The 72,089-nt window shown below is 38.8% G+C and overlaps 1 long non-coding RNA gene across 1 annotated transcript; it reads left to right on the top strand.

Annotated features, from left to right (window-relative positions):
- The first annotated feature begins 37,585 nt into the window (after nucleotides 1-37,585).
- Nucleotides 37,586-57,938, top strand: LOC131506233 (uncharacterized). The gene is made up of 3 exons (XR_009258815.1): nucleotides 37,586-37,958; nucleotides 38,849-38,938; nucleotides 57,563-57,938. It is a non-coding gene; the product is annotated as an uncharacterized LOC131506233 (long non-coding RNA).
- The last annotated feature ends 14,151 nt before the right edge of the window (nucleotides 57,939-72,089 follow it).

Raw genomic sequence — 72,089 nt, 5'->3', positions numbered from 1 at the left:
CTTCCCTTCGTATTCCAGGCCTCCCCTTCTCTATCCCAGTCAGATAAATTCTATCCTGAAGTTTATGTTTATCCTTTGCTTGTGTTCGTATTAGCAATAAATTCCATATATACATGTATCCTTAGACAATGTATTATTCAATTTTGCTTGTTTATGAGTTTCATCATACTCAGTGTAAGCTTCTGTGGCCTTTTTCCTGCTCAAGGTTGTTTTTAACATTATATTCCTACTGTCATATATAGCTTTTGTTCATTGCATTTCACTGCTACATAATAATCCAGTATGTCAACATACTATAATTTATCCAACTTTCTGTTATTGGATATTTTTGTTAGATCCACTATTTTTGCTTCTAGAAACAACACTGACATGAATATTTTTAAATATGTTTCCTTGTTTCTCTAGGATATATACCTAGGAGTTAAATTACTGGATTGTAGGGATGCGAATGGTCAACTTTACAAGATAATGTTGAATTCTTTTCTAAAGTAATTGCACCAAGTTATATTCTCACCAGCAGCATTCTGGTCAGTATCTGTTATTGTTATCTTTCCTAATTTCTGTTAATCTAGAGGGTATATCATCTGCTTCATCGTGGTCTTAGTTTATATTTCTCTGTTATTAATGGAGTTGAGGGCATTTTCATGTTTATTGGACAGTTAGCTTTCCTTTGTAGTGAAATGATTGTCCCATTACTTTGGAAAATTTTCTATTGAGTTGTTTTGACTTTTTTTTTTTTTTTTTGAGCCAGAGAAGTTCTTGATGTATCTTGGTAACTAATCCTTTGTCAGTTATTTGTGTTACAGTTATCCTCAATAGTTTGTGATTTGTCTTGTCACACTTTTTATGGTGTCTTTTGATGAAAAGAAGTTCTTAATCTTATTATAGTAGAATTTATAAGTCTTTTCTTTAATACTTTGCATTTAAGAAATCATTTGCTTTTCCAAGGTCATAAGATATTCTCCTATATTTTCCTCTAAAAGTTTTAAAGTTTTACCATCACACACATGTTTTTAATTCATTAGAATTTGATTTGTATATACGGCATAAGGTAGGGATTTGATTTTACTTTTATTTTTTCCATGTGGACTACCAGCTGTCCCAGCAGCATTCAGTTACCTGTAGAGTGGTGCCTGCCAGATAATCAAGATTCTATACATGCATGGTTCTGTTTTTGTTGTTGTTGTTGTTGTTTTTGGTACTCTAATTCTGGTCCATTGGTTAATTTATTCATCTTTGTGTTCATAAGACACCGTTTTAATTAAAATAACTTCATAATAAATCTTGATAAGCATTTTCCCACACTTTGTTTTTCTTCTCCAGAGTTTTTGGGTCTTCTGTATACAAAATTTAGAATCAGCTTGTGAAGTTCCTGGAAGAAAATCTGTTGGGATTGAGAAAAATTTCTTATTACAAAAAATGTTTCAAGTGTACATAAAAATAAAGATAATTGGGGGCGCCTGGGTGGCTTGGTCGGTTAAGCGTCCGACTTCGGCTCAGGTCATGATCTCACGGTCCGTGAGTTCGAGCCCCGCGTCGGGCTCTGTGCTGACAGCTCGGAGCCTGGAGCCTGTTTTGGATTCTGTGTCTCCCTCTCTCTCTGCTCCTCCCCTGTTCATGCTCTGTCTCTCTCTGTCTCAAAAAAATAAATAAACGTTAAAAAAATTAAAAAAAATAAAGATAATTGTATAGTTTATACAATACAATTTTTATTATACAATTTTTATTATACAATTTTCTCTATTGGAGAAAATTATTTTTGTTAGGAAGTGTAGAGGCTAAATCCAGAAAGATAGTGTATTAGTTTCTAGGGCTACAAAACACCCACAAACATGGATGGCTTAAACTATTGCCCAAAGTTTGGAGTCTAGATGTCTGAGATCAAGATGTTGGCAATTTTCAGCATTCCTTATAGATAGTCTTCTCTCTGTGTCTTCATATGGTCTTCTTTCTGTATGTATCTCTCTTTATCTCATGTTCTTTTTATAAGGACAATAGTCATATTAGATCAGGGGCTGACCCTTCTCCAGTATTACCTCATCTTAACTAATTACCTCACAATGACCCTATTTCCAAGTAAGGTCATATTTTGAAGGATTAGGACTTTAACATATGATTTTGGAGAGGCGGGAGCATGATTCAACCCATAACAGATTGTGACCATGGCGGGGAAGGCCTTGGAAAACATTTGAAAAGATTTTGTATTTGTCCTGTGGGAAGATTTTGAAAGTTTTTGAACAGAGCAGCCATATGATTAAAGAGATATTTCAGAAAAAAATGGATTTTAAAGTAGTGTTTAATGAGAGAGTTGTGGTTGAAAACTAACTTAAAAGTCATTTTGGGGGGGAACCCACAGATGGGAAGTCAGGAGAATCAGACTGGAAAAACACAGGATCAAGTACACTCTAGGAGTCTAGGTAGAAGGAATTACTGTACAGAACTGTTATAACATATCACCTGAAATAAATTAGATATGACCATTTTCAGTCTTTGTGTTACATCTGGTCAATATCTATATTCCAAGAGGAAGCATGTGATGGTCTATCATGGGTCATGGATCAGCTATTGCATTGGAAATCAGGTCACCTTGATTAACGGTCCCAGATGTGATGAAGGAGAGTTAATTATCTAAAGAAAATTGGAGCACTGTTACTAAAAGAGCAAATGCCCAGCACAAATGTGTAAGAAAAGAATCTAGAGGCAGGGATCCAGGGAGAAGATCATTCAAAGGCACCATATGAGGTGATGAGATACTGGACTAGGATAGAGACACTGTGAGGAAAGTTTTATAGTACCCCAAAACATATTGATGATCGAGGATACACATAGCGATCGTGGGCTGATGACAAAAGCAGTGTGGTCAGACAGAAAAGCTAGTTTTATTGGAAGGTATAGAAGCATATGTTTTATTTGGCTGCCCAGCACCCAAATATTCTTTCTATTTTGAAAGGATCCTAAAATAGGAAGGCAGCGTCCTACCTTCCACCATAGGAGCCAGAAGTGTGTGTATGGGAACAAATCATCTGTCTCTTAGCTTCTACACTGAATAGCTAAAATGTAACTTTGTGACCTAGTGTGGGAACATCAGATGCTCCCATCTGGAGCTCTGGTTCTTGAGGAAGTGATGTAAGGGAGCAATTTATGATCAGAGATAATTTTGGGGGGCAGAGTTGTGAGCCCAGTAGCAAGAGAGTAAGTGTTGGGTAGTCATAAGGGCAGCATTCTTAGCAACCTGGGTCTGTTGTGGGGTTTTGGCTGTGTTTTTGCTCCCCTTCATTTCTGCCTATTTTCTGAGGCTGGTTCTCCAACCTTCCCATGGATCCTGTGAACTAGCCCACATAGCCTTCTAGTCAATTCATTTTTTACTTACATTGAGAGTATGTTCCTTTTGTTTGGAATGATGCATGATGATATACAGAGGCCACAGCAAGGTCAGCAGTGACTGGCATTTTAGTCATGATGAGTGAAAGCAAATTGCATGACAGTCACATAGAAATGTCTGGAGTCAGCCGGATATGTGCGAGGAGTACATGTGAGGAGTCAGTATGGAGGTAGAGTAGGTTGCTATCTACCTAGATGTGATTAAGGCAATTATGAGAGTGGATGAGTTTGCTTCAAGGAAGAGAGTATGAAGAGAGGAAAGAACGCCAAGGGCTAATTTTTGGGCTACTTCACCCTGAGAGAATAGGAGAAGAAAGAAATGAATAACTGCAATCACAGAGATGGGCAGAAAGACAATAAAGTTCAACATTACAGAAGTTAGGAAAGGAGAGAAGGTCAAGGAGAAGTCAAAGGATCAAACGAGTGATGAAGTATTCAAAGAGAATGAGACGTAAATGTTCAAAGAAAATGAGAACTAAGTATAATTTATTCAATTTGTCACTGGTAGCATTTACAAAATTATAAATTTCAAAGCAAAATATAATCTATGTAGTGTTAAAATTAATTGTAATGCCTACTATGTAGCACTCCCTGTGATAAGCACTCTATGTGTATTACTGTATGTGAAATAGATATTATCTTCCTCATGCACATAAAGAAAATGAAACTTAGTGAAATGAAGTAATATGCCTGTGTTCACGTGGCCATTGAGTTGCAGATCTGGGATAGAAACAGGTTTGTAGGATCCCAGAGGCTTGTGTTCTTAATGTTTCACTCTTGTTAATAAGCATGGCAAGATCAATATATTTTAACATCTTAAAGCTGAATTTGCCCATCTTGTCAAGCCTCGTGAAATACTATACCAATCTCTTGTTCCTTTTGTTGTTGATTCATTTACACCTTACATCATTTTGAAGTTTCATGCTATTGAATCTTTACCACTTATAAATGTAGTCAGATAGGACTGAATTTTAAAAATAAGTTGTGATTATGTTTGGAATCTTTGGATTTAACTTATTCTTTGTACCAGAAAGTTTTTTGAACTTTTGTAAAACATGGAACCCTCTCCTCTCAAATTTGGTTGTTTTGACTTAAAAAAGCCCAACTTATATACTACTTTCAACAGTTTCCTTAAAATATACCAGAAAATTGGTAAAAATCATGTATGCAATGATTTACATGGATGTACATGTTTGCAAAAACATATCTTTATCTTTTAATAAAATACTTTAAGTTTAAGCCTACAAAGAAAACAAAAACATTTAGTAATCATATTTCCCTTGCTTTTTTCCTCTCCCTTTTTCCTTTCTAGAATAAAATTGGTTTGGGGTCTAATGTTAGACTTACCTGGGTTTAACTCTTGGCTGCATCACTTATGAAGTATTTGGCTGTAGGCAAGATATTCGACCTTCATTTTTTTCACCTGGAAGTGAAAACCATACTAGTACCTACTTTACTGGGTTCCTGTATGTTGGATAGAAGTAAGAGTAGTGCCTGACACATAGAGAGTTCTCAGTAAATGTTGGTCATCACTACTCCAGGCCTTAGTCTCAATGTGGAAAGGAGAGCTTGTTTGCTGGTCCTGGCATGCGGTTTGTTAACAGCCTTCAAACGTCTGCTACCATCTCTTGCCCCCCGCTGCCTTCTCTCCATCTTTCCGCTTCCTGCTTTTAATCAAAATATGATTTAAAAGTATTCTTTTTTTTTTTTAAGTTGGTTTATTTTGAGGGAGAGAGAAAGCATGTGTAGGGGAGGGGCAGAGAGAGAGAGAGAGAGAACCCAAGCAGGCTCTGCACTGTCAGCACAGAGTCTGATCCAGGGCTCAGACTCACGAACCATGAGATCATGACTTGAGCCAAAATCAAGAGCCCAGTGTTTAATCGACTGAACCACCCGGGGGGCCCTGATTTAGGAGTATTCTTGTGTGGCCATCCTGACCAACCTTATGATATAACCATTTCATTCCCTCAAGTGTTTCTGTAACTCTTAAATCAATTGTTTCTCACAGTTGTGTCAATTTACAGTTCCTTTGTGCATTGAGTTTTATGTGTTTTCAAGTTATTTTTCTCACTGCTGTTTTTTGGTTGTTTTTGTTTTTTTGTTGTTATGATGATAACTCCATCAGTGTTGGGAAATTTAAGTTACAATTCCTGCTCTGATACTAACTAGCTATGTTGCTTTGGACACCCACCCCTTTTATGCTGCCTGGATCTTATTTTTAATTTCTGGAAAGTAGGGGCTTAGGCTAAGAATGAAAGCTAACATTGAATGATTTTTGTGTGCTAGGAACTTTTCCATCAGTTTTACAATAACCTATGGAGTGAGGTCTATTAAGTATGCCTATTTCACAAGGAGATAACTGAGGCTCAGACTGCTAACTAATTTGCTTCAGCTGAGTCATGTCAGTGCAATATTTGTGTTTATACTTTGTATCTGTATGGTTTCTGAAAGGTAATGAACTTCTTGGAATAGAGACTCTCTATCTCTAATATATATATATTATATATCTATATATTATAAGTAGGCTCTATGCCCAATGTGGAGCTCAAAGTGGGGCTCAAACTCACAACCCTGAGATCAAGACCTGAGCGGAGACTGAGTCAGATGTTTAACTGACTGAGCCACTTAGGTGCCCCTGTTTATTTGTATATTTAAAAAACATATAATTCTGTACAAAGGCGGGGACAGCCATCTTGTTTATACATCTACTTGAAAACTAAAAGCATTTAGGTCTCCTTTGAGGAACTGGAGCTAACCAAACTTTGGGTAAATTAAAAAAAAATCTCATATATGTGTAAGATCACTGTTAACAATTTTGAAAGAATGCAACCTACTTCTTTTAACATTTGGTCTCAAAAAACGTTTAAAAATATAAAACTCAGATGTTTGAATTCTAAAATTTTGGGGGGATTCTTAGTTCTTTCTATGCTTGTAGAACTAAGTCACTGGTAGTGTTCAAGATTTTGTTGTTGTTCTTCACCTTTAAGAAATTATGTTGACATTGGGATGAAGTGTTGTATTTTTATCTCAAAAATCTGAGAAATTGGTATTTACACAGTCTGAGGAAAATAGTCCATTTGAGAACTCAGAGCTATCTCCTACAACTGAGCTGGTTAATTTTCCCATGATGTCAGGAAACTGAGCAGAATTGAAAAGATTTTAAGGTTGCTACTTCCTTCTTGAACATCCCTCTCTAAGGGGAGTTATTCAGACCACTGGATAAAAGTGGAAGTGTCTTCAGAGCTAGTCAAGATTCTAGAGAATTCAAACAAAATATTTCCTAACCTTTAGAGCAAAATAGGTTTTCCTTGGTTTGATTTACCATGCCTATCAACATTTCTTAGAATGTGATCCACATAACACTATTTCTTTGAAAAAACAATTTTGTGTTCAGATACATTTGGGTAATTCTGAGTGAAGCAAAACTGAAAAAAGACAGTTCAAACTGTAGTTCTTCTCAGAGTATTTAGTATTTAAAATGCATTTACTTTTTTTTTTTTTTTTTTTTTTGATGAACAAATATTTGTTAAGCACTTTCCACAGGCCTGACTAGCTTTTGGGGCATAACAGAGGCCTCTTTCCTGCCTTTAGGGAAGAAAGGGCTGTGAAAATCTCTTGTCAACCTGCAATCAAATGTAAGGTATGCAGTTTCTCTTTTTTCTTTTTACTTCTTTTTTCCTTTTTTTCCTCCCTCCCTCCCTCCTTCCCTTCCTTCCTTCCTCCTTCCTTCTCTCCTTCTTTCTCCACCTCCTTATTTTCCTCTTTCTCTCTCCTTCCCTCTCTCTTCTTCCTCCTTCCTTCGTGTGTGTGTGTGTGTGTGTGTGTGTGTGTGTGTGTGTAGAGCATCTCTGTGGACCATTTTTCTGAGGATCATGCTTTGGGAAAATGTAGGACAATAGTTATTAATAGATTTCTTGGATATTACTTTTTCCAGTATTTTCCCTAAGAATCCAGATGCTAGAGAACAAGGCCAGGAAAAGCAAGCAGTGAGGCAAACCCAACTGATGACTTTATATACCAGTGTTCTCTGAGTGCACCTGGCCATGGTGAGGATTGTGATGCCTCCTACTTTGGTCTTCTTCTTCAAAATTACTTTGGCTATTCGGGGTCTTTTGTGATTCCATACAAATTTTAGGATTGCTTGTTCTGGCTTTGAGAAGAATGCTGGTGCAATTTTTATTGGGATTGCATTGAATGTGTAGATAGCTTTGGGTAGTATTGACATTTTAACAATGTTTATTCTTTCAATCATTGAGCACAGAATGTTTTTCCATTTCTTTATATCTTCTTCAATTTCCTTCATAAGATTTCTATAGTTTTCAGCATACAGATCTTTTACATCTTTGGTTAGGTTTATTCCTAGTTATTTTATGATTCTTGGTGTAATTATGAATGGGATCAGTTTCTTTATTTGTCTTTCTGTTGCTTCATTGTTAGTGTATAAGAATGCAACTGGGGCGCCTGGGGGCCTCAGTCGGTTAAGCGGCCGACCTCGGCTCAGGTCATGATCTTGCAGTCCGTGAGTTCGAGACGCCTGTCGGGCTCTGTGCTGACAGCTCAGAGCCTGGAGCCTGTTTCAGATTCTGAGTCTCCCTCTGTCTGACCCTCCCCCATTCATGCTCTGTCTCTCTCTGTCTCAAAAATAAATAAACGTTAAAAAAATTAAAAAAAATGAATGCAACTGATTTCTGTACATTGATTTTGTATCCTGCGACTTTGCTGAATTCATGTATCAGTTCTAGCAGACTTTTGGTGGAGTCTATTGGGTTTTCCATGTATAATATCACGCCATCTGCAGAACGTGAAAGCTTGACTTCATTGTTGCCAATTTTGATGCATTTGATTTCCTTTTGTTGTCTGATTGCTGATGCTAGCACTTCCAACACTATGTTAAACAACAGCGGTGAGAGTGGACATCCCTGTCTTGTTCCTGATCTCAGGGGGAAAGCTTTCAGTTTTTCCCCATTGAGGCTGATATTAGCTGTGGGCTTTTCATAAATGGCTTTTATGATGTTTAAGTATGCTCCTTCTATCCCGACTTTCTCGAGAGTTTTTATTAAGAAAGGATGCTGAATTTTGTCAAATGATTTTTCTGCATCGATTGACAGGATCATATGGTTCTTATCCTAAAATCTGTGTTATCTTGGGCCAGAGCAAACAATGGTAGACCACAGGGAAGAATACTACACAAGAGAATGGCAAAATAAAGAAGAGAAGCATATTTACCCCCATCTATCTATCCTTCTCTCCACATATCCTTCACTGCCAGGACATTTTTTCCAGTGGAAGGAAGTGATATTAAGAACTATGGGGGTGCCAGATGGTTTGGTTGGTTAAGTGTTGGACTTCCACTCAGGTCATGATCTCATTGCTCATGGATTTGAGCCCTGTGTCTGGCTCTGTGCTGACAGCTCAGAGGCTGGAGCCTGCTTCGGATTGTGTGTCTCTGGCTCTTCCCTTGCTCATGCTCTGTCTGTCTGTCTGTGTTTCTCAAAAATAAATAAACATTAAAAAAATTAAAAAAAAACTATGTTGATATATAGTGGACAGCCTCCCCCAGCAAATTGGGAATCATGGTCCTCTTAGTTCTCACAACAGAGACAATTAGGTACATTAAAAAACGGCTGAAGGATTTTAGAATTCTTTCTCCACTCTCTCACACTTGAATTTTGATTCCCTGTATTAACAAAATGGTACACAAGCTTAGTAGTTTTATTGTTCAAAAACTACAAGAGTAACAATGCCTTCAAAATATGTTAGTCTGATATTCTCATTAATCCTTGTGTTTTAGCTCTCTCATAAATCGTGGTACTACAGATAAGTGGCTGACAGAAGCAAGTCTTGTCAAATATGCAAATAAAGGAGAATAATTACAAGAAAAGGTTATTTCTTGATGAATGTGTTCTGTTTCTTGAGGGAGTAAGAAACAAATTTAAAAATCTTTTTTTTGGAAAAATTAATATGAAGATAAATTTTCCCAGTTTGTCTTCATTAAGCTCACCATTTCTTGTACTCCAGTTTTTGTGCTATTAATTTTATTTGTTTGTGTATCGCCACTTCTCACTAGTTAATTATTGGCTAATTTATTTAAAAAAAGGAAGTGGTTACCTATATTAAAGATTAAAAAATAGAAATTTCCCCCCTCATAAAATGGATTTTATATCTGAGACGCCCACAGAAATTCTAAAAACGTCTAAAACAATAATTATAGATTTTTATTTATTATTTTTTATATAATGATTTTTAAAACTTTTTTTTTAACGTTTTATTTATTTTTGAGACAGAGAGAGACAGAGCATGAACGGGGGAGGGGCAGAGAGAGAGGGAGACACAGAATCGGAAGCAGGCTCCAGGCTCTGAGCCATCAGCCCAGAGTCCGACGCGGGGCTCGAACTCATGGACCGCGAGATCGTGACCTGAGCCGAAGTCGGACGTTTAACCGACTGAGCCATCCAGGCGCCCCTATATAATGATTTTTAAATAAAGAAGAAATGCAATGAGCTTTAATACCCAGAAAAGATGACTGATGCAATCACCGGCATAAATGTTACCATGTTTTTAGGAATTTAAGAAGGATAGAACTGGTAGTTTATGTGTAGAACATTTTTGATAGTGAAAGAAGAGATAAAGCAGCTGGGAAAGTTTAAAGACAATAGTTGAAGTTTATTTTCAGGCTTTTAGGGGATTTAAATTTTTTTAAAATTTATGCAACATTATGTATATTTGTAAAAGTTTGTGTTGTACTTGAGGGCAAACAATATTCAGTCTACTCTCATTACTCATTGTGGTTATTTCTATAAGGTCATGTGAACACTGAATTAGTGAATACTGAAGCTTTGTTCCTAAGATGAATACAGGATCAGGTTCCTGTGAGCATTTGGTCACAATATTTTCAGCAACTGATCAATACAGTTGTATTGTTTTTACTGTGTGTTTCTGTTTAATACACTTTATTTACTATATATTGATGATTTATTAGCAATTGAACTACAGCACTACAAGGCTTATTTAACACACATTTTCTCCATAAGGCACATCAAAAGCTTCTTATGCTCAGGAACACTATGCAGCACTATACCACCATGCTTGGTGTACTTTTTAAATTTAAAATTTTAAATACCATTTAAATACCACCCCCTAAAAAAAGGGCACAAAAGTGAGGAAAATGTTGTAATGAATAATCCATGAAACAGATACTTGTTTACATGAAAGATGAAATAAGAAGGCAGTGTCTTCCTGTTTGCCCTCATTTGGGAATGTGTATATCAGACATCTCAAAATTTTCAAATTTGTGCATGCCTACAAATGACTGTAAATATAGATTTTGGGGTTACAAATAAATTTTATCAAGGAGTCAGATTTGCAAATACTGAACCCAAGATAATGAGAATAGACTGTATCTTGTTCATCTTTGTGTTGCTGGTAAATGCGATGTTGCCTGCTATATAGTAGGAACGCAATACACATACGTTGAATAAATGGAACTAGTGTGCCTTAATTTTTCAATGAATCCCAATTGTATTGTCTTAAATTGTTTTATGCCTTTAAGAAATTTTTGTTATACCAAGTTTTTAAAAGTGAAAATTTTAGAATAATATGCATACTTTTTTGTGTAGGCTCATAATCACTTCCCCTTAGAACTTTGAAGATAATGCTCCCTTATATCTAGAATCTAAAATTAATGAAAATTCTGATGCCAATCTAATTCTCAGAACTTTGTAGTGGATCTTTTAATCCCCCCCTCTTCCCATGTCACCTTCCTTTGAAAGCACTTACAATTTTTTTCTTTTCCTTGGAATTCTGAAAATTCATATTTATTTAGAGTCTTTGGATTGAAAAATTTGTATCTTTCTTTAGTTCTGAGAAATTTTCTTCTTTTATTTCATTGGTTATTTCTTCTCCTACATTCTCTGTGCTGTTATTTACAGAAATCCTGTTAAATGAGTTCTAAACTTCTGAATCCAGTTGACATATTTCTTGTAGTTTCTTTTATATATTTAACACATTGTCCTTTCATACTGCGTTCTGGGAGCATTGGCTCATATTAATCTTCAGTTATGTTCATTATGTTATACAATCTATGTTTTGAGTTTTTAAAATTATATATATATATATATTTATAAATATATTTATTGAAATGTATTTATTTATATTATGTATAAACATTAAATCTATGTTTTGAGTTTTTAAAATTATATATATATATATTTATAAATATATTTATTGACATGTATTTATTTATATTATGTATAAACATTAGTTTCTTTCTTTATTTATTTATATTTATATATTCATAATCACACTCAGAGACAGCATGAGCAGGGGAGGGTCCTAGAGAGAGAGAATCCCAAGCAGGCTACATGCTGCCAGCACAGAGCCCAATGTGGGGTTTGAACTCATGAACCTGTGAGATCATGACCTGAGCTGCAACCAAGAGTCAAACACTTAACTGACTGAGCCACCTAAGTGCCCTAATGTGTTGAGTTTTAAAATAATTACACATATATATTCATTTTGAGTTAATTTTTATAGATGGTGTGAGGGATAAGATACAACCTCATTCTCTTGCATATGGAGATCAAATTGTTCCAGCCCCATTAGTTAAAATGATTATTCTTTCCCAATTGAATATTCTTGGCACCTGTGTTGAAAATCAGTTGATCATAAATGCAAGGGTTTCTTTCTGGATGCTCAATTCTATTCCATGATCTATACATCTGTTCTTATGTCAATATCACACTGTTTTGATTACTGTAGCTTTTTAAAAAAAATTTTTTAATGTTTATTTATTTTAGAGAGAGAGGGACAGAGTACAGAGTTCAAGAGGCAGAGAGAGGGAGACAAAGAATCTGAAGCAGGTTCCAGGCTCTGGGCTGTCAGTACAGACCCCGATGTAGATCTTGAACTCACGGATTGAGAGATCATGACCTGAGCTGAAGTCAGACGCTCAACTGACTGAGCCACCCAGGCGTCCCTGATTATTGTAGCTCTGTATCAGGTTTTGAAATCAGCAAGGTTCCCAACTATGCTTTTTGTCAAGATTGATTTGGTTTTTCTGGGTCCTTTGTGTTCCTATATGAATTTTAGAATTAACTTGTCAATTTCTGCTAAAATGGCTGCTGAGATTTTTTATAGAGACTGTACTGAATGTGTGGATCAGTGTGAGGAGTATTGCAATGTTAATAATACCAAGATTTCCAAATCCATAAACATCTGTCTTTCCATTTATTTAGATTTTCTTTATTTGCTTTGAACAATGTTTTGTAGTTATCAGTGTATATAAGTCTTGCATTTCTTTTGTTAAATTTATTTCTGAGTATTTTTATTCCTTTAGATGCTATTATAAATGGAATTATTTTCTTAATTGCATATTTGTATTGTTCATTGCTAATATATAAAATGTATATGATTTTTTTTTTTTTTATTTTTTATTTTTTATTTTTTTATTTTTTTATTTTTTTATTTTTTAATATATGAAATTTACTGTCAAATTGGTTTCCATACAACACCCAGTGCTCATCCCAAAAGGTGCCCTCCTCAATACCCATCACCCACCCTGCCCTCCCTCCCACCCCCCATCAACCCTCAGTTTGTTCTCAGTTTTTAACAGTCTCTTATGCTTTGGCTCTCTCCCACTCTAACCTCTTTTTTTTTTTTTTTCCCTTCCCCTCCCCCATGGGTTTCTGTTACGTTTCTCAGGATCCACATAAGAGTGAAACCATATGGTATCTGTCTTTCTCTGTATGGCTTATTTCACTTAGCATCACACTCTCCAGTTCCATCCACGTTGCTACAAAAGGCCATATTTCATTCTTTCTCATTGCCACGTAGTATTCCATTGTGTATATAAACCACAATTTCTTTATCCATTCATCAGTTGATGGACATTTAGGCTCTTTCCATAATTTGGCGATTGTTGAGAGTGCTGCTATAAACATTGGGGTACAAGTGCCCCTATGCATCAGTACTCCTGTATCCCTTGGATAAATTCCTAGCAGTGCTATTGCTGGGTCATAGGGTAGGTCTATTTTTAATTTTTTGAGGAACCTCCACACTGCTTTCCAGAGCGGCTGCACCAATTTGCATTCCCACCAACAGTGCAAGAGGGTTCCCGTCTCTCCACATCCTCTCCAGCATCTATAGTCTCCTGATTTCTTCATTTTGGCCACTCTGACTGGCGTGAGGTGGTATCTGAGTGTGGTTTTGATTTGTATTTCCCTGATGAGGAGCGACGTTGAACATCTTTTCATGTGCCTGTTGGCCATCCGGATGTCTTCTTTAGAGAAGTGTCTATTCATGTTTTCTGCCCATTTCTTCACTGGGTTATTTGTTTTTCGGGTGTGGAGTTTGATGAGCTCTTTATAGATTTTGGATACTAGCCCTTTGTCCGATGTGTCATTTGCAAATATCTTTTCCCATTCCGTTGGTTGGCTTTTAGTTTTGTTGGTTGTTTCCTTTGCTGTGCAGAAGCTTTTTATCTTCATAAGGTCCCAGTAATTCACTTTTGCTTTTAATTCCCTTGCCTTTGGGGATGTGCCGAGTAAGAGATTGCTACGGCTGAGGTCAGAGAGGTCTTTTCCTGTTTTCTCCTCTAAGGTTTTGATGGTTTCCTGTCTCACATTCAGGTCCTTTATCCATTTTGAGTTTATTTTTGTGAATGGTGTGAGAAAGTGGTCTAGTTTCAACCTTCTGCATGTTGCTGTCCAGTTCTCCCAGCACCATTTGTTAAAGAGACTGTCTTTTTTCCATTGGATGTTCTTTCCTGCTTTGTCAAAAATGAGTTGGCCATACGTTTGTGGGTCTAGTTCTGGGGTTTCTATTCGATTCCATTGGTCTATGTGTCTGTTTTTATGCCAATACCATGCTGTCTTGATGATGACAGCTTTGTAGTAGAGGCTAAAGTCTGGGATTGTGATGCCTCCTGCTTTGGTCTTCTTCTTCAAAATTACTTTGGCTATTCGGGGCCTTTTGTGGTTCCATATGAATTTTAGGATTGCTTGTTCTAGTTTCGAGAAGAATGCTGGTGCAATTTTGATTGGGATTGCATTGAATGTGTAGATAGCTTTGGGTAGTATTGACATTTTGACAATATTTATTCTTCCAATCCATGAGCAGGGAATGTCTTTCCATTTCTTTATATCTTCTTCAATTACCTGCATAAGCTTTCTATAGTTTTCAGCATACAGATCTTTTACATCTTTGGTTAGATTTATTCCTAGGTATTTTATGCTTCTTGGTGCAATTGTGAATGGGATCAGTTTCTTTATTTGTCTTTCTGTTGCTTCATTGTTAGTGTATAAGAATGCAACTGATTTCTGTACATTGATTTTGTATCCGGCAACTTTGCTGAATTCATGTATCAGTTCTAGCAGACTTTTGGTGGAGTCTATCGGATTTTCCATGTATAATATCATGTCATCTGCAAAAAGTGAAAGCTTGACTTCATCTTTGCCAATTTGGATGCCTTTGATTTCCTTTTGTTGTCTGATTGCTGATGCTAGAACTTCCAGCACTATATTAAACAGCAGCGGTGAGAGTGGGCATCCCTGTCGTGTTCCTGATCTCAGGGAAAAAGCTCTCAGTTTTTCCCCATTGAGGATGATGTTAGCTGTGGGCTTTTCATAAATGGCTTTTATGATCTTTAAGTATGTTCCTTCTATCCCGACTTTCTCAAGGGTTTTTATTAAGAAAGGGTGCTGGATTTTGTCAAAGGCCTTTTCTGCATCGATTGACAGGATCATATGGTTCTTTTCTTTTTTTTTGTTAATGTGATGTATCACGTTGATCGATTTGCGAATGTTGAACCAGCCCTGCATCCCAGGAATGAATCCCACTTGATCATGGTGAATAATTCTTTTTATATGCTGTTGAATTCGATTTGCTAGTATCTTATTGAGAATTTTTGCATCCATATTCATCAGGGATATTGGCCTGTAGTTCTCTTTTTTTACTGGGTCTCTGTCTGGTTTAGGAATCAAAGTAATACTGGCTTCATAGAATGAGTCTGGAAGTTTTCCTTCCCTCTCTATTTCTTGGAATAGCTTGAGAAGGATAGGTATTATCTCTGCTTTAAACGTCTGGTAGAACTCCCCTGGGAAGCCATCTGGTCCTGGACTCTTATTTGTTGGGAGATTTTGGATAACCGATTCAATTTCTTCGCTGGTTATGGGTCTGTTCAAGCTTTCTATTTCCTCCTGATTGAGTTTTGGAAGAGTGTGGGTGTTTAGGAATTTGTCCATTTCTTCCAGGTTGTCCAATTTGTTGGCATATAATTTTTCATAGTATTCCCTGATAATTGTTTGTATCTCTGAGGGATTGGTTGTAATAATTCCATTTTCATTCATGATTTTATCTATTTGGGTCATCTCCCTTTTCTTTTTGAGAAGCCTGGCTAGAGGTTTGTCAATTTTGTTTATTTTTTCAAAAAACCAACTCTTGGTTTCGTTGATCTGCTCTACAGTTTTTTTAGATTCTATATTGTTTATTTCTGCTCTGATCTTTATGATTTCTCTTCTTCTGCTGGGTTTAGGCTGCCTTTGCTGTTCTGCCTCTATTTCCTTTAGGTGTGCTGTTAGATTTTGTATTTGGGAGTTTTCTTGTTTCTTGAGATAGGCCTGGATTGCAATGTATTTTCCTCTCAGGACTGCCTTCGCTGCGTCCCAAAGCGTTTGGATTGTTGTATTTTCATTTTCGTTTGTTTCCATATATTTTTTAATTTCTTCTCTAATTGCCTGGTTGACCCACTCATTCGTGAGTAGGGTGTTCTTTAACCTCCATGCTTTTGGAGGTTTTCCAGACTTTTTCCTGTGGTTGATTTCAAGCTTCATAGCATTGTGGTCTGAAAGTATGCATGGTATAATTTCAATTCTTGTAAACTTATGAAGGGCTGTTTTGTGACCCAGTATATGATCTATCTTGGAGAATGTTCCATGTGCACTCGAGAAGAAAGTATATTCTGTTGCTTTGGGATGCAGAGTTCTAAATATATCTGTCAAGTCCATCTGATCCAATGTATCATTCAGGGCCCTTGTTTCTTTATTGACTGTGTGTCTAGATGATCTATCCATTTCTGTAAGTGGTGTGTTAAAGTCCCCTGCAATGACCACATTCTTATCAATAAGGTTGCTTATGTTTATGAGTAACTGTTTTATATATCTGGGGGCTCCGGTATTTGGCGCATAGACATTTATAATTGTTAGCTCTTCCTGATGGATAGACCCTGTAATTATTATATAATGCCCTTCTTCATCTCTTGTTACAGCCTTTAATTTAAAGTCTAGTTTGTCTGATATAAGTATGGCTACTCCAGCTTTCTTTTGGCTTCCAGTAGCATGATAAATAGTTCTCCATCCCCTCACTCTCAATCTAAAGGTGTCCTCAGACCTAAAATGAGTCTCTTGTAGACAGCAAATAGATGGGTCTTGTTTTTTTATCCATTCTGATACCCTATGTCTTTTGGTTGGCGCATTTAATCCATTTACATTCAGTGTTATTATAGAAAGATACGGGTTTAGAGTCATTGTGATGTCTGTATGTTTTATGCTTGTAGTGATGTCTCTGGTACTTTGTCTCACAGGATCCCCCTTAGGATCTCTTGTAGGGCTGGTTTCGTGGTGACAAATTCCTTCAGTTTTTGTTTGTTTGGGAAGACCTTTATCTCTCCTTCTATTCTAAATGACAGACTTGCTGGATAAAGGATTCTCGGCTGCATATTTTTTCTGTTTAGCACACTGAAGATATCGTGCCAAGCCTTTCTGGCCTGCCAAGTTTCAAAGGAGAGATCAGTCACGAGTCTTATAGGTCTCCCTTTATATGTGAGGGCATGTTTATCCCTTGCTGCTTTCAGAATTTTCTCTTTATCCTTGTATTTTGCCAGTTTCACTATGATATGTCGTGCAGAAGATCGATTCAAGTTACGTCTGAAGGGAGTTCTCTGTGCCTCTTGGATTTCAATGCCTTTTTCCTTCCCCAGTTCAGGGAAGTTCTCAGCTATAATTTCTTCAAGTACCCCTTCAGCACCTTTCCCTCTCTCTTCCTCCTCTGGAATACCAATTATGCGTATATTATTTCTTTTTAGTGTATCACTTAGTTCTCTAATTTTCCCCTCATACTCCCGGATTTTTTTATCTCTCTTTCTTTCAGCTTCCTCTTTCTCCATAACTTTATCTTCTAGTTCACCTATTCTCTCCTCTGCCTCTTCAATCCGAGCCGTCGTGGTTTCCATTTTGTTTTGCATTTCGTTTAAAGCGTTTTTCAGCTCCTCGTGACTGTTCCTTAGTCCCTTGATCTCTGTGGCAAGAGATCCTCTGCTGTCCTCTATACTGTTTTCAAGCCCAGCGATTAATTTTATGACTATTATTCTAAATTCACTTTCTGTTATATTATTTAAATCCTTTTTGATCAGTTCATTAGCTGTTGTTATTTCCTGGAGATTCTTCTGAGGGGAATTCTTCCGTTTGGTCATTTTGGACAGTCCCTGGAGTGGTGAGGACCCGCAGGGCACTTCCCCCGTGCTGTGGTGTATAACTGGAGTTGGTGGGCGGGGCCGCAGTCCGACCTGATGTCTGCCCCCAGCCCACCGCTGGGGCCACAGTCAGACTGGTGTGTGCCTTCTCTTCCCCTCTCCTAGGGGCGGGATTCACTGTGGGGTGGCGTGGCCCATCTGGTCTACTTGCACACTGCCAGGCTTGTGGTGCTGGAGAGCTGGTGTATTAGCTGGGGTGGGTAGGCAAGGTGCACGGGGGCGGGAGGGGCAGGCTTAGCTCGCTTCTCCTTAGGTGATCCACTTCAGGAGGGGCCCTGTGGCAGCGGGAGGGAGTCAGATCCGCTGCCGGAGGTTTGGCTCCGCAGAAGCACAGAGTTGGGTGTTTGCGCGGAGCGAGCAAGTTCCCTGGCAGGAACTGGTTCTCTTTGGGATTTTGGCTGGGGGATGGGCGGGGGAGATGGCGCTGGCGAGCGCCTTTGTTCCCCGCCAAGCTGAGCTCTGCCGTCCGGGGGCTCAGCAGCTCTCCCTCCCTTTGTCCTCCAGCCTTCCCGCTTTCTGAGCAGAGCTGTTAACTTCTGACCTCCCAGACGCTAAGTCGCGCTTGCTGTCGGAACACAGTCCGTCCGGCCCCTCCGCTTTTGCCAGCCCGACTCGGGGGCTCTGCTTGGCCGGCGAGCCGCCCCTCCGCCCCGGCTCCCTCCCGCCAGTCCGTGGAGCGCGCACCGCCTCGCTGCCCTTCCTACCCTCTTCCGTGGGCCTCTCGTCTGCGCTTGGCTCCGGAGACTCCGTTCTGCTAATCCTCTGGCGGTTTTCTGGGTTCTTTAGGCAGGTGTAGGTGGAATCTAAGTGATCAGCAGGACGCGCGGTGAGCCCAGCGTCCTCCTACGCCGCCATCTTCCGGAACTCCTCCCTATATGATTTTCATAAACTGATATTGCTGAATGCATCTTGCTGAATGCTTTTATTAGATCTAATAGTTTGTGTGTGTGTGTGTATTACTTAGAACTTTCTGTATACATAATCATGTCATCTGTGAATAAGATAATTTTACTTCTTTCTTTCCAATCTGATACCTTTTATTTATTTTTCTTGTCTACTGTCCCTGGTGAGAACCTCCAGTACAGTGCACCAATATAAATGGTGAGAGTGGATATCTTTGTATTATTCCTGATCAGAAGGGGAAAAACATTCGGTCTTTCACATGAAGTACGATGTTAATTCTGATTTTTTTTTTTTTTTCAGATTTCCATGATCAGATTGAGGAGTTCCTCTCTATTCGTAGTTTGCTGAGTATTTTATCCTAACTGGAGATCCAGTTTAGTCAGATGCTTTTTCTAGGTCTATTGAGATGGCATGAATGACTACCAAATAAAAGGCTTGGGCTCCAAAATTAGGGAGCTTCCCTGATTGGCAGTACTCCACACATGTTGTCATAGTCATTGTTGGGAAATTAAACATTGTCCATATGATCCCACTGGGGGAAGACAGCTGGAAGCTTGTTTTTCCTGGACCCTACCCTATGAGCTTTTTTTCCATTCTCATTTTAATAGCTATATATTTTTTTTCTGTTATAAGATGTAATCATGAGTATAACAGGTTTTTTTGAATTCTCTGAGTCCTAGTGAATCATGAGCCAGAGAGTGGTCTTGGGGTCCCTCAACACAGCTGATTTAAAATCTTTGTCTAGTAAGTCCAATGTTCAGATTTCCTCAGAAACTGTTTCTACTGTGTGTATGTGTGTGTGTGGCCATATTTTCCTGTTTTGTTTTTTTTTTATGTCTCACATTTTTTTTTTGTTGAAAATTAGATACTTAAAATAATCTAACGTGCCAATTCTGAAAACTGTTTTTCCTCCCCTTCCCCATGGCTTGTTGTTGTTGAATTTTGTTGTAGCAATTTTTTGGAATGAATTCTGTAAAGCCACTTTTTTTTTTGTCATGTGTGGTCACTGAAGTCTCTGTTCAATTAGTGGTCTTAGTGGTCAACTGAAGATTAGAAGGCATTTCCTTGAATGCTTTGAACCAATTCTCCCTGGCTTTGTCAAAGGGTTCTGTGCATACGCTTGGCATAGTTTCCACGTTCTGGTACTTACAGCTTTGCCTCAGCCTTCACCTTCTACTTCGCAGAGTCTTAAGCTCAGTCAAAGGTCAGAGATAAGGGCCTTCTCAGGTCTTTCCTGGGCATGTACCCAGTACTGTGTATGCACTTTGCTTTCTAGATTCCCAGGAATATGTGGGAGCTTTCAAAACCTTCCATGAACGTCTCATTACTTAGCTTAAAAAAATATGTTTTGAAGTTTTTAGTTAGCTCCGTGTTTGCCCCAACTGTTAATCCTCACCCAGGCAGTTGTAATATTAAATAATTGCCACTGGTTTTTTTTTTTTTCCAATAAATGCCCCGTAGAAAAGGCTGTTTACATTGATTCAGCTCTTGAGTCAGGTCAAGTAAAGATAAGTCCTTTGAGTGGGAATTTCTAGGTGTTTTAAAATTATACCTGGGATATGACTGAATGATGACACACAGAGGCCAAGGCTACTGAAAGAAGAATTTTTTACTTATATTTCTTGATAGAAGGGGATGCACCATACCATGTAAAGCCACAGGGGAAATACCAGGCTTGGTTAGGTAGAAGCAGACTTAAGGGGAAAGACTCAGCTGGAACATTTATTGAGGTTTCTGAAGGAAAGGCAAAGCAAGACAGAATAAATAGTTTAGGATTGGCCAGTTTGAATAATTCTGACATACTTTGGGCTATAGGCGTGGTCTCTAGTTGCCTGGTACCTGGCCTTAAGATGATTTAGGGCAGGGGAAATATTGGCTTGGTGTGTGAGAGTCAGATAAGAAGGTGGATAGGGACCCAGCCTTGGATCAGCACATGACAGGTGAATTTCAAGGAAGCTGACATGCAGAAGAGAGGTAAACATGTAGCTTTTAGTTTGGCCCTATGCTTAATAGATGCCAGATTAACATGCAGAATCTAAAAACACACTGTTATGATACCAGGGAGCTGCCTGACAGGTCAAATAATGATAATTCTCTTGTAACAGAGATTTTTGGTGATTCCAAGTGTGTTCTGTACCTCCTGTTGGCTATGGGATGCTGTTTTTCATAAGTATTATAGTTGCAAGGCTGTTGGTTTTCAAGCCTACTATAAAACTAGGGAGAGCGGATGGGAATAGGGTAAGTTAAAGTACCACAAAGACTTCCTGTTATTACTGAAAACCAGTCATTTTTCTTTAATAAACACTCCTTGGATTGTTTCAAGCCTTTTGTTAATTTTCAGAGTTCTGAAAGTATTAATTTATATAATATGTTCCAGTGTGCTCATTGCTTTCATGGAGGGGTAGATTTTGAGAGATTCTTATTCTGCTATTCCAGAACCATTTTCACTTCTCTTCTGTGGAGTTAGTGGTGTTTAGAGATGCATCCTGTCTGCTCATCTCCGTGTTTGAGAAATCCTCAGTGCTTCAGTGTGAATGGTAATTTTGGCTACAGAATTTGGTGATTACGGGTGGATATAGGTAGGGTATGCTGGATATAGGTGGATATAGGTAGGGTATGCTGGACTTATGGATATGGGGGCTCAGGTGGAACTAGCTCCCTAGGCACTCTCCTAACTCTCCATCACAAGCATGTCTGTAGGCCAGAGCAGTGAATCTACTGTTAATTTTTCAATATGAAGGAGCTCAGAGAAGGGCTGACTTGCAAAGCTTCTCTGATTATAGTTCCTCAGCTAACACCCTGATAGGAGCTAAAAGGCTTCTCCTGCTCCTTGTACTAATTGTATCTGACCTGGAACATTGGTAGGACTTCCATAGCATCCTTCTGAGTATATTTTGTATTGTGATTCCCTATGTTCATCTGATCCCTTCGGTTTTTATCTTTTAGTGATTCCTTCCAATTTCTAGTCCACTGACGATGAGCTTACTTCTGGTCCACAGATAGAAAAATTATTTCTTCATCCTTTTCTTTTTCTTCTCTCTTTTCATCTTTCTCTTTTTCTTGCCCACTTTCTCCTCTTCCTTTTCCCCTCTCCTTCCGATATATTTCTTCTGTCATTTCTAGAGATTTTGGACAGATAGGAGGGAAAGTTAGCCTGGCCCACCATCTTAATCCAAGTCTGAGCATTATGTACAATAGTGAAATATAAAAAACAACTACAGTGGAGAATGGTTAATTAAATTGGAGCACACAAGCATAGTGATACATCATACAACCATTAAATATATATGTTCCAAGAATGCAAAGGTCTGTGCAAAATGTGTGACATGTTAACTATAAAAAGCAAGCTTCTTGATGGCTGAGTCATATTCCATTGTATATATACACCATTTCTTCTTTATCCATTCATCAGTTGATGGACATTTGGGCTCTTTCCATAGGTTGGCTATTGTTGATCATTCTGCTATAAACATCAGGATGCATATACCTCTTTGAATATGTATTTTTGTATCCTTTGGGTAAATACCTAGTAGTGCAGTAACTAACTAAAATGTAAATAAAAATTTGAAAACAAACAAACAAACAAGTTTCCAGACTGTATTTATAGTGTGATGACAATAATAAACAACAAAAAAGCATTTCTAAATTCCTAGAAAAAAACTGGGTGACATATGCCAAAATATTAACCAAACATCAGCCATGTAATTATACAATATATCCTATTGCTTAAAGGTTAATGGCTAGTAGTTAAGCCAGTGCCTGTCACTCCTTACATGCTGTGGCCCCTAGGTAATCTGTCACTTCATTTCTGACTATTCTCTCCTTTACTTACACAGCTGTAGCCACACTGACTCTCTTTTTGTTTCTTTGTTTTTTGAACATATCAAATCTGTTTCTACCTTAGGGCTTTTCTCTTTATGGTTTTCTATGCATGGTACACTCTTTCCCTAGGTGTTCCCATAGCTTAGTCCTTTATTTCATTCAGGCTTCTGATCATATTTCACCTAATCAGACTATCTTATAAAAACATCCCTGTCTTCAGTATCACTTTCTGCTCCCTTCTACTGTTTTTCCGTTGTAACACATTACTGTCTCATATATCTGTTCATTTCTTTCCCCACTAGAATATGAATGCTATGAAGTCAGCAACTTTTCACTACTCTATCTTCAGGGCCTAGAACAGTGCATGGAACATAGCAGGAACCTAATAAGTGTTTGCAAAATAAAATTTTTTTGTGAATGAATACCTGACATAAAACGGGCAACCTGTTACTTTAGTCTATCATCTTAATTAGCAAAATATATCTGGACCCTAACTTCCTTGTGCCATTTGAGGAGTTAATATGTAGTATAAAAATAATAATGTTTATAAAATGCAGATTATGGAAATAATAATGTTTATGAAATTTAGATGTTTAAACTCAGTTTTTACAAATCATACTTTTTCTAAGAACTTTTAGCAATGGATGAAACTCTAATCTATTACAGGGTTGGCTTTTTGATTTGTCAGAAAAATTAAAGAAGGTAAATGAGTATATAATCATTTGTTGAGTGCCCACTATATTGTGTTTTTATACATAGTCTTAATTAATGTTTGCTACATACATGTGAAACAGAGGTTATTATCCCCAATTTGCAGATGAGGAACCTGAGGCCAAGAGGATAAATCATTTGACAAAATGGTAGATAAAATAAGTTACAGAATCTAGATTCAAACCTGTGTCTTCAAGCTCTAAATCCATTTCTTTCTCCTTATATTGCTTCATTGATTTAGAAAATATTTATTGACCTCCTCTGTGTCAGGCTCTGACACAGTTGGGATTATGCAGTTGGGATAAGTCAGTGAAAAAAAGCAGAAAAAAAATCCTCATGTGTTGTTACTTTCTAGTGTTGGCAGCACAGGAGGCAGAAAAACGACAATAAATTAACAAGTAAAAATGTATGACATGTCCAGTTAGATGGTGACTAGTGCCTTGGAGAAAGTGAAGCAGAAGAGATAGAAGGTTCTGAAAAGGATATTGATGGTGGTGGAGTTAACATTTTAAATAATGTGGTTAGGGAAGACTTTACTGAGAAAATGACATCTGAACTTCGATCATCTGAGGAAAAGCATCCTGAGCAGAGGGGACAGCAAGTGTTAAGGCTCTGAGGCTACTGTGTACCTGATGTATTTGAGAAAAAGTAACAGAGCCTGTGTGGCTGCAGTGGAAAGATCAAGGTAGAGAGTCATAGGAGATCAATGTCAGGCAGGTAAAGGAGTGGGAATTCAATAGTTAAGGCTTTGTAGAATGTAAGGACTTTGGCATTTACTATGTGAATAAACAGAGAAACTTTTTTTTTTAATTAATTAATTAATTTATTTATTTATTTTTTAATATATGAAATTTACTGTCAAATTGGTTTCCATACAACACCCAGTGCTCATCCCAAAAGATGCCCTCCTCAATACCCATCACACACCCTCCCCTCCCTCCCACCCCCCATCAACCCTCAGTTTGTTCTCAGTTTTTAACAGTCTCTTATGCTTTGGCTCTCTCCCACTCTAACCTCTATTTTTTTTTTTTTCCCTTCCCCTCCCCCATGGGTTTCTGTTACGTTTCTCAGGATCCACATAAGAGTGAAACCATATGGTATCTGTCTTTCTCTGTATGGCTTATTTCACTTAGCATCACACTCTCCAGTTCCATCCACGTTGCTACAAAAGGCCATATTTCATTCTTTCTCATTGCCACGTAGTATTCCATTGTGTATATAAACCACAATTTCTTTATCCATTCATCAGTTGATGGACATTTAGGCTCTTTCCATAATTTGGCGATTGTTGAGAGTGCTGCTATAAACATTGGGGTACAAGTGCCCCTATGCATCAGTACTCCTGTATCCCTTGGATAAATTCCTAGCAGTGCTATTGCTGGGTCATAGGGTAGGTCTATTTTTAATTTTCTGAGGAACCTCCACACTGCTTTCCAGAGCGGCTGCACCAATTTGCATTCCCACCAACAGTGCAAGAGGGTTCCCGTCTCTCCACATCCTCTCCAGCATCTATAGTCTCCTGATTTCTTCATTTTGGCCACTCTGACTGGCGTGAGGTGGTATCTGAGTGTGATTTTGATTTGTATTTCCCTGATGAGGAGCGACGTTGAACATCTTTTCATGTGCCTGTTGGCCATCCGGATGTCTTCTTTAGAGAAGGGTCTATTCATGTTTTCTGCCCATTTCTTCACTGGGTTATTTGTTTTCCGGGTGTGGAGTTTGATGAGCTCTTTATAGATTTTGGATACTAGCCCTTTGTCCGATGTGTCATTTGCAAATATCTTTTCCCATTCTGTTGGTTGCCTTTTAGTTTTATTGGTTGTTTCCTTTGCTGTGCAGAAGCTTTTTATCTTCATAAGGTCCCAGTAATTCACTTTTGCTTTTAATTCCCTTGCCTTTGGGGATGTGCCGAGTAAGAGATTGCTACGGCTGAGGTCAGAGAGGTCTTTTCCTGCTTTCTCCTCTAAGGTTTTGATGGTTTCCTGTCTCACATTCAGGTCCTTTATCCATTTTGAGTTTATTTTTGTGAATGGTGTGAGAAACTGGTCTAGTTTCAACCTTCTGCATGTTGCTGTCCAGTTCTCCCAGCACCATTTGTTAAAGAGACTGTCTTTTTTCCATTGGATGTTCTTTCCTGCTTTGTCAAAAATGAGTTGGCCATACGTTTGTGGGTCTAGTTCTGGGGTTTCTATTCGATTCCATTGGTCTATGTGTCTGTTTTTATGCCAATACCATGCTGTCTTGATGATGACAGCTTTGTAGTAGAGGCTAAAGTCTGGGATTGTGATGCCTCCTGCTTTGGTCTTCTTCTTCAAAATTACTTTGGCTATTCGGGGCCTTTTGTGGTTCCATATGAATTTTAGGATGGCTTGTTCTAGTTTCGAGAAGAATGCTGGTGCAATTTTGACTGGGATTGCATTGAATGTGTAGATAGCTTTGGGTAGTATTGACATTTTGACAATATTTATTCTTCCAATCCATGAGCAGGGAATGTCTTTCCATTTCTTTATATCTTCTTCAATTACCTGCATAAGCTTTCTATAGTTTTCAGCATACAGATCTTTTACATCTTTGGTTAGATTTATTCCTAGGTATTTTATGCTTCTTGGTGCAATTGTGAATGGGATCAGTTTCTTTATTTGTCTTTCTGTTGCTTCATTGTTAGTGTATAAGAATGCAACTGATTTCTGTACATTGATTTTGTATCCGGCAACTTTGCTGAATTCATGTATCAGTTCTAGCAGACTTTTGGTGGAGTCTATCGGATTTTCCATGTATAATATCATGTCATCTGCAAAAAGTGAAAGCTTGACTTCATCTTTGCCAATTTGGATGCCTTTGATTTCCTTTTGTTGTCTGATTGCTGATGCTAGAACTTCCAGCACTATATTAAACAGCAGCGGTGAGAGTGGGCATCCCTGTCGTGTTCCTGATCTCAGGGAAAAAGCTCTCAGTTTTTCCCCATTGAGGATGATGTTAGCTGTGGGCTTTTCATAAATGGCTTTTATGATCTTTAAGTATGTTCCTTCTATCCCGACTTTCTCAAGGGTTTTTATTAAGAAAGGGTGCTGGATTTTGTCAAAGGCCTTTTCTGCATCGATTGACAGGATCATATGGTTCTTCTCTTTTTTTTTTGTTAATGTGATGTATCACGTTGATCGATTTGCGAATGTTGAACCAGCCCTGCATCCCAGGAATGAATCCCACTTGATCATGGTGAATAATTCTTTTTATATGCTGTTGAATTCGATTTGCTAGTATCTTATTGAGAATTTTTGCATCCATATTCATCAGGGATATTGGCCTGTAGTTCTCTTTTTTTACTGGGTCTCTGTCTGGTTTAGGAATCAAAGTAATACTGGCTTCATAGAATGAGTCTGGAAGTTTTCCTTCCCTTTCTATTTCTTGGAATAGCTTGAGAAGGATAGGTATTATCTCTGCTTTAAACGTCTGGTAGAACTCCCCTGGGAAGCCATCTGGTCCTGGACTCTTATTTGTTGGGAGATTTTGGATAACCGATTCAATTTCTTCGCTGGTTATGGGTCTGTTCAAGCTTTCTATTTCCTCCTGATTGAGTTTTGGAAGAGTGTGGGTGTTTAGGAATTTGTCCATTTCTTCCAGGTTGTCCAATTTGTTGGCATATAATTTTTCATAGTATTCCCTGATAATTGTTTGTATCTCTGAGGGATTGGTTGTAATAATTCCATTTTCATTCATGATTTTATCTATTTGGGTCATCTCCCTTTTCTTTTTGAGAAGCCTGGCTAGAGGTTTGTCAATTTTGTTTATTTTTTCAAAAAACCAACTCTTGGTTTCGTTGATCTGCTCTACAGTTTTTTTAGATTCTATATTGTTTATTTCTGCTCTGATCTTTATGATTTCTCTTCTTCTGCTGGGTTTAGGCTGCCTTTGCTGTTCTGCCTCTATTTCCTTTAGGTGTGCTGTTAGATTTTGTATTTGGGAGTTTTCTTGTTTCTTGAGATAGGCCTGGATTGCAATGTATTTTCCTCTCAGGACTGCCTTCGCTGCGTCCCAAAGCGTTTGGATTGTTGTATTTTCATTTTCGTTTGTTTCCATATATTTTTTAATTTCTTCTCTAATTGCCTGGTTGACCCACTCATTCGTGAGTAGGGTGTTCTTTAACCTCCATGCTTTTGGAGGTTTTCCAGACTTTTTCCTGTGGTTGATTTCAAGCTTCATAGCATTGTGGTCTGAAAGTATGCATGGTATAATTTCAATTCTTGTAAACTTATGAAGGGCTGTTTTGTGACCCAGTATATGATCTATCTTGGAGAATGTTCCATGTGCACTCGAGAAGAAAGTATATTCTGTTGCTTTGGGATGCAGAGTTCTAAATATATCTGTCAAGTCCATCTGATCCAATGTATCATTCAGGGCCCTTGTTTCTTTATTGACTGTGTGTCTAGATGATCTATCCATTTCTGTAAGTGGTGTGTTAAAGTCCCCTGCAATGACCACATTCTTATCAATAAGGTTGCTTATGTTTATGAGTAACTGTTTTATATATCTGGGGGCTCCGGTATTTGGCGCATAGACATTTATAATTGTTAGCTCTTCCTGATGGATAGACCCTGTAATTATTATATAATGCCCTTCTTCATCTCTTGTTACAGCCTTTAATTTAAAGTCTAGTTTGTCTGATATAAGTATGGCTACTCCAGCTTTCTTTTGGCTTCCAGTAGCATGATAAATAGTTCTCCATCCCCTCACTCTCAATCTAAAGGTGTCCTCAGATCTAAAATGAGTCTCTTGTAGACAGCAAATAGATGGGTCTTGTTTTTTTATCCATTCTGATACCCTATGTCTTTTGGTTGGCACATTTAATCCATTTACATTCAGTGTTATTATAGAAAGATACGGGTTTAGAGTCATTGTGATGTCTGTATGTTTTATGCTTGTAGTGATGTCTCTGGTACTTTGTCTCACAGGATCCCCCTTAGGATCTCTTGTAGGGCTGGTTTCGTGGTGACAAATTCCTTCAGTTTTTGTTTGTTTGGGAAGACCTTTATCTCTCCTTCTATTCTAAATGACAGACTTGCTGGATAAAGGATTCTCGGCTGCATATTTTTTCTGTTTAGCACACTGAAGATATCGTGCCAAGCCTTTCTGGCCTGCCAAGTTTCAAAGGAGAGATCAGTCACGAGTCTTATAGGTCTCCCTTTATATGTGAGGGCACGTTTATCCCTTGCTGCTTTCAGAATTTTCTCTTTATCCTTGTATTTTGCCAGTTTCACTATGATATGTCGTGCAGAAGATCGATTCAAGTTACGTCTGAAGGGAGTTCTCTGTGCCTCTTGGATTTCAATGCCTTTTTCCTTCCCCAGTTCAGGGAAGTTCTCAGCTATAATTTCTTCAAGTACCCCTTCAGCACCTTTCCCTCTCTCTTCCTCCTCTGGGATACCAATTATGCGTATATTATTTCTTTTTAGTGTATCACTTAGTTCTCTAATTTTCCCCTCATACTCCCGGATTTTTTTATCTCTCTTTCTTTCAGCTTCCTCTTTCTCCATAACTTTATCTTCTAGTTCACCTATTCTCTCCTCTGCCTCTTCAATCCGAGCCGTCGTGGTTTCCATTTTGTTTTGCATTTCGTTTAAAGCGTTTTTCAGCTCCTCGTGACTGTTCCTTAGTCCCTTGATCTCTGTAGCAAGAGATCCTCTGCTGTCCTCTATACTGTTTTCAAGCCCAGCGATTAATTTTATGACTATTATTCTAAATTCACTTTCTGTTATATTATTTAAATCCTTTTTGATCAGTTCATTAGCTGTTGTTATTTCCTGGAGATTCTTCTGAGGGGAATTCTTCCGTTTGGTCATTTTGGACAGTCCCTGGAGTGGTGAGGACCCGCAGGGCACTTCCCCCGTGCTGTGGTGTATAACTGGAGTTGGTGGGCGGGGCCGCAGTCCGACCTGATGTCTGCCCCCAGCCCACCGCTGGGGCCACAGTCAGACTGGTGTGTGCCTTCTCTTCCCCTCTCCTAGGGGCGGGATTCACTGTGGGGTGGCGTGGCCCATCTGGTCTACTTGCACACTGCCAGGCTTGTGGTGCTGGAGAGCTGGTGTATTAGCTGGGGTGGGTAGGCAAGGTGCACGGGGGCGGGAGGGGCAGGCTTAGCTCGCTTCTCCTTAGGTGATCCACTTCAGGAGGGGCCCTGTGGCAGCGGGAGGGAGTCAGATCCGCTGCCGGAGGTTTGGCTCCGCAGAAGCACAGAGTTGGGTGTTTGCGCGGAGCGAGCAAGTTCCCTGGCAGGAACTGGTTCTCTTTGGGATTTTGGCTGGGGGATGGGCAGGGGAGATGGCGCTGGCGAGTGCCTTTGTTCCCCGCCAAGCTGAGCTCTGCCGTCCGGGGGCTCAGCAGCTCTCCCTCCCTTTGTCCTCCAGCCTTCCCGCTTTCTGAGCAGAGCTGTTAACTTCTGACCTCCCAGACGCTAAGTCGCGCTTGCTGTCGGAACACAGTCCGTCCGGCCCCTCCGCTTTTGCCAGCCCGACTCGGGGGCTCTGCTTGGCCGGCGAGCCGCCCCTCCGCCCCGGCTCCCTCCCGCCAGTCCGTGGAGCGCGCACCGCCTCGCCGCCCTTCCTACCCTCTTCCGTGGGCCTCTCGTCTGCGCTTGGCTCCGGAGACTCCGTTCTGCTAATCCTCTGGCGGTTTTCTGGGTTCTTTAGGCAGGTGTAGGTGGAATCTAAGTGATCAGCAGGACGCGCGGTGAGCCCAGCGTCCTCCTACGCTGCCATCTTCCGGAACTCCTCTGTTCTAAACAGAGAAACTTTTGTACAGGTTTGAGTAGAGGAATGAGATGATAAGATTTATACCTTAAAAGGATTCATGTGATTTATGTTTACTGGACAGATGTGGCTTGGAAGACCAAAAAGTTTAGTTTTATCCATTTTAAGTTTGAGATGCCTGACATCTCAAGTAGAAATATTGAGCAGGCAATCAAACACAGAGTCTGGAATCCAAGGGAGAAGTCTGAGCTGGAGATATAAATTTGGAAATTGTCAGCATATTGATGGTATTTAAAGTAATATGTTTGCATGAGAGCACCTAGGGAATGAGTGAAGATGGGGAAGAGGTCCAAAGATTGCAACCTGGGGCTACAACATTAAGAACTAGCAAAAGAGTTTGAGAAGGTGCATCCCATGAGGCAGGAAGACAACCAGGAGAATGAGGAGTCCTAGAAGCCAAGAGAAGCAGGTGCTGAAGGAGGAGGGAATAGTAAAATGGGTAAAGTGGTACAGAACTAGTATATGTAGAAGGAAGAGAAGTGAGAGAAATTTGAAGATGTGTCCTTTGTTTTAGCTAAGAGAATTTTCTTCTTCCCCAAATCCTCTGTAAGTTTAGCCATGTGGGGTGATGTATGGTGATGGGCTTGGATGGGTGCCATGGTTGACTTGTTTTTGGTATATATAACCCCCCTGGCCCTCCTCTGCTCCGATTAGTGATGACCTTGGTGAGGAATATACCCATGGAGATCTGTGCATTTGCTATGTCTAGCTTGTAGATGAGTAAATACAAACTCTGCTTTATCAGTTTACAGTACAATTGCTCCATAGCCCAAAGCAGAGTTGGAAGTCAGCCTCCAACTGCCTTCAGAATAGAGGCCAAACTCTTCAGCATGCCATATCAGTCTTCATCAGATGGATACATTTGTAGCCATCCCCCCACTTCTTCACCTCCTCTACCTTCCCCTATATCTCCTCCCCCCACCACATGCCCCCTGTGCTCCATTCACACTGAACTTCTTGTCTAGGCACACTGCTTTCCCATTGTTCTGCCCCTTACACATGCTATTCCTTATGCTTACAATGCCCTTCTCTACCTTTCTGTTCAGGGAGGCTTTACTGGTCCTTGGAAGCCCAGCTTATTTGGAGTTTCTACTCTGAAGTCTTTCTAATCCCCAGGCTGGAGTACTTATTTCTTTCTCTGCTTACTCATCTGTGGAATTTTCACAGTGTATTGTCGGACTGTTTATATGTCTGATATTTCTCATTGGATTTTATAGTCCCCATAGTCAAGGATCTTACTAATCTCAGTATTCCCTACTCTATCTGGCACATAGTAGGTACTTAATGGTAATAGTAGCTAATTAAAAAAAACCTTTATAATATGCTTGTCTTTGTACTTAGCGCTTTTGCATATATTTTTTTCTCATTTTATCCTTGTAACAGTTCTCCAAGGTATGATCTATTATTTTTCCATGCTATGGGTGAAGAAACTGAGGTTCACAGTGGTTATGAAATTGTCAAGTAGATTTCAAATCTACTTGACCACAGGGACTGAGCAATTAATTTCTGTTCTACACATTTTGAAAAAAAATGTCTATTTATTTGTTATTTTTGAGAGAGAGAGACAAAAAGAGAGAGAGAGAGAGGGAGAGAGAGAGGATGTGTGCATGTGAGCAGGGGAGGGTCAGAGAGAGAATTCCAAGCAGGCTTCATACTCGGTGGCAGAGCCTGACATGGGGCTTGACCTAATGAACTGTTAGACCATGACCTGAGCCAAAATCAAAAGTCAAATGCTTAACTTACTGAGCCATCCAGGAACTCCTGTTCTATACATTTTAATAAAGGAGAAGGGAAGGAAGGGTTAGGAATGGAAGTTCTTTTTTGTTTTTTGGAGAGTCTTAAACTCCCATATTTTCATCTTTAATTTCTAAAATAACGTGGTTTGCATTTACCATCTTTCTGAATGATTATCTGTCCTTTCCCCTTCCACATGTATTACAATAGTCTTGTTTGTTTATCCAGGAAATGTTCAGTAGGGATCTGTGTACTAGGTATGCCTAGACAGGCAGCTATGGCCAGGCCTGTGTCCAGGCAGTCTTGACGTTGTAGTCGGTGATGGGACAGGAGAGATGGGGAATCATTGAAGAGGCAGGCCTACCACATTGTGAAGCTCCTGGAGGAATCTATCTCATTGTGTGAGATAGAGGGCACTCTGTGAATGGTGCCTTCAGGGCAAATCGTAGAAAAAGATAGGTGAGTATGATGGTCAGTTCTATGAATGTCAACTTGGCTAGGCGTGAAGCTCAGTTAGTCAATGAAATACTTATTTGGGTGTTGCTGTGAAGGTATTTGTAGATGATTAACATCTGTAATCCATTGACTCTAAGTAAGAGATTATCCTGAAAAATCTGGGTGGGCCTGATCCAACTCATTGAAAGTCTTCAGGAACAGAACTGAGGTTTCCTGGAGAAAGAAAAAATTCTAACTGTGGACTGAAGCATCAGCTCCTGTAGGAGAGTTTCCAATGTACCCTTCCTCACGGCCTATCTGAAGGATCTTAGACGTGCCTAGCCAGCTTTACAATTGTGTATGCCAACTACCCTCAATGAATCTCTCTTTCTCTTTTTCTCTATTTTTATATATCCCTATTTCTTTATATATCCTATTGGTTCTGTTTTTCTGGTGGAACCCTGACTGATACAGTGAGTGAGTCAAAGAAGTAACTACAATAGAAATTAAAGAGAAAAAAATAACTGAGTAAAGAGAAGAATATGATAATACTATAACAGGTAATATGAAGAAAGGTCAAGGAGTGGAATTGGAGGATTAATTGTCATCCCTTAAGACTCTGTTTAGTTTCTTCCTTACCCACGCTGCCTTCCTTTGCCTCCCAGCCTGGGCAATTATTCTTATTTTGTCTTGACTGTTGTCGTTCAACATGGTAAAGATATTGTAATTATATCCTGATATGTTGTAATCCCTCACCCTGGTTTCCTATTCTCTGGTGTGTGAGTTTTGAGGCAGAGTATAATTCATCTCTTTCTCCCTGGCACCTAGCTCAGTGCTCGACTCCTGTTAGCGGCTGAGTAATCATTTGTTAATAAGTGAATGAGAGTTCACAGCCTTAGGTACTCAGAGATGCCCAGCCCAGGCCAGCCCATGGACCAAGGAGGGTTTCTGGAAGAAGCAGCCTCTGAGAACCATCAGAAGGGAAACTCCAGCCAGCTTTTTGGGATCTCTTTCCTTCCATCCATTTATTGACACTTTCAGGAGCACACAATTTGCTGGATCCCCTTCTCTGTAAGGTGGTCCCACCAACATACTTCTAGCACCTTCAGGAAATGGCAGTGTTTCTTATTTGACGTTGCTTTGTTGAACGACTCACTAGCCACTTTGCACATACTGGCAACTCTCATAAGGGTATCTAGATATCTTGAGGGGCTTGTGAATATCTCCATCTTCACCAGAGATTTTCCCTGGGCTCCTTTCATCCTTCTCTTTTTTGGCACCAGAGTTTGAACCATTTCTGGAGGGTGCAGAAGTGCTGCATGGGTGATCCCTCTTTGTAAGGTAAAGGGAAAAGTCTTTTCCCTACAGGAAAGAGAGAAAAGAGGTTCTTCTAGAGGGAAAGCATCCACTCTAGGGCCCAGGAAGTGACTTCCTATTGCAGATGGGCTTTCCTCTTCTGGCAATCTGAAATTATGACTCCATTCCTGGGAACTCCATGGAAAGGACGATGTGAAACCCCTCTTCCTTGTATTGCTTAGGGATCTGCATCTTCTGAACTTATTTTATTGTGTCTGCTTCTCATCTCTTTGTTGGAAGCAAAAGGAAACAGGCACCTCATGCATCTTTACTGAACAAAGAATCCTCCACTCCCTGCCCCCTGGCTCGGGACATGTCCAGGGAGGCCCTTGATAGGCCAGTTTCCCAGTTAGGCTGCTTTTGTGGGCTAGAAGCTGGGAGCAGCTAGTCCTCCAGGGTAATTGTCCAGGGCTCTGCTGCTGCAGACGACTCTATGGTAAGGGATGAGGATAGTGACAGGATTACTTCCTGTCATTCCTTCTGTTCCTTCTACTGCCCATGCTGCTTTGGAGTTGCCTGCCAGGGCTGCTAATCGCTAGATAGAAACCATTTCTCCCAATTGTTGAAAGAACTAAAATTGACAGTAAAAATGAAAACATAGTGGGAGAAATGTCTGATTCTAGGACTGGGGCAGGAAATAATATAAGATGAGCCTGGTGTATTTAACAGTGCCCAAAATTAAGGAAGGGCCAACCCCCCCCCCCCCAAAAAAAAAAAAACCAAAACAAAACAAACCACTCACATTGAAAAGTATATGTTGAGGCGGCACAGGAGGCAATGGAAAGAGATGACAGTAGCCAAAGCTGGAACAATTTAAGCCAAACAAATTTAATTTTAAATAATTTAATTTAAAAATAAAGTAGTATTGGATTATATCCCAAAGCATACAATAAATATCCATGAGTCTACACTGACATAGACAAATGGTTGAGTAGATAAATAAATGGGGGAGAAGAGACAAATCTCCAATGCAGAAAACATCCAAGTAAGTTGTGTAAATACTCTACCCTAAAGAGGGGGCGCATAATTTCTCACTCTTTTAGTGTGGGCTGCACACATCGGCTTCCTTGCAAAACATAGACAGTATAGAAAGGGGGGAAAAGAGTGACTTTTATAGTGGATAAAGCAGACAAACACTACTTCAGCCTGGTGATCAAGGTCGACATCAACAATAACTAGTCATGTCGATGGTATGTACCCTTGATATGATGTGGTGAAAAAGACACTTTACCTCTATAATATTCTTCACTCAAACCCATAACCCCAGACTAAACATGAGAAAAACACCAGACAAATGTTTGGGGCATCCTACAATACACCTGAGCAGTACTACTCAAAACTGTCTAGATCATTAAAAAAAAGGAAAGTCTGAGAAACTGTCACAGCCAGGAAAAGGCCAAAGGGACGTGACAAGTACATGTGTGTGTGGTATTCTGGGTGGGATCCTGTAACAGCAAAATGACATTAAGTAAAAACTAAGGTGATCTTAATAAACTATGGTCTTTATTTAATAATAATACACCAATATTGGCTCATTAATTGTAACATATGTACCACACTAAAGTAAGATATTAATAATAAAGTATAGTGTGTGTTGGGGGGGTTTATGGGAACATGGGAATGCTGTACTCTTTGCTCATTTTCTCTGCAATCCTAAAATTGTCCTAAAAATCTATTTAAAAAAACAGGAGAGAAAGAGGAAAAAAAGGCATAAGGGCCTCCTGCGGTGGTATAGGTGAGTAGAATTAAGGGCATACACAAACACACAAATGCACACAGAGATCAACATCTTAGGAAAATCTGGTAAAATGAAGTCTAAGATATTGCAAAGTAATTATAGTGTGTCACCTGCCTTTTACCTCACACATCTTCCTAGTAAGTCTTTCGCCACCATTGATTCTCATGACCATGATCTCTTGGAGAGGAAGGAAGAGAAACAGGAAAAGAGGTGCAGGGTGCTGTGCCTACTTGGAATACTTTTCCATCTTCTTGAACTCCACCTGTTGTTTAAGGGTCTGTTTATTATGGTTAAGGTAGTATGAAGAGAGGTGAGGGAGAGAGCAAATAGCTCACAGGCCTAGCTTTTAGATCTCCTAACCCTCACTCTTCAAATTCACAATTACCTTAAATGAAAAGGAGAGCAGCTACCTGGTTGAAGGAAAACATCACTCCATATGATATGTGTAATATGCCCTCTTGACATATCAGTGTGGTTCACTAATGGGCCCAAACCCTCAAGAATGTTAAATTGAATTGCTGAAAAGACAAAAGTTTGTCAAAATGGTAAACAAACGAAACAAAACAAAACAACTACAGACAAACAGACAGACATTCTGGGACTTTAGGGTCAAAGTCAGCCTTGCCTAAATCAACAGATAAAAGAAACTGAAGCATTGTTAAATAATACGACAGGAAAAAAAGTAAGTAGTTTATACTGACACATTTTCTAAACCATAGTCAGGACACAGGGCTGGCAAGTATGAGGGAACTTGTGGAGACAAAGAGGTGAATACTTTCAACTGAAGCTGCCTTGTGAAATCTGGGTCACAGAGTTAATGAAAAGTGAAGAGGTTGGGAAAAGGTACAGATAAATAGGTAAAGGGGAGATATGCTGTTGATCCTACCAGTCCTGTTTATGTTTTGTGATTCATGTGCATAATGGGCAAACCAATATCCAGCCTTTCTTTTTTTCAAACTCACTGCACTCCTATTTTATCGTATAAAATATCCCTAGCTACAAAAGACATTTCCCAGCCTCCCTTTCAGCTGTGAGTACTCATGGGACACAGTTCTGGGCAATGACTTGTAAGCAGACGTTCCTGGGAGGGGCTTCTGAGAAAATTCTTGTAAAGGAATTAGCTGCCCTTTGTCTTTCCCCTCTTAACTAAGACATGGACTCAACATTTGATATGAAGGAACAGCGTTGTCACAGCGATGCAGCACAAGAAAGGAAGACACCTGCAAGGGAAGAATGATGGAGTGGAAAATTAGAAAGAACCTAGATCCTCGAAGGCATCACAGTGTTATATCATTCTTGGACTGCCAAACTCTGAGCTCATTTTACATGAGAAAACTGAAACCCCTGAATTGTTTTGGTCATTATTGTGGTTCTGTTACTTCCAGCAGACCTCCAACTCTAACAGATAGACCTCTTAATTGGAGTCTTTGTTGCATACCACAACAATTGTTCCAAGCCATGGCTGAGAGCAAGCACTGTTAGGACTAATGCCATCTCTGCTATGCCCCATTAAGAATATAAATCTTCTAATATAAATCTTCCTGAGTAAACCTTAGATGAAGTTGGTGTTGACATTTTGGTTTCTTTCCTCAACTGAAAATGATACCTTGTGGCTGAGAGGCAGAGTGATGAAATGAAGTCAAAGGACTTTTGTTTGAGAACCACTTCATTGCCATCAACCTGTGCAATGTTTGGCAACTCTTCTTTAATCTTTTTGTACTTCTATTTCTTCACACACAAAATGGGGTTAACAATATCTTACAAGATTATTGTGAAAATAGCGAGATAGGTTGTGTATAGAATTTAGTATGGTGCCCGGCACGTTGTAAATATTCAGTGGTAAATCGTAGTCGTTATTTCAAATAATTTTTTTAAAAAGCTTTTCAAATTGTAAAGAGTTGTACAAGTATAAGGCATAATTCTTCCGATTATAACTGTGCCAGTTATTAAGCTATTGCCTTTCAGCTCCAAACCCTCCTTCCTAGATTCAGCTCCGCAGGGTTGAGGCTCAAACTCTGCAAACTACGAGCGGCTTTGCAGACACTCTCTGCTACTCCTCCACTAGGGGGCCCTAGAGGGAGACTGCGGGGCTGAGCGGAAGGGGCGGAAAGGGTGTGCTCCTTCCCGCCTGCTTCCTGTTGGCTTCCAATCTGTTTCCTGTTCCTGTGACCTGCTCTGTGGTGAAGCTTTTCCGTAATGCGACGGAGTTCCTTCCCGGACTCGTAATTGCACCTCGTTTACATTTTTTTCTGACATTTCCAGATATTGTGCGCCACTTCGGAGGTAGCAGCACCAGACACATCTCCTTTTTGTTGATTTATTATGTTTTTTGTTTTTGTTTTTTGTTTTTGGAAAGGAGCAGACTAAGGAGGAAAAAAAAAAAAGGCCAAGAGGCATGGAATAGAAAGTACAGATGCAAGCTGTTTTGCTAATTTTTAAGTAACCACAACACGGTAGGACAAAGAATGCCCTGCACAAAGCAGGGCGATAAAGGTTCACAAAACAGAGATCGAAGTGTTCTCTTAGGCAAGCCTCAAGATCTCAGCCTCTGGTACGTGGAATTTAGGTTGCAGTCCCTGTTTTTTGGATGGAGCGTTAGGTGTGTGGCACTGTCTGTGCTTGTAATCCAGTTTGAACAGAAAATGAGGACTTGGCCCAAGTAGGAGTAGATACGTTTGGTTTCATGGGGCAGGTGACTACCGAAGTTCCCCACGATGCCTACCCATGCGGGGTTGTATTTCCTGTCAAACTTCCTAATGGTCCTTTTCTGTTAACTTTCTTCAACATCTGAATAGCACACTGCACAGAGTGCTGTTGCATCTCCTCCGACATATCTGTTTTTGATCCAGCCTTTTGGTTGCACGTGGTTACCGTGGTTACCGTGGAGCAGGCGCTGGCGCCTGGCAGCGGTCTTGTGGTGGATGGCAAGGCTCAGACAGGCTTCCCCACACCTTTTTAGGATCTCAGGCCCATGGGCTTCTTTTCAGCTCTCTTACGAGCAGCAGCTGTGCAGCAGCGCTCCCTCCTCAGATCTCTGGTTCAGCTCTGTGGGGCCCCTCCAAGCTTCCAAATTTGAATAATTGCAGCCTCTTTGTATTCTTCAGCCCCAAGGGTGTGAGCGGTTTCCTACAGTTGCTACCTCTTTTCTTAATCAGCCCATATTGGCTTGCGAAAGCCCACTGTTAAATTTTCAGAAATTTTGCAAGGCAGTAAAACTTTGGTAGCTGGAAATCTGCCAGTCTGCCACACTGGGAGTATTTACACCATGGAAATTGGCGAATGCTGCAAATCAGGTTTCTCCGACCAGAGACCTGGTTGAAGCATTTAGAAGCCCAGGATTACTTTTTACTCCTTCAGTTACCTAGTTAATAACTTTACATCTAGTTAAGAATACTTTATAGTCAACATTCAGTTAGTTGAATATTTTCTTTATTCAATTAGTGTGGTTTCTGAATCCTGAATGGACCCTGAGTAATATATAACCTTCAGAGTTATGCCTCTATCAACCCCAGTTGTACTCCATGGAAACTGGTAAGTGTGAGTAGTTTTGTTTTATTTTATTTATTTTTTTTGACAAATGCCTTTTGTAACAAGTGCCTGACACTTTTTACATCAGTTGCATGACTTGATGCTGGTTCAGTCTCCAGTTGTAACATGGAAAGCTGTCTTGCCTGGTTTAGCATGTAGTTTGTAGTGCTTTCCTCTTTATAGAAGGGGTTGAAATATAGCCACTGACTGAGCAAGGAGAATGGCATGCTTCGTGAAAAAACAAAAAAAAATAAATAAAACCTGTTTTAAATGCTGTTAGGCTCCTCTGGGTCACAAGGAATCCTATTATAAATCTTTTGTAAAAGAAACAACCATTCCTCATTCTGGCAGTGGTATAGACGTGATTTCACATGCCAGGTTTCTGAAAAGCTAGGTATACTTGACATTTCTGATTCCTTAAGATATGTACTCTGACTCTCAATAACTATATGCTTTCTCTTGAGGCTTTTGATCTCCATTCTAACTGCATAATTTTGCTTATTAGACTTGGAGAAACCTATCGTTGGCTCTCCAAAGCTTTGATCTTGCTCAACATGTCTATGAGGCTCCACAAGGTTATATTCTAAAAAGAGATGCCAATATTCTAACATAATCATCAAAATAACTTGTAAGAAAAAGCAAACTTTTCACACAAATCCTATATTTAAAGATGCCTTCCTTCCAATAACATTCATTAAGCGACCATCTGTTTGTCTTTGATTATCATCTGGACCACTAATAAGCAAGTTTAATCCGAGCAGTGTTATTTGCACGCTACTTCTAAATTTAGTGCTTTTCAAAGAAGTCAGCAAGGCTGGCCTCCAGGAAATATTGGCTTTGATGTAACATCTGGTTTTCAGGGAGTTTCTGTGTAGTGCCCATCTGGGGGGGTGTGGACCAAAGGGCAAAAGGAAATCAAGTGACTTGCCCAGAGTCGTGTAATTAGTTAATGACTTAACCTCCATTACCTGCAGCTTCTATCTGTGTCTAAAAGTTCTGGTGTGTTTATTTCTGTTCTGTGTATTGTATGGATACTGCATATGTAGATGTAGCCACCCCTATCTGCAAATATTCACAAATAGATAAATATGTGGATCTGTAAGACTGATTATTTATTTATTTGCATCTTTCTCGTTGATGTTTCCTCTTCTGTATTTTGAGAGGAAAAGAAATTTCTCTGCATTCTCTTCCCCTTAATTAAAAAAACGATTTGAAATAATGGTTATTGCCAGCAAAAACTTTCCTACAAGTGAACCGATTTTTTTCCTTGTAAGGGAAATGGAGGGTTAAATTGAATGGATAACTCACTTGACTCGAGGGTGACTGGAAGGCATCATCAGCATTCAACCTTTTTCCCTTCTCAGTTGTTTTCTCCATTTTTCCCTGCTTTCTCCTTCCCTGGGCTGGAGATAACAGGGCTGTCAACACCTAATATGCATGATTATAAGGAAAGTTCAAGGTTTTGATGCTTTTATTATAAAAGAAATTCTTTTTTGTTACTTTGCTGGGTCAATAATCAATATGTGATTTTAATATCTGAATACTAATTATAACATAATACATTCAGTCTAATTAGTGCTTTTAGCTTTAAAGCTATTTTCACATTTATGGTTTAATTTAATCTTCTCAGGCTTTTATTATAAAATAATTTGCATATTATGTATGCTTAGGATTGTTTTCCCATCACCTAAAAGACCACTCGAATTTTTGTACAGTCAAGCATATGTTAATATCTTATAAATTATAAAAATTAAAATTCTAAACTGACAAATTGGGGTAAGTCTCGGTTCTACTGGCTGTGTGACCTTGGGCAAATCATTAGATCTTTCTAACCTTCAATATCCTCATGTGAAATACTTATCTCATAACATTGAGAGAATGAAATGAGATTACATGTAAAGCTGTTAGCACAGTGCTCTGATGCACATTAAAAGGTCAGGAAATAGTCCTCAATTTTCTTTCTTATTCTTGTTTCCTTCTATAAAGTACATTAGTGTCCTATTCTGGTTTGTCCTGTGCCTGTTTCTGCTTGACTCTAAAGAGATTTTGTGAAAATCAGTCACATAGTGGGGTGAGAGGGATCTCGGAAATCTTAGAAACCTTAATTACAAAATTAAATGGAATGGTGTGCAAGAGACTTTTGTATTTGGCTGCACGAGATCCATTCCCATTGCTTTAGGCGGTGCCACCTAGAATTCCCTTTAAGAGAGTTCCTTTTGCTCTTTTCTGTGCATTCTCAGGAGTAGATCCGACAACTGAAGCATCCACCCTTAGCCAAGGGCTGGGTAATAAATAGCCCCAAATCCTTTCAGTTGTGCTGCCTCTCCTGGGAGTTTGAATCCTGGTGAAATAACACAAGGGCAGGAAAATGGGTAAAGTCACTGGGGGCCCTGAAGTAACTACCTGTCAGAGAAGTCATGTGGTATACTGAGTGGCTGAGAACAGAGACTCAGGAGCCTAATAGCCTAGGTTCAAATTAAAAATTAAATCAGTTAGAACATCAAAACAGTTTAGGATGGGCCTGGTACATATTTTACTACAGTATATGTTATAACTGCAGCTGCTAATACTGGTAGTATTATCATTCTATTCTTGCTGTGAGATACTGTGTCCCACCTTAGTTCCTGTGCTTAGGTGCCTGATCTGGTTCTCCAGGCTTCCCTTTGATTCTGAGAGCTACTCGATCTCCCTTTCTAAAGTTCTCTACTGCCTAAGCTAGCCAGAATAGGTTTCTGTTGCTTGCAACCATATAATCTTATGCAGTAACAAATGGTCTGAGAAACCGTGACATTGCATTCCCTCTTTTTATAGATTTTTAAATATAGATTATGAAACTGGGTGGAATCCCTTGGCTGAGATCTCTTAGCATGTGTGTGGCAGTATTTGGATTAGTGCCTGACTATCCTGATCACTACTCATGGACCTTCTTTACTAGATCAGAATTATGCTTAATTTGTCCTTATTCTTTTCTTTCTTTAAAACAACTCTAGCTCCTTGTACCTGAGTCTTGCCTTTTTTCTTTATCACATTACTTTTGCCTTCAGTCTTCACTTTTGTCGTTTGTTTCCCCAACTCCTGCTTGAAAGACCAAGGCAGTTATAAGTTGGGTCTCACTGTTGTTCAGGGACTCAGTTAGGACAGATGCTTGTCCTTGTCCCATACTCCTTTCCATATTGTCATATTTCTGTATTTTTATTTTGAGAAATATCATTCATTAGTTGCTTTGTTCATTCATATATTCAGTCAGTCATTACTTAATGTGCATCTGTAATGTTAAGGGAAATTTTTTAGATGCTGGGGCTATGGCAGTGAACAAGGCAATGTCCTTTGCTGCAAGGAGCTTACATCCCCAGTGGATTTATAGACAGATAAATTCAATTTTAGTAGAATGTTAGTGTTAAAACTATCAGGGGTAAGGATTTGGAGAAGGAGGGGTCCTAATTAGTGTATTGAGGAAGCAACATTTCAGTAGAGACTTGAATGAAGTGAGGATATGTCACTTCACTGTGAGTGTCTGTGGCAGGAGCGTCCCTGAGATGGGCATATCCTTGGGATGTTTGAGAAATAACAAAGAGGCCAGTATGACTGGAGGACCGTGAATAAGAACATTGAGGTCTGAGGGGTAGTAGAAGCAGACCATGTAGGGCTTTGAAGTCATAGTAGGCCTCTGGACTTTTTTCTAAGTGTGGTGGGAACCATGAAATTTTGGAGCCCATTTATGCTACTTAAGATCAGACTGTTAAAATCTCTTCCCAGCACTGTGCTCAGTGATTTCACACAGGTTTTTAAACATTGACCAGCTTACCCCTGGTGGGAAGCCCTTAGAGGGTTAAAAGGAGGAGAATGGCACAATCCCATTTATCTTTTAGAAGGATCACTGTGGCTGCTCTGTGGAGAACCATTTGTAGGAGATCAAGAGTGGGAGCAGGGAGACCAGTTAGGAGTCTATTGCTTTAGTCCTGGGAGCATTGATGCTCAGAGTTTAGGTGTAGTGGTAGGATATGCATGAAATAGTGGGATGTATAATATATTTTGAAGATAGAATGATAATATATGCTGAAGAATTAAATGAATGATGTGAGTGAAAGAGGAATCAAAGAGTGTCTCCAGATTTGGGTCCTGAGTAACTGGCTTAATGGAGGTGCTAATTACTCTCATGGGGAAGACTGGGAAGTGGCAGAATGGGATAGGAGCTTATATTCAAAGGTTGTAGTTTGGATCTCTGTTTCCAGAGTAGAAAAACAGAAACGAAGAAGAATTAATGATTGGGAAGAGTAACCATTGTTAAAAGGCCCTACAAAGAGGAGAGTGGAACTCAGGAATTTTCAGTTGGCCAGCTTTTGTTGGGAGTGAAGAATTGGAATTGAAATCCTTGAGGGCAGGTGTTAGCCTATTAGACAGAGTCTCTTCTTTCTTAAAGTATAAACAGGTTTCTACCTAATATTAAAATATACTTCTTACATAAAGATCTCAAACATGCATACAAAAAATAAAAACATTTAATTAATCATTACCTTTCTAAGCCTCAGCCTGTTTCTCACCAGTGCCTAAAGAAATTGCTGATTATATGGTTTCTACTGAATAATTCAACCAGACTCTTTCAGGCCACACTGTTACAGTGGTGGAATTACAGAATAATGGCTAGGAGAACAGGTGCCGGAGCTCAGTAGTCTCTGTTCAAATCACAGCTCTGTCCATTTTTAGCTGTGTGACTGGGAGAACTGATGGCATGATCTCTCTCTGCAACTTGCAGGTCTCACAGCAGAGGGGAAATGCACATGGCTAACTATGTGTTAATCCTTAAAGCTTCCTCACAAGTGACAGATGTGACTTTGCCTACCTTTCATTGGCCAAAGATAGATACATGGTCAGGCGTAACATCAACAGGGTAGGGTTATTTCATCTTCTCACAGAGAAGGGCAACACAAGTCACCAGACCACACTTGATTACAATGTTCTTCAGAGAGTGACAACAAATATTTTGAACAATGATACAGGTACAGGGTAATATGGGTACAGGGTAATATGTGGACCTCATCATAATGGCATATGACGTTAAAGCTCTGGTTCCAAATTTATTATTACTGACAGTATCAAGATTCTCTTCAAAAATGAAAAATTCTCATTAACACCTAGAAGGAACAGATCAGAGAATTATAGTTCCAGCAGCTAATTAGAAGAAAATAGCTCTCCAGTCTTAGGATTTTGGATTGTGCTATAATGGTACATTTCTTTTGCGAGCCCAAGTTTCTGTGGGTTTAGCGTCTGAATTTTAGAATTGCTAGAATTTCTTAAATTCCTTCCCCGACTGCCCTACAGGCATGGTGCAGAAACTCTGCCACTCATTCCATCCCCTGGGTCTCATCATTTTTCTGTGAAACAAGGTAGACCAGTTGTCAACCACTTGACTCACAGTCATGTGGTGAGCATTAATGAGTTAAAGTTTGTAAAATGTCTCCAGCTACTGAAAGGTGATAAATAGAAGACATAATTATGGGTATTTTTCCATCTTTATTTAGACTTGAAAGGCCTTTCTAGTCACCTTTGAGATTTTGACATAAGCCAGCTACTGTGGTGAATTTCATTTGTTTTACCTCCCTTCTGTTTGACATTTCTCTACCCTCATCCTATCACAGTGACTTTAAAGAAGGAATGTCAGCCTTAACCTTTCATGTCTCCATCTGTTGAGATTTTTGGCTTGTCTCATTGTTATTTTCTACATTTTATTCTATCATTTACAAGAATGTCCTCTCAAGCTTAGGCTGTTAGTTAAGTAACACAGGGGCAAAAAAGGATACACTGTAGTCATATGTTTATTCTATATAGTGCCCGGTGAGTTCATAGGGTGGTTCAATGATTAACCTATGTTATTCACAAACACAGACTTCTACTGAGCTCTCTGTCTGAAAGTCTCATTACTAATTTAAAATAGAGTTCAAAACAAATGTTTATTATTAATATATTCAGTGCATTAACATATAGGTACTCTCCACCCCTTGCTTTGACCAGACAGCGTATAGAGAAAAGAGGGTTGAGAGAGGAATATTTTATGTAGAGGTTGTCATTTCCGGGATGTCATTTAAGTTAGCACTTTTGTGTCCACTGTGATTTTGCCTTTGGGGTACAGAAATAAACTGTAATGCTTCTCCAGGGAGGCAAATTTGGTTTCTCTCAGGAACATGCAAATAGATGGCTTCCATTTTTACATTTTAACTTATTGCCACTGTAAGGCAGATCTTTCTGCAGATTCCTGTTTCTCTTTGAAAACTTGCCTCTGCAAAAGTGACTCACATTAGACCCGCCTGACTCTAATCATGAGTTATTTGGCTTTCCTTTAGCACTAATGGAGGCAGGGTGGTGGTAGAAAATACCATTAACGGTCAAGTTTATGTGAAACTCTATGTATAGTGAGGCTCAAGAGTTACATGTAAAATATGAATCAGAAAATTAGGGCTCAAATTTTGGCTCATTCCTTTATCCAGTCAACAAGCTTTTATAGTGTTTATTAGGATGTCTGGTGCTAGGTGTATCTTAGCCCTTGACCAGGGTTCTTCTTTGGGCAAATCACTTGAGGTTTCAAGCCTCAGTTTTCTATTTGTAAAATGGGAATAATACACTTTATCTTGTTATAAGGACCCGTCCTAGTTTTCTTTTGGTTGCAAGTTCCAGTTTTCCCCTCATGCCTGTGCCTTTAACCCAGCCATTTACTAACTCAGTACTAATAGGAATGGAGTCTCAAAATTAAATCCTGGGAACCTTTTGCTTCTTACCCACTTTGATTCTTGACTCAGACTGTTTTCCTTAATGTACTGTGTTCCTGACATTTCTGTATCATCTACTGTTGTTGGTTATAAGTAAAATCCTTGGCCCAGGTTTAAGGTGCGGCCTTTGTGACCGTTGGCTTTTCTGACCATCACTTCTGGTAATGTTGATGTCTACAGAGCCTGGTCAAGGCTTGTCTGGCCCTGATATCAACTCTTGAGGTTGACCTGCTGGACTAGTGACTTGGGCCTACTCTGTTCTGCTATAAGGGGAAATTTCACAGACATGGTCTCAATCTCATTGACAGTGGACCAGCAAGTTTTAGTGTAATTATCAAGGCTGTATTTAGATGAGGTTTAGGGCAAGACTCCAGGTCTAGGGAAAGAACTGGAGTCCTATTCAGGACCTGTGGAAGAACCAGTCATAGGGGTTATTTCCAAAAGTGTTAAAGGCAACGCCATGGTTTGGTGTGCTTAGGAGAGACCAGGACTCATTTTAGCACACTGAGTACTAAACTCATAGGACTAATCTGCTGTCTCTATGTTGGTTGTTGGGTCTCAGAGGGATTGGATCAGAAATCAAGTGGCTATTAGACCACAGGTTGTAGTGTTAGAGTTCATTCCTGAGAAGCACCAGGAAGAGTAGGTATTAAGATTTTGTAAACTCTAAAGAACTACACAAATGTGGCTGACATCATTATTGACACTATGTGTCACATGGTAGATATTCAACAGGTATTTGTTGAATAATATCTGTTGCTTTTATTCCTTCGTTTTTACTGGTGTATTTGTTGTGTTATTAGAGAAGATTCTTGTGTCTGTTATACATTCACATCTTATTTCAAATTGTTGTTTTTTCTCTCCAGAGAGTTCTGACAATGTTAAGGTGCCTAGTAGAGGTAATCTGGTAGGTAGTACCATTAAAAAGCTAGTTCATGTAAATTCCCAGAAACAAGGAGGCTCAAGAAATTATGTGTAGATTTTTTTTTTTAAATTTTTTTTTTCAACGTTTTTAAATTTATTTTTGGGACAGAGAGAGACAGAGCATGAATGGGGGAGGGGCAGAGAGAGAGGGAGACACAGAATCGGAAACAGGCTCCAGGCTCCGAGCCATCAGCCCAGAGCCTGACGCGGGGCTCGAACTCACGGACCGCGAGATAGTGACCTGGCTGAAGTCGGACGCTTAACCGACTGCGCCACCCAGGCGCCCCTGTGTAGATTTTTTTTATAATTGAGGTATAAGTTACATGTAAAATTTAAATTAGAAAGTTGGGGGTTCAAGTTTTGGCTCATTCGTATATCCAGTCAGCACACATTTATAAAGTGCTTAATAGGTGTGGTACTGTCTACTATACTATCCCATACAGTGAGTCCTTGATTCATAGCAGTTTATTCAGTATGTAGTGATTGAGTATAGCAATGGGAGAAACCATGAATTGCTTTTATCAGTCATCTTTCTACAAATAGTGCATACAAATAGTAGGCTGGCCATGGGTTAGGTTTTCCTGAGAGGGAGTAACTTAATATGTGTTAATTTCTAACTCACAAGTATTTTTTGAGTTACTGTAACTCTGTTTCCTAAGGCTGACTAATTCCTTTTGTTCCTTGGCTGGAACATTTGTTTAAAAGCTGAACAATATTAATGAAAATGAGTATCATTAATCATTACTCAGTTTTGATTAAGCAAGCATTCTAAATTGCTCAATGCATTATTCTATTTATGTTTCTAAAATCCTTTGTGATTGATCTTGGGCAAGTTACCTACCTTCTCTGAATGCTAGTTTCTTTTCCAATCAGTGTGAATGTTTTTGGTTATCTTTGAGGATCTCAGCAAGGACCAAATGAAACCATGCAGTCCTTGGGTAAATATTTACTGAGTGCCTCCTATGTGTTAAGCACTGAGCCAGCTCCTAAGGGTATAGCCATGAGGCAAATCTAACATTGTCCCTGTCCTCATGGAGATTACAGCCTAGGGAGGGAAACAGACATAAATAATGTAGATTGCTATTTAATTACAGTTATGATGAGTACTACAAGTATAAAATGGGGGTGTTATGTGGGAGTATGTATTTCAGGGAAACTGAATGGGAATGTTTTTCTTGGGAGGGGGACATATATGTGAAGGCCTGAGGATGAGTAAGACCGAGAGGTAGAGAGACTCAGGGAAGAACATCTCAGGGAGAGGAAATAACCTTCTGTGAGGGAAGTTTGGTGCCTTAACACTGTGGTGGAATTTCAGTGAGCAAGAATGAGAGGGATGCATGTGAACTTAGGGGATCATTTGGGATCTGATGATGAAGGGCTTTGTAGGCTGTGGTAATGAATTTTTCCTTATTTCAGTTCACATAATGCCCTTAAGGTTCATCTATGTTGTAGCAAATGGTAGGATTTCTTTCCTTTTTATGGCTTACAAATATTCCATCGTATTATATACCACATTTTCTTTATCCATGGACACTTGGAAAACCAAAGAACTTCGAATCTACTTTAAGGGTTATAGGAACCATTGAAACATTTTAAATAGATTTTCATTATAGGAACTTTTTGTTTGTGAAAGCAGTGGGGGCAGGGGAGGGGGGAAAGCGTAGAAAGTATGCAGAGTGGATGCAGAAAAATCTTTGGAGGCTATGATAGTTATCCAGGTAAGAAATGTAGGTGCTTTGGGGCTGGGGAGTACCCCTGGAGGTGGAGAGCAGGGATGCACTGGATATGATAAGTTAGAGGCAGGAGTTAAGGATAATGTTCAGGTTTTCTGGTATGAGCTACTAAGTGAAAGATGCTAGTGGCATCTTTACAGAGAGATGAGACAGTGGAGGAGGAAAAAGTTTGGGGTAGGCTGAGAATAACAAATTCATTTTTAGGGATGTTCTGTTGGAGATGTCTCTAGACTTCCATGGAAAGCAGCAGGTACACAAGTGAACACACAAAGGTTTGAGCTCAGGAAAGCGATATGGATGGAGAAGAGGTTTTTTTTTTAATTTTTTTTTTTAACGTTTATTTATTTTTGAGACAGAGACAGAGCATGAACGAGGGAGGGTCAGAGAGAGAGGGAGACACAGAATCCGAAACAGGCTCCAGGCTCTGAGCAGTCAGCACAGAGCCCGACGCGGGGCTTGAACTCACTGACCATGAGATCATGACTGGAGCCAAAGTCGGCCGCTTAACCGACTGAGCCACCCAGGCACCCCGGATGGAGAAGTGGTTTTGATGTAGAAGGGATGGCAATTAAAGTCATGGAGAGGACGGGGTGGCTTGGGGAAGTAGTGCAGAGTAGGAAGAAAGGAGAACCTAAGACCAGAGTGTAAGGGAATATCAATATTTAAAGGTGAAATAGAGTAGGAGGGAAAGGCCAAGGGAAAAAGACAATAGAGAAATTAGGAATGTGCTGTCACAGCACCAAGCAAAGGGAATTTTTAAGAAAAAAGGGATGAATGGGCCTGAGGGATATTTTGGAGTGATAGAAATGTTCTAAAATTGGACTTTGGTAATGATTGCATGGTTCTGTAAAGTTACTGAGAAGAATTGAATTTTATACTTAAAAGGGTTGGATTTTATGGTAAGTAAATTATGCGTCAATAAGCTGTGAAGAAAAAAGAGACAAGGCATAGTAACCATCTCGACAGTTGAAAGGGGATGGAGACAGATGAAGACTGAGAAGTATTTTTTTTTTAAATTTATTTTTGCACCAAAAGGAAGCCTTCATTAGAAAGGTGAAGGGTGTTTGGAAGACATTGAGCACTGGATGGTGAGAAGTGGAGGCAGTGAGTACTGACAGCTCTTTGCAGACACTAATGTGCTTTGAAAAGTATAAATCACATTATATGGTATTGTAATTATATTTTCCTAAGGCATAACACGTTCTTCCTTAGAACAGTGATTTCCAAAGTGGAGTACAAGAAGGAATAGTAGCACTTGCAGATGCTAATTTCAGCTAATAATGAGAAAAATTAGCTTTACCAGTTTTTAATAGATTGACAGTGGTGCTGTCCCTTGGTCCACGTGGGCATTTTCATAAACAGATTGTAAACAGTGTGGACACTGGTACTGACCTCATTAGCTTGCTTACTTTCAGTGACATGTAGTATGTTCCATTTCAGCTTATATCTGGATAAGGTGTTGCACAGCTTATATGATCAGGCTTTAATGAAATAAACTTTCGAAGAACAGACATGTTTCTTTAAAATGTTCCTGTAATTAAACCGCATTATAAAACAAATTTTAATATTTGAACTACAAAGAAGAAGAACATGCTCCTCCCCCTTCTAGTACAAGTTCTCTGTCAGTCACATGACCACATCACACAGTGATTTAATCTGATCAGAAGTTGGCCCAAAGCATTTGAAACAATTACAGTGATTTGAAATTTCATCCACTGTTGTTACTAAAGTTTGTCGTGTTTGTTTTCTCCTGTGACCATTGTGCCTGCGTGAAATACTACTGTTTATCACCTTGGTCAGTTTAGTGCAGAGACTGTGAAGAAGGTGAAGTCTGTTTTTGTATTTCTGGCTCTAGTTCCCATCAACGCACTTTTCCTGTATTCTAATCTCCTTTGCTTATGCTCCTCCCAGTCCAACCCCACATGAGCCTAATCCTGAGGTCAGTTTTGCTTATTCCACTAAGCAACTGTGGTAGCTTTCGTGACAATTCTCAGGCACCCCTAATGTGTATATTCTCCTGGCCTGCTTGGAAGATTGTAAATTCATAGTACATATGAAAATCTTTAAAACTCTTTGTAGTCACTGACCCCCAAATCCCACTTTTAGGAATTATTCATGAGGACATTTTCAGAGCAGCCTGCAAGATTGAGCTTTAAAGATGCCACATTGCTGATAATACAGAAAAATGGGAAACTATTTAAATGCCCAATATACAGGGTTAAATTATGGTACTTATGCACAATGGATATTACCCAGCCATTGGGAATAATGTTGTCAGAGAATATTTCATGACCAAGCCATTTAGTGAAAAAGGCAGGATATAAAAATATGTATTTGGTTCCATTTTTTTAGGAAAAATGAATATAAATAGGAAAAAAGACTGGAAGGATATACATGGAAGTATTAAGAATCATTACCTTTTGGTTAGCACATTACGGATTTTTAATTTCTTTTTTGTGTTCACCTAGATTCCCTACATTTTCTAGAAGGAACATAACAAATAATAAGGAAAAATAAATTACTGGAAAAAAACCCAAATCTGTTCTATCCCCTCTATTCGCCATCACTCCCATGGAAAGAGCAGTTGAGATGATTAGGAAGATACTAGTTTCCAGTGAGCCCATTACTGACTGCAAATGGCTGGTATCTCTGATGTTCAGGACCCTTTGGATAAAACCCAGAACCTCTTTTCAGAGCAGAAGGAAGGGCAGTGAGCACAGAAACATCAGCCACTCTTACTAAGGTCCTGTTTGTGCTGAACATCCATCTAGGCTCCTGGAACACAGCAATAAACAATATGATGTCCCTGACCTTGGAATTTTACTTTCTAGTGAGAGAAGACAGCCAATTAATAAATAAACCAAGAAATTTATGATTTGCCAGGTGTAAGAAGGTCTATGGAAAAAATATAGCAGGTTAAGAGAGAGATAGAGAATGGTGTGTGTGTGTTGTGGGCTACATTAGATAATGAACGCAGTGCTGGTAAGGTTATATCTGGGCAGAGACCTTGAAGAAATGGGGGATGGACCCATGCAGTTATCTATCTGGTTATCTAGTCTGAGGAAGCAGTCAGTGGAAAGGTCCTGAGGCAGAAGCGTGAATGTCAGGTCTGAGGCACAGAAGGGAGGTTGGTAGACTGGAGGGTGAGCAAAGGTGAAGAGTGACAGGGGCTAGGTCAGGAAGGCTCGCAGAGGTCAGATCATGGAGATTCTTGCAGTTCATAGGAAGGGCTTTAGATTTTATTCTGACAATGAGATACCATGGAGCACTTTGTACAGGAGAATGACATGATGTAATTTAAGTTGTAAAGGGATCACCCTAACTACCGTGGGGAGAATGGACTATGGAGTTACCAGGGTGGATACAGAGAGGCTAGTCAGAATACTAGTGTTCATTCAAAAGATGATAATGAGTTACCATATAGTTTAGCAATTCCATTTAGATATGTACACAAAGAAATCAAAAGTAGATTTTTGTATACTAGGTTCCATATACCAGGTACTTGTATACCAGGTTCCATAACAGCGTTATCCACAAAAGCCAAAAGGTTAAAACAACCCAAATGTACATCAACAGATGAATGGGTAAATAAAATGTGGTATAGACATCCAGTGGTCAGATTAAGAAGAAAATGAAATTCTGATCCTTCTACAATCTGGATGAAGCTCTAAAACATTATGCCATGTGAAATAAGCCAGACAAATAGTGTATGATTTGACTAATATGAAGTATCTAGGAAAATCAGATTCATAGAGAAAGTGGACTAGAAGTTACCGGGGGCTGGGGTGGGGGGTGGGGATGGGGATAAGGATGGGGATAGGGATGGGGATGGGGAGTTATTGTTTAATGAACACAGAATTTCTGTTTGGGATGATGAAAAAGGTCTGGAAATGGATAGTGGTGATGGTTGCACAACACTGTGAATGTACTTAACTCCACTGAAATACCCACTTAAAAATAGTTAACTTGGCAAATTTTATGTGTATTTTACCTCAATTGAAAAAAAAAAAGATGCTGGTGGTTTGAACTAAGTAAGAGGCAAAGGAGGAGGTGGTGAGAAGTGCTGAATTTTGCATATATTTTGAATGTTAGTCAATGGGATTTTCTGATGGTTTGGATTACATTTGAGAGCAAGAGAGTAGTCAGTGATATTGATGAGATTGTGGGCTGAGCCACTGGAAGCATGGGGTTGCCATTTCTTGAGATGGGGGAGTCTGTGGGAGGAGAAGGTAAGGGAATCAAGGAGAAAGTTTCAGATGTGCTAAATTTGAGATGCTAATAAGACATCCAGGTGACAATGGTGCGTTATCTATGCTAATCAGTGGTCCATCAAGCAGTCCTTCCCTTTGGAAACCCATTAGGACTTTGCCACAGAATTACAGTATGGAGTCTGTTATTTAAAATATATCAGTTACCTGAATTATCTGTCAGGTTTTATTTGAACATACCATATTAAAAAAATAAACAGATAGATAGGTAGACAAGTGCATGAATAAAAAAAAAAGCAAGCCAGCTCTCCAGGACAATAAAGAGATGTAGTGTTCTGGTGATTATCCTTGATGTAGAATTTGTGGCTATGTAATGGGAGGCTAATTGCACTTTTAAAATCAGTACATTTTGTTCATTTTCTTTTATCATGAGGTGGCCCTAATTCATTTGGTGCTTTAGATAAAGTTTAATGGGAGAATCTCAGAGTCACCCTGATCTTCTTTCCCTGATAAATTAGGGTAATATAGAACTCAAATCTAACCCGAGCTCAAAGTTGTTAAATACTTTAATTTTCATCTGTGTTTTGTGTTGGAAAATAATTTTAATATTAAAGGACAGCTGTAGACTGCTAATGACTTGAATACAGTTTGACTGTTTTCATGAAGTGCTCTGTGGGATGTCAGAATATTTAATTCAGGATGTTAAAAACATCCCAAAATGTCACAATAATTATATCACAGCAGGCAATTAAAACACTGGAAAATGCCAACTGACTAAGAGTGTTCCTTGTTATTTAGGAAACTATTAAGAACCTGACATATAAAGTAAAAAATGCTGGTTATAACTTTCTATTTAAATAGACAATTTCATCACCAAATATGAAACTGACACTTGATAGAGTCAGGGTCATGTTAAAAACACAGCCCAAGGAGGAACTAAGGAAGAGATCTCCACTTGATCTTTAACTTTATAATATCTATATTCACACATTATAAAAAACATTGTTTGGTTTTACATATCATACCATATGTGCTGCAATATCCTCCATACAATGGTTGTGTTAATTATATCATATGTTGGCAGCTTAATTGATCTGATTTTGCCATCCTAAATTATGGGCAGTGGAATTATTTCCTCGTTTTTTCAAATTGTACTTTTGTTAATCCTAATGGATTAACAATGTAATGCTGAAGACCAGGGGCAGTGTTTGCTTAATCCCTGAGGATTAGAGTGTCATTCTCAGTGGGGATGTTAAGAACTGACTATGATTAGTTAGAAGGGAATATATTCAGGCAGAGTGAGATACAGAAAACATAGTGTACCAGAGTCCCAAGAGTTTTAAGTGCAATTACAGGCATGTGATTATCTCGGGTATAAATGCACAGTTTGCCCCCGCAACTGTAACATTTGGAAGGACTGTGTGTATGGGCAAAGAAACTATGGTTTAACCAGAAGCTGCATTTTGGGAAACTATGGCCACGTTTAAAATGGGTCACCCAAAGGGTTAAATGTTATCTTTAGTCAACATACTTAAGAGGGACTAGTTAAGACATAAAATTAACATAATAACATTCATTAAAGGCAAGAGTTATTACTCCCGGCATTTATATTTTTATTTTGGGAAATATGAAAAACAATTGCCTTGCCTTCAAGAAACATATATGACTAAGTGAGGTAATGTCATAAAGCACGTAGCATGATTTGTCCGGAAGAGTAGTTGCTTAAAACGTTTGAATTTCTTCTTTCCTTTCTGAAAATAGGCAGCAACACAAAGAACAGTGGTATAGAGATGGCATTTGGGCTGAGCATTAAAGGATGAATAGACTAGAGAGAAGAGAACAAAATGCCTTGCAATAATGTCCAAACTCAGGGGTAGAGTTTAGTGTTTATACAATTTTGGGGACCCTCTTTAAGAAAAACAACACAAAATTATCAGTACAAAAATTAAGAACAAAAGTAAACCTTTAATTAAGAATGAAAAAAGAAAATACAACAAATTACACATTTAAAAAATCCAAGAAATACCACAAAAATCCTAAAATTGAGAAAAATAAATATTTCTGCCACACTGCTGGAATACCTATTCTTCATTTGTTAGCTGCATAATTTTTGATCATTTTTTCGTATGACAGTGATTTTATAATATCTTTTATAGACAGCATAGGTTTAAAATTCAGTTGTTTCTTTGGTAATCAAAATTTGATTTTTTAACATTTTTTTTAGAACAGTTTTCCTTTTAGAAAAATGTCATGACTCACTTATAAACTATGCAACTATTTAAGACTATAGCCAAATTCAGAGAAACTTCTATTAAATTCCTTCCAAATAGGAGTTGTAAGATTTTAAGGCATTTTAGAATTTCTTATTCAGGACTAATCTTTAGTACCAGTAGAGTTGATGACATTAAACAGTTTGCCATTGATGTCCCTTTTGAGGTGGAATATTTTTTTGAAGTAATTTTTTAAATGTTTATTTATTTATTTTGAGAGGGAGAGAGAGAGGCAGAAAGAGTGGGGGAGAGATAATCCCAAGCAGGCTCTGAGCTATCAGTGCACAGCCGGATGTGGGGCTTGATCCCATGAACCGTGAGATCATGACCTGAGCCGAACCCAAGAGCTGGACACTTAACCAACTGAACCATTCAGTTGCCCCATTTCTCTCCCCCCACCCTCTCTCTCTCTCTCTATATATATATATACATATATATTATACATATATATATGTATATATGTATATATATATTATACATATATATATTATATTATATATATTATATTATACATATATATGTACATATATACATATACATACACATATATACATATATGTGTATAATATATATGTACACATATATATATTTAAATTTTTTAACGTTTATTTTTAAGAGAGAGAGAGAGAGAGAGAGAGACAGTGTGAATGGGGGAGGGGCAGAGAGAGAGAGGGAGACACAGAATCTGAACAGGGTCCCGGCTCTGAGCTGTCAGCCCAGAGCCCCATGCAGGGCTTAAACTCACAAACCGTGAGATCATGACCCAAGGCTAAGTCGGCCGCTTAACCAACTGAGCTACCCAGGTGCCCCTTTCTATAATTAAAAAAAAAAAAGTTCATTTATTTTGAGAGAGAGTGTATGACAGTGAGTGAACAGGGGAGGGGCAGAGAGAGAGGGAGAGAGCACTTTGCAGTGGAGTATTGAGAGTTGATGGGCATCTTTGTTGATTTAAGTATTTCATGTCAAATTAGCAAGAAATTGAAATCTTTTCCAAGTTTGTTCATGATTCAATCCTCTTCATGAATTGGATTATCAAAATATCCAAGAGACTATTCATTACTTCTATTCAAAATTTAATTCTTCCTCTTGATTAATCATTTCATTTGGTATGATCTGAAAGCTTTTTGTTACAATTTGCTTTTTAAGTTCAGAGTAATTTCTATTGATTTCATTCCTTATCTTTATTGCTTCTGTTTCATATTTCATTTTTTAAATCTGAAACTTATCAGTTATTTTAAAAATAATTTAAAATGGATAAAACAAGACCTGTTATATGTACCCAAGTTAAGAGTCTATAATTTTTCACTTGTTTTTTGGAAATTGCCTTCCCAAATGGCAATAAAAATTGTGCACATAAACTTTATCAAATATGCCATTCTCATCAAAAAAAGAAAAAAAACTTTCTTCATCTGAGATGGCCTGCAATAAATTCACCATATTTGGAAATACATTTAGTTTAGTTTAGAGTAAACCCAAACTAAATGTATAGTCAACTTGACTTCCTTTGCTAGATCCCCAAAACGACCTCGTCATTTCAGTGTCAATGGACATAACAGGAGGTTTGACAGAGGCAAAGTCAGAGTGGAATAGATAGCTATCCTTACCGGTTGTAGTGAATATATCTTTCTTTTGCAAAAGTTTTGAAAATATATGATTGTATGAACCCTTATTAGTGCCCTCCCAGGGCCTTGGAAAGATTTTGTGGAAGTGGGGGGCCTTGAGGTTGAAGCTCCATGAACTTAAAGTTTATTCTGCCGTCATCCAAACTTCTTAATTTAGCTATTTAGGATTTGACTTCTATTAACTTCTCCAGCTCAGTCTCTCATCACTTTCTCTCCTTTGCTGTCTCTGCCCGAGCCTTATTCAGTTTCTTTGAGTTCCTTGACTCTGCTATGCTCTGTCTTACTGCAAGGTATTCACTAGTACTATTCTTTGTCTGGCTGAATATTCATCCTCCACATGTCACTTCAGAAGTCACTTAGATTTCTCACTACCCAAGTCTAAGACAAATGCCTTCTGTATTTGCTCTCAGTGGTATCATACATTAATAATAATAACACACCAGTAATTAATAAGTCCATGGTACAGGGTAACAAGAACGATGATTAAAAATCTGTATCATATCCAATTATTTAGTATGTACTTGCTTTCTCACCCGTATCTATTATAAGTAAGCTGTATGAGGGAAGGGACTTGTCTTGTTCCTCCACTCTAACTCTGTTCCCAAGCACAGTTCCTGGAACATTCAAGAAATATTTGCTCAAATGTTGAAATGAGGGAGGTAGACTATTCTGGGCTGAGGGAGTAGTATCAACAGAAAAAAAAGCCTAAAAGTCAGTATAAAATAGTAGTTGGGAGTGTAAGCTCTGGACCCAGATGTCTGACATTTAAATCCCAAGTACATTAGCTGCATGACCACAGGCAGGTTACTTAATGTATCTCTGCCTCAGTTTCCTTACCTGTGAAATGAGGATAACAGTTGTACCCACCTCATATGGACTCTGATAATTAAATAGATGAAGACATGTCAAGCATTAAAGAATGCCTAATATATAATAGGTACTCCATAAATGTTATTTATTAAGAAAATTCATAGCTTAATCCAAGTCAGAAAGTTTATTTCAAACTAATGACCATTCAGTTTTCACATCAACCTGACGTTTATAAGACATGAGGTCATTTTTGAGCGGGTAGACTCTAGAGATCATCAGTTCATCCCTTCGTTTTACAGAGGAGGTACTGAAGTGCACAAAAGCCAGTACTAGAATCCAGAATCGTCCAGATCAAGTTGACAGCAGTGGTGAGTTGAGAACAAGAGGCTTGGTGATACATGGCTTAGAGTGATATGGGAGGTAAAGGTTGTTGAGTTGCTCTGCTGAAGGTGGTTTACTGGTGTAGGAATGGTTGCCAACTTCAAGGGTTCTATTCTGCCCAGTACATTTACCGATCTGGGTATCAAGGTTCTGGAAGAGCAACAGAAAGGGTTACAGTAGATTTCTGATTTGTAATCCGGTCCATATTGGCTTTATTTGAATGTCACAGTGGCTGATACAATGAGTGGGAAGCCAGAAAGATGATTCCGGATTCTGGCTCTTCTCCAAGTCAGAAAGCTGTGTTAATGTACCCTCCTTAAGTATGTCTTTTCTTTACTTCTACATGCTGAGACCCACTGAACAGGAGGAGGCAGTCTCCCTGGAATTTGACGAGAGGCATATGGGATTCTAGGAGATGGAGTATCTCAGATTTTAAAGCACATGTGCTTAAAGAGGTACCACACAAACATAGAAGCAATTTTTTCTAAAATATTTGACTTAGGCGTCTGGCTGTAAAATTCATCATAATAAACTGCAATTGTTTTGTATAGGGTTTATCTTGTAAGATGTCACTCAGCCAAATAGCAAGAGTCCCTATTAGTACGTAATTCTGTTAGGAGGACTACTTACCACTTCTGCTCAAAGTCGTAATAGGACCTTCCCTAAAAACATGGGTTTGGTCCACTGGGTTCTGCGATCTTGAATGATAACTGTGAAGGGCCCCATTTTAATGCAGGACTGTGACAGATAAAGGAAGGGTTGAGAAACATAGAATGGACAGTAATGGACTATGCCAGTTTTGCTAAGCTCCTGTTAATATACCCGGCACACTGCAAATAGTACAGAGATAGATAGATTGGACCAGGGTGGATCTAGGTCTGGATTTAACCTATCAGAGTGCTTATTGGCAGGCAATGCTTTTGTCAAAAGGGGTAACATAGTGGTAGTCTCTTATTTCATTTCAGCTCTGTTCATTTAAGTAAAATATACATTAAAAAATATTTATTAAACACCTGCTATGCGATGGAAGCTGTGCTGTGCTCATTGTGGATGTAAGGATAACTAAGGTAGATTCTTATCTTCAAGCAACTGACATTTTAAGGGAGATGGTGGAGGTCCTAAGGTCTCAGCCAGAGAGGGATTATTTCTTTTGATGTTTTTTGTTTTTGTTTTCTTGTTTGTTTGTTTGTTTGTTTTGGAATTGTCCTTTTATTTCCACATTGATTCATCCACGGGATATCCTCCACTGGACTGATTGCTTCTTGTAATGGAATGTTTTTCCTCAGTATAGAGCAACTTTAGCTGGTTAGAGTTCCATCTTTCACCATCAAATAGAATTAAGCTACTATATATTTATTGCATTAGCTGTTTCCGTTCTGACTTGCTATTGCATAAATCTAAGCAATGCAGGAAATGACAAAGTTCAAAGATCCTTGACAAATGCTTTTTTTTGTCTGTGATTGGTGTGGTGGGAAGAGGGTTATAGTTCACCACTCTGGTTTGGAGCAGTTAAAAAAATACACATACACACACACACTGTCACAAACACACTCAAGACTGGGTGTTACCTAGAAGACTGTTCTGTCATTCTAAAGTCCTTTCCTTTAGGAGTGTATGCTATCTTCCATAAGCAGTTAAACTCTCTCTGAAGTAGATAACAGGTAGTATTAAGAGTTGCTCTTTGTGGAAAAAGTGCAGTGCTATTAAGCTTTTCCTGTTTAAAGTCCCATGTATTCCCTATGTGAATTACACCTAAGTAAAGGTGTGTGAAGGCTGTTTCATGACTTATGAAGATGAGGTCATTAGCTTGGTTTGCTTACAATCTGAAGTAGTTTTGCAACCTCCCACATTTATACCATAGGGCTTTGTGTGTATACACATGTACATATTTAAATCTTATGTTTTTTTAGTGTGAGATATTTTTTTTACCATGTAGTCAGAGCTTTTATATCATTCTCTTCTGATCTGCATGAAGTAAGTAGCAGAAATAGGACTAATTAGATGTTTGTCCCCTTAGACTCTCTTCTTCTTTCTTTCAGCAATAACTTCTGAGTTTCATATGGGGAACCCATCCTTTTCCCATCTTCTGTCTGTATGGACCAGATGGGACTCCACCCATAGGTTCAGGCTGTGTCTTGTCCCAAAGGCCTACAACAATCACATCTCTCCTGTCTGGATCCAGTGATCAGTTTAGAGTAGGCAAATGACTGCCATGGGCCCTTGGAAGGAATCCTAGATTTTGGGGGAGAGATGTGGGAAATAGATCTTCTTTTCTTCGAGATTTGATGTTGAGAGGAGGTGGGGGAGCTGCTTATTGCCACATGGAGTCACAAATGAAAGCCAAGAGAGCAGAAGGCAATGGCAGATAAGGATTTAAAAAAGAAACTTGATGTGCTGGTAACACCATTGATGTAGGTAAGCACCTGCATGAAGCCACACCTCAAAGTCAGCCTTACCTTTGGACTTTTTAGTCAAGGAAAAGTGTTTTTCTACTCAAGCCTGTTTGGGTTGGGTTTTCAGTCCTAACTGGTAAGACTCTGTAAGTGAATAAGCCATGGTTTCAGTTTTCAAGGACCACAGTTTCCCAATCTAGATAATGAAGGTGCTTTTAAAGTCTGTTAAGGCTCTAAAGTCACGATTCCTTCTTGAAACTCTAAGGATACTGAAAAGCATGCTGAGAAGTAATGTGTGTTCTTTGGTGTCTGACAATTTGAGTTTACTCTTGGGTGTGTGTTTCTTTTCATTTGGCAAATGGTTGATATTTCCAAGGCTAATGAAATCTAGGAAAGATTTACTGAAACCTAAGATTTTGATTCAGAAATAGCTAGGATGTTATCCTTTAAAATATTAATAAAACCATTGAATAACTCAGTCAAAAGTCAGCACAAGCTAACTATATCCAGTCTGACAAGAATCTGTACTAAATTCCTGTGTTATTTTGGCACTAAATAATTTGTATTTTAGTATGCAAATATAGTCCGTTCCCTCTGTGATGATCAATGTGGCTCCAAAAATTTAGTCATGAAGATTATGGTGCTTTGTTGTTGCAGGGTTAAGCCGAAATAATATACATATTTTTGAAAGTATTATTCTAGTCACTGTGCAGAGAAAGACATGTTTTTCACTTGTTAGAGGTATAGGAAATAGACCAGTTGCTACAATCGAAGTGTAACATTATATGCTGAACTGAAAAAGGGCTGAATCATGGGAGAAGAGCCACTTTAATGCCACACTTCTCACAGAAGAGAACTAACCCTTCACCGTTGCCAGGTGGGAATGCTGAATGGATAGGAGCAAATTACCAGTTGCTTTTATGACCATACTTGTTGCACTGTGAGATTTTATTGTATTTGATAAAATGGCATGAATATCCTATTTAAGCCCTTGTGACAAATTAAATGTTTGGGAATGGTTTCTAGAAAGTGATTTTTTACAGTGTCCTGAACACACCAGGGTGCTCCATATTTCCGTGCTTCTGCATATGTGGTTCCCCCAGCCTGAAATGTCATTCCCAGCCTTCCACACAAAATGAGTCCTTCACACCTTTCCAAAAATATTTTAGGTGTTTTGTTTTTCCTGGAGCCTCCTCTACACATTTGATTGCTCTGTCCATGGTCCCATCACTGTTACCTTGCCTATGTTTTTTCTTGTAGAATCAGTCAGAATCCATTTGCACTACTTCTCTTTCCCTGTCTGTCCCCCTGGACTTTGAGGACCTTGGATTCAAAGACTTGTGTGACTCAGCAGGTGCCCAACCACATGTTTGCTGGTGAATAAATACTCTTAGTGGTCCCCACACGAGTGAACCTTATAACTGTAATGATAATGGCTACCCATTTTGAACACCTAATAATGGCCAGGCAGTGTATATAATTGTAATTTAATCCTTCACTCTGCTAGTGTGTATGATCTTTCTCTCCATTTTGTAGATGAGAAAACTGAGGCTCAGAGAGGTTAGAGGGTTGCCAAGATGTCACTAGTAGGTGGTAGTACAGGGATTCAGTCTGTGCTCTTTCCTCTAAATAATATTTCCAATTTTGCTTGGAAGAGTTATTTAAATTTTTTTCTGAAATGCTTCCTTTCAAAAATTCCCTGAATAATTCCCTTGAGAGCTCTGTTTCCTGCTAGATTTGTGCTACCTGCTTCCGTCTGCAAAATCAAATAAGCCACTTTGTGCAGCTCCTTCCTCAGGAAATCTGGAAAACGGAGCTGTTCTTTCTAGGAACACTAACAATTCATCTCCATTTACTGGCCTGGCTTATGATTTTCAGTTTAACTCATTGCGGCCCCTATTCCTTGGGTTGGGGTTGTTAGCATGATAAGTCTAAAAAAAGTTTTTATCCCAGCCAACAGAATCAGGAAGTGGAAGTAGATTTTTGGAAAGATTGATAAAGAAAGAAGTTATTTCAGTAATTGAAGCCAAACATTTTGATTAAAATGATCTAATTCTTTGCTTTGCTCTGCCAGTATAGATCTGGTCCACACCTGTTGTGTTCTGCACTGCACTTTACCCCAGTGGTTGCCAAAGACTGATTTGTGAATTCAGCCTGCTCAAGGGTTTCAACAGTCTGAAGAGAAATCAGAAACAAAGAGAGAGTAGTAAGAGAAAAAGAGTGCACCTGAATATATATGTACCTATGTACAATATACACACACACCCTCACAATCATTGGTTCCCTTTTTTGGTGAGAATTGTTTCATATTATGAGATTATTTCTTACTATCTACTTTTGCTGTTAAAATACATTTCTTTAAAGAAATTGTAGTATGAGTAGAAGGTAGATAATTTTCTTAATGCCTCAGCCTGCCTAAGGCATTTCTAATGTCTTAGATATCCCTATTTCATTCACCTTGATTTTTAAACAAATTTTGTGGGGCCATGAAATTCCAGGGTCCCGGAACCACATCTGATTTCCTTATTTCCTTGGTTCTTTGGCTATAAATAACAAATCTGCTCCCAAAGAGGGAAGACTGATGCATTCAAATTGGTTTCCTCCTCTGGACTTTAGTCTCACCTGTTGTCTTTACTCTTCATTGGCAGTTAGAATATGATGCCTTGCGTCATTAGTGTAGATTTATGTCCTAGCTAATAAAATAGATTGTAACTGTGCCTACCGAAGGTAGGAAGCATCATTTTCTTTCGATGTACTGCTAGCATCTGCATATAATATCTATTATATCAGCTGTTTTAAAAGGGTTGACTGTCAGGAACTTGGGTGGAGGTGCTGGAAATTGATAAGATAGTAATGACAATAGATTAAAATTAGTATTCATTAAGTACTTTCCAATACTGGGCACCATTTTAAGTATTGTGTATGTGTGACTCATTTAATCCTTCCAGCAGCCAAAACAACTAGGTTTTATTATCACTGCCTTCATTTTCAGGGGAGGAAACTGAGATGACAGAGTGAGTGTTAAGTAACCTGTCTATAAGTCACATAGCTTTTACTTGGCAGTGGTGGGATTTGAACCCAGATAAGGTTTAGCGTGAGAACTCGACATTCCTAACTGCTACACCATGCTGCCTCCTGCAGTAACAGTTCTGACAGCTGCATCTGGAGAAGAATGCCAGTAATAGCTGTTGCTGCAATCACGACAACTAGCATTAGGGTGATCCTGGGGCTGCATGTGTGCGAAAGGCTTTATGCAGTATGTCCAGTATGCAGTATGAGCCGTATTTCATGCTCACAACAACCCTATGCAATCTAGGCTCCTATTACTTCATTTTACAGATAAGGAAGCTGAGGCACATAGGTCTTGAGTGACTTGCCCAAGACTGGGAAATGGCAGAGCTGAAACTCAAGCCTCGGTCTGTCTCATTACAAACACCATGAGCTATACTGTTACACTTGGAGTAGACTAGGATTTGGGACAGGAAAATTCCATCTCGAGGCTCTCTGGTAGCCAAGCGGCCATGGCCATGTCTCTGGGCTCTCTGAAGTTGTTCCATGATCTGTTAAGTGCAGGAGCTGTGTGTAAGATACTTAATAAGCTATAACATGCTGCTTACATGTAATGTATTTATATATGTGGCAGAGATATATTCCATTTTTCGGTCCTCTGTCTCTGGTTATTCCGAAAGCACACTGCCTTTTCTCTTTGCTTTCCTTGCGAGCTTCCCATAACAGCAGGTACCTCAGAAAGATTTGAGCTCCTGTTGCTGAGTCGCTCTAGGAAGTGTATTTCGAGGTGCCGATCACCGAAGGCCACAGAAAGAAAATCAAGGCTGACAAGCACCATGCTCATTAGGCAGACGTTCAGTTTTTATCCAACCCACAAAGATATTAGGAAAAGATATTTATAGCTGACCTTTCAAGATTAATAATTGTCGTGAAAGAGAAACTGTGGTATTCAATGCCATTTAAAAAAATCCTGAGCATTGAAGGAAATAATTATTTTACTGTTTGTAGTACATTTTGTTATGTTTATTAAAAATCTAATAAAATGCATAAGCACATCTATCACACTTAAAAGACAGTTAATAAGGTAAATTCAGTTCACTTTGCTTCTTTAAAATTGAATGGTGACATTCTTGACTCCTAATTATTTTGATGGTTTCTTAAAGATAGGTGCATTTATCTTACAATTTCAGAAAGTAAAATTCTATAACAATCAGTTAATTAGAAACTCAAAAATGGATCTTTTAGGTACATTGAGATGAAATGCTAAAGTATTCTTGATTTTAAATGTTAGGAAATAAAAATAGAAAAACATAAGAAATTAACATGTTCTTAACTTTTGATCTTCCCTGTTCTTCCTTTTGACTCCACATGAGATTGACAACCTCATGTTTAGATATCATGTGTCCGGTGAAGATCTTCCTGGCTTATCTCTTTTGTCCAAAAAAAGGCGAGAAATAGGAGAATCCATTTTGTCTTCAAATAAATGCGTTCTCATTGAGACAACTTCAGCTCAAAATCCTTATACTATAAGTAATTAAATTTCTGTGCTTTGAACATAAAATATGCCATACAGTGAGTAAAGAAAAGCCACAGCCTTTCTAAATGGAAGTAACTTGAGTTTTGGGGATGGTGATGGCGAGGGTGGAGGAGGACAGGACAGTGTAAGTTAACATTATGGGAATATTTGCTTAAGTACATGATGCTTCTGGTTTACTGTTTTTGGTGGAAATAAAAAAGGTTGTTATAAATTAAGTAGAAAAACAACTTAAAATAATTCTGTCAATAAAAAGCATTACCTGAATAGACACACTTCATCCTTTATTTTTAAAGCGTTATTGTAAAAGGATTCAAAAAGGTTTTTATAAAATAATCACCATTAATACACCAAATAGCTATTTTATTTATGCATATTCCTTTAAAGTCTTTGTTCATATATTATAATAAGAATTTTCAATTTTATATTATTTTAAATATTTGAAATGACATTACATTTACTCCATTATTATCATTACTAAAGTCTGCATAGTTCCTTAATTTGGTTAGTCACTACTTATTTAACCATTTCCTTATTCTTTTGATAATTAGGTTTTTGTTCATTTATTTTGCTTTTCTAGAAATGGCAACTGTATATCCTAGGTTTTCAAACTATTTTGTTCAGATGTCCGTATAGTTTTCTTTGTATTTGTGTATCCTGCTTTTTACTTTAAAAAGTATGGTCTTGATAATCATAATTAATAATACAAGTCTAATATGCTTACAAAAGTTTTTGCTCTGGTGAATTTTTTTTTTCTTTCCTCTGCCTGAGTTACTTTTTTTGCCACATTCTCATGATGTAGTCCTATTAATTTTTAATGCCTAGCTTAAATATCTTTTTGCTGAGGCTTTCATTGATATTTTCTAGCCCTGGTTGTCACTCTGTCCTTTATACATTAATTTTTTATAGCAGAGAGTACATTGTAGTGCAGTTCTGTTTAATTTCAAAAATTTTCTGCTCTTACAACACTGTGCATGTGTTGAGGACAAGTCCTGAGTGTATTTTGTACATATATCCCAACTTCATAGAACAGTTTTGAACAAATTTAATGTTGATTAAGTACTGAATGAATTAAATAGAATAACTTACCAGGGTTTGATGAGTAAAAGAAGAAACAAAGCGTTGTATTAGAGGAGTTCAGGGCAAGGAGAAACCATTAGGGGCTGGAGGAGAAGGAGAAGAGGAAGGGCAGGAAACTTGTTTCCGTTGAGCTTTGTTTTATACCAGGCACTGTGCCAGGTACTTTACATACCTGATATCGTTTAACTCTGAGAACAACTCTTGAAATAGGTTCTGTCAGTTTCATACTGCAGATATGAGATTAAAAAAAGATTCACTGATATTCCGAAGAAGGGAAGAATGGGTCGATTCTACATAGGCACATGCATAAACACAGATAGGAGTTATCAGCTAGTATTTATAGGTTACCAAGGCCAACCTGGCCAACCTGGAGAGTTTGAAAGGGGGTGGGAGGTTGATAATCTGTATTCATAGCATAGTGTCCTGTATTTTAAGAATCATTAAGTTATTAAGGCCTCTGACAGAGTAGAAGGGATTAAGGTTCTGCTGAGGGGTTTCCCTGTATATATAATGGTTATAACTATATTGTCCCGGGCAGCTCCTGATACCCAAGGCAGATCATATTTTCACTACTGTCCTATTACCAGATGATTATGCTTGAGCCCATAGGAATTAATTTACATCGCCAAGAGCCTTTTTTTTTTTTTTTTTTATAATTTTTTTTTCAACATTTTTAATTTATTTTTGGGACAGAGAGAGACAGAGCATGAACGGGGGAGGGGCAGAGAGAGAGGGAGACACAGAATCGGAAACAGGCTCCAGGCTCCGAGCCATCAGCCCAGAGCCTGACGCGGGGCTCGAACTCACGGACCGCGAGATCGTGACCTGGCTGAAGTCGGACGCTTAACCGACTGCGCCACCCAGGCGCCCCAACATCGCCAAGAGCCTTTGGCAATGCCTAGTTGAGAGCTGTTTTAGTGAAACAGAAGTAGTAGTTGAACTAAGGAAAATAATTCAAGATGGAAAGAAGGCTCTGCTACTTGAAGGATTATATTAAAAATCAAAATACATTATTTAAAAGGGACAAGAGAATTAACAAAAGCTGTGAATAAATTCCATCTTTCTTCTTTATAGGAACACTTGTAAAATGAAATACAACTTTTAGGGATGGGAGATGTCTTAGTCCATTCAGGCTTCTATAACAAAAATATCATAGATTGAATGGTTTAAAAACAGCAGAAGTTTATTTCTCACAGTTCCGGAGGCTGGAAGTCTAAGATCATTACACTGGCATATTTGGTGTCTGGTGAGAGCCCACATCCTGGTTCATAGACAACCATCTTTTTGCTGTGTCCTCACATAACAGAAGGGGCAGGGCAGTTCTCTGGGGCCTCTTGTAGAGAGGCATTAATCTTGTTCATGAGGGCTCTGTCCTTATGACCTAATCACCTCCCAGAGGCCCTACCTCCTAACATCGCATTAGGGATTAGGTTTCAACAGATGAATTTTGGGGGACACAAACATTCAGTCTATAGCAGGTGGTTATGGGTGCCCTTTAGCTTTGTGTTTTGGGTCCTCACCACCACTATCCTCAACAGATCATCATTACTCTCAACAAACATGGCCCTGCTGATGTACAACTCTGGTCACCAGTGGTTATACTGAGAGGCATAATAAGGCCCAGTGTCTGATCTTGTAGAGATAATAAGATATATAGGGAAAAAATTAAGGAAACTAGAATTTATTTAGCATTTTCTGTGTGTATCCACTTATAGCAAGTATATCACATGAGTAGAGACTTAAAAATATTGCTGTCTTGACCACTGGGATGGCACAGGAGTTATTTTAGGAAGAGGAGAGTCTTTGTTCAGAAAACATTGTTAGGCTACTTTGGTGGTAGAAAGTGGGGCTTGGACAACTGGTCTGAAAGAAGGCTCTGTCATAAGGAGCTGGCAAAAGTGAAAATTAAATATCTGGAGATGTGAGAGAGTCAGATGTAGTGCCTCACCTTGATCACTTTTGAAATGAAATCTATAGGTGAACTTTGGTTTAATCCAGGCCCCATGCTTATATATGCTTATACTCAAACAGTATAAGCAAGTAGGGCTAGGAAAAGGAGTTTTAAATTCCAACTTAAAGAGGTGAAGTCATAATTTAGGGCATCCCTGAAACATATAAAAGCTGTTCAGAAGATGCTGGGAGAGCCTGAATATTATAGGCCTACTACAGATAGAAATCCTTTTTGAATATATTTCTGTCCCCTTTTTTCTCTCTTGATTATAGAGCCCTATGAACACTAGTGCCCAGGGGTCACTTTGTACAGAAGTACAGGCTGTGCAGTGCATCGCACAACTCGTCAGAGTGTATCATTCATACAGACCCTGAGATGAATGGCTCCCCTAGAGTTGTGCAGCTTCGAAGCCCTCAAAGTGCTCCTTGTATTTAAAATATTGATTAATAAGAAAAAGCATTATTGAGTGCCTGGTCTGATTCAGGTACTGTCCTACTGCAGGAATCTGGAACAGTCCAGAGCATGGACTTTGAGGTCTGGCAGTCCTGGGTTTGAATTTCATGTCTGCTACTTATTAGTCATGTGGCATTAAATAACATTCATGTGTTATTTAAACTCTTAGAATCTTACTTTCAGCTGTAAAATGGAGGTGCCTATATTTAACTCATTAGGTTGTTACACATGCCTAACCCAAGGTGACCACGTGGGAAATGGTAGCTGTAACTGGGATTCACCAGCATTATCTTACTTAATCCCCATTACAGTCTTCCAGTTTAGCTCTTATTCATGAGGAAACTGAGGTGCAGAGAATATAATCCTTATCCAAGATAACGTGGGGTGGGAGAGCATGGATTTACACTCATATTTGGTAGCATGTGCTCATTCTACACAGACAGGTTGATTTTTACCTATTTCCAAGGATGGATCTTCAATCTCATGTCCTTTTGCTCTGAGCCTCTCTTGCCGTGTCCAACATAAATATTAATGCAGTTACCATCTGCCACCATGTAAAAACACTTGGTAAAATCTATTTTAGCAAATGAAGCAAAATTGCCTTTTGTTTGGTGTAGTGTATGTGTATGTATTGCTTTCTCTTGATTATCCAGTCCGTTTTTGAAGTGGAGTCTTGGTTACCTAGGGAACTGGCATACAGCACTGGTAATTTTTTTTTTTTTTTAATGAGAGTTCAAAGTTGTTAGAGTTGTTGGCTGCATTTCAACTGGTGACCTCTTTATTGACCTGAAAGTAACATTATTTTACTTTTTTATATAAAAATAAAATTAAAGGTGGGAGAAAATAAAGGAGTTGATGAGAGTTGGTGAGCAATAAGAATTTTTAAGTTTCAGACATTTTGTTTATAGTTGGAAGCTAGCTACCAAATATCTTTATTTCAGACTGTGTAATTTACACATAATTCTTATTGCTTTGGGACATGTTCTATATGTTTTTAAATGGGAATAAATTTCACATGCCATGTTTTAGGAGATAGGTAACCATTAATGGTTTCAAGTTCCTTTCTGATATGGCACTATAATAAAGTCCATGGGATCTTGCCTCTCCCTAGATTTACCTTTTTTTAAAATTTATTTTTCATTTTTTTTTATCTTAGAGAGAGAGAGAATGAGAATCTCCAGCAGGCTCCATGTTCAACGTGGAGACCGACACGAGGCTTGATCCCATGACCCTGGGATCATGACCTGAGCTGAAATCAAGAGTTGGACACTCAACCAACTGAGCCATCTGGCTCCCTGTCTTATATTTCTTTTTAAAGAAGCCTGGGCTTAGTTCAATGATTCAAAAATCTTACAGTGCACCAACTATAATTACAAAAATAATTGAAATTAAAAATGAAATCATTACATACTCCCTTCCTCTACCTCCAGGACTACAACTTGTAAAGACAAGGCCGGGGCAGAGATACCCACTCAACCTGAGGTGACACAGGATTTGAGGAAGTAAAGGCATGAGTCAAAACAATGTTTGAGGGGCGCCTGGGTGGCGCAGTCGGTTAAGCGTCCGACTTCAGCCAGGTCACGATCTCGCGGTCCGTGAGTTCGAGCCCCGCGTCGGGCTCTGGGCTGATGGCTCGGAGCCTGGAGCCCGTTTCAGATTCTGTGTCTCCCTCTCTCTCTGACCCTTCCCCGTTCATGCTCTGTCTCTCTCTGTCTCAAAAATAAATAAATGTTAAAAAAAAAAAAAAAAAAAAATTAAAAAAACAAACAAAAAAAAAAAAAAAAAAAAAAAAAAAACAACAATGTTTGAGGACTCTCAGGCTTGTAGACCAAGGAGTATACCATCAGTGACAGTCTGAAGGACTATAGGGTTGGAAATGTAAGAAGTGAGAATGAAAAGTTTGCGGTCTGGTAAAGATTCAAAGTTTATAAATTTGAATTGCAAATGAATGAGAGAAAATTGGATACTGTTTGTGTTTTAGTTTAGTGGTGGGTGGCAGGCGATATAGTAACTAGAGTTGGCGAGTCTCCTTTGAGAGGCCAGTGTTAGGGCAAATGTGTCCTCATAGAACATGTGTTTTAGTTTTTCTTTGTTTTCTTATATTTTATATTAACCAGAATTAAGTTTGGCCATAAGGGAATGTCTTAGTCTGGTTTCCTAAAAGTGGAGCCTGAGAATATGGAGTCACACTAGGTACGTAAATAGTCTAGGGTTGAAGTTGGAATTGAGAACCAAGCATATAGTTACTGAAGTGTTAATTTAATGGATCTGGGAAGATAATCAGTTATGTGTTGGGAATCAGAGACCCAGAAACAGAGTAAGCAAATGGGAATAAAAGGCAAGAGGTGTCCTGAGATGTTGGATGTTGCCACAGAGGTATTTCTTAAAGTGCCTGTGTTTGCTCTGATTGGTGGTAAAATATAGAACAAAGTGGCCTTGGAGTATCCCATAAAGACATTCAGACAGAAAAGATGAAGGGGTTTCCAGCAACTTCATTGGAAGGCAAAATATTTTCAACCTGAAAGGGGCAGTGGCAGTCAAGTATAATGTCTAGACTGAGCAGTGCAGAAGAGAATAAAAGTGTGCAAAGACAAGTAATTTAGAAGGGGAAGATGAGCTTCTGAGAACTAGTTATTGGAACAGGAAAGCCTGAGTAATATAATAAAGAGGTGCAGAATAAACACCTTAAAAGTGTGTGAGTGTGCTGCAGTCCACACAGGAAGACTGAAGAAGAGAACACAGTCTCAGAGGTAACAGACACTGACCAGTCATGCCAAGGGTGTGTGTGTGGACCAGTTTTTAGTGGGAGGGGAACTGATGGTCAAAACTAAAGACACAGGGGGCACCTGATGGCTCTGTTGGTCAAGTGGCTGACTCTTGATTTTGGCTCAGGTCATGGTCTCATGGTTTGTGAGTTCGAGCCCCACATTGGGCTTTTCACTGACAGTGTGGAGGCTGCTTGGATTATCCCTCTTTCTTTCTCTCTGCCCCTCCCCTGCTCGCTCACTCTCTCTCTTTCTCTCTCTCTCTCTCTCAAAAAATAACTACAAAAAAACCCCACTAAAGACACAGGTGGTTCATGTCTATATAATATGTATCTTGTTTAATAGTTGAGCAAAATCACTTAGTAAGTATAATGTATTATTCCCAAGGATGTTCCTTTTAAAAATTACTGGCTTCAGTTGAGAGTACCAATAGATTAGTGAACTACTTCAATTTGGTTGGATTTTACCAGCTTCCTGTCTCCTGGGTTAATGCTCAGACTGGACAGTCTCCTAAATTGATACAGTCTACCTGTATCCTTATTTTCCTGGTAGCAATGAAAAGGATTTGGGTACCTGTATATTTGAAATGAAGGATCTTTGGTGTAACAGAGTTTTGTATAAGTGTAGATGAGCTACCTACTCTTAAAAACACTTCACTTTCCAAGTGGGGAAAGGTATAAGCTTAATGACTAATTTACATAAATCACTCCGTATACACTTGCTGATATGTGAATATACAATTCTTTTAGAAACAAATAGAAATGGACTAAAATGTTTATATGGACATGCAAATTCTTCACTTGAAAAATATGACCAAGGACATTAAAATCATCATAGAGGACCCTTTTCAAGAGAATCGACTTCATACTTTTTTTTTTTTTTTTTGCCTTCAACAGACTATAATTCATTGTTATGAAAAGGACTAGGAAAATCTGCATCTTTGTCCTCCACAACAGGTGCGAAGGTTAATGGTCTGTTGGAGGACACAGTTTTAAAGCTGTTCAGAGTGAATTGTTGGTACGTTATAAAACTTCTGGAAGCACTGAATTATTAGATTTAAAAGAGCAGGCACGCATAGTTGTCAAGTAAATGGTTTATAATCTAGTTATAATTACGTATGGTACTATTTGATAATCTAAAAAGCATGGCATGGAGGCATAAAAATGCATCTTTGAATAAGATGCCAAGGAGAGAAAAGAGAAAACCTTGGAATTATTGGCTTTAATTTTTGTGTGCTTTTTAAAGTATTTCTGAATGACC

Source organism: Neofelis nebulosa, chromosome 3, assembly GCF_028018385.1.
Source record: "Neofelis nebulosa isolate mNeoNeb1 chromosome 3, mNeoNeb1.pri, whole genome shotgun sequence".
Lineage (NCBI taxonomy): Eukaryota > Metazoa > Chordata > Mammalia > Carnivora > Felidae > Neofelis > Neofelis nebulosa.
This window is presented reverse-complemented; position numbering and strand designations above follow the sequence as displayed.